Source organism: Phoenix dactylifera, unplaced genomic scaffold (assembly GCF_009389715.1).
Source record: "Phoenix dactylifera cultivar Barhee BC4 unplaced genomic scaffold, palm_55x_up_171113_PBpolish2nd_filt_p 000119F, whole genome shotgun sequence".
Taxonomy (NCBI): domain Eukaryota; kingdom Viridiplantae; phylum Streptophyta; class Magnoliopsida; order Arecales; family Arecaceae; genus Phoenix; species Phoenix dactylifera.
The window spans coordinates 772,178-844,266 of NW_024067687.1; the positions used below are offsets into that span (position 1 = coordinate 772,178).

The 72,089-nt window shown below is 38.3% G+C and overlaps 3 protein-coding genes across 3 annotated transcripts; 2 read left to right on the forward strand and 1 right to left on the reverse strand.

Annotated features, from left to right (window-relative positions):
* Nucleotides 1-15,646: 15,646 nt before the first annotated feature.
* Nucleotides 15,647-21,767, forward strand: LOC103705589 (polyamine oxidase 3-like). The gene is made up of 10 exons (XM_008789352.4): nt 15,647-16,081; nt 18,790-18,905; nt 19,020-19,108; nt 19,217-19,330; nt 19,574-19,661; nt 19,744-19,829; nt 19,936-20,038; nt 20,457-20,554; nt 20,632-21,061; nt 21,152-21,767. Exons 1-10 carry the CDS (start codon nt 16,045-16,047, stop codon nt 21,461-21,463), a joined length of 1,473 nt encoding a protein of 490 aa, XP_008787574.1. The 5' UTR covers nt 15,647-16,044; the 3' UTR covers nt 21,464-21,767.
* Nucleotides 21,768-35,210: 13,443 nt separating this feature from the next.
* LOC103705591 (pentatricopeptide repeat-containing protein At3g59040) lies at nt 35,211-48,269 on the forward strand. Its single transcript, XM_008789354.4, is given in 11 exon segments — nt 35,211-35,691; nt 36,311-36,623; nt 36,992-37,282; nt 44,669-44,693; nt 44,696-44,916; nt 45,498-45,516; nt 45,519-45,621; nt 47,163-47,172; nt 47,174-47,262; nt 47,351-47,586; nt 47,589-48,269. Coding segments are annotated over 11 exon segments (1,491 nt in total). The 5' UTR covers nt 35,211-35,641; the 3' UTR covers nt 47,723-48,269.
* Nucleotides 48,270-58,993: 10,724 nt separating this feature from the next.
* Nucleotides 58,994-69,043, reverse strand: LOC103705592 (nucleolin 2-like). Its single transcript, XM_039116681.1, is given in 21 exon segments — nt 58,994-59,259; nt 59,367-59,689; nt 60,368-60,458; nt 60,528-60,573; nt 60,575-60,616; nt 61,153-61,241; nt 61,558-61,598; nt 61,601-61,674; nt 61,745-61,827; nt 61,908-61,940; nt 61,942-61,986; nt 63,236-63,334; nt 63,485-63,583; nt 63,686-63,820; nt 63,916-64,020; nt 64,956-65,018; nt 65,343-65,469; nt 67,033-67,164; nt 67,409-67,540; nt 67,678-67,769; nt 68,856-69,043. Coding segments are annotated over 18 exon segments (1,620 nt in total). The 5' UTR covers nt 67,110-67,164; nt 67,409-67,540; nt 67,678-67,769; nt 68,856-69,043; the 3' UTR covers nt 58,994-59,211.
* Between the last annotated feature and the right edge of the window lie 3,046 nt (nt 69,044-72,089).

A 72,089-nucleotide genomic window follows, 5' to 3' on the forward strand; every position in this document is an offset into this window, starting at 1 on the left:
TAGTTATAAATGGTTTAATCTGTGCACACACTGGTTAACTATTTGGTATCTTAATGCAGCCTAAGTATATCTCAAGCAAGTACAAGTAAGGAGGCAATTGTTGAAGCAATTATGCACCATCATTTACACTTCAACTTGCACCGGCTGTAGTAGTTTTAGCGGTCAAAGACCAAATCAAGCCTCCTATCCTACACCATGTTATGGGAGTGCAAGGGATTTGCATTTATTGTCCCGGGGGGGGGGGGGGGAATATTGGAGAACAAGTAAATTCAAATTTAAGATAAAAGGATATAAATACAAATAAATTGTACAACCCAAAACTTCACCTAAAAAGGCTAGCCAAGAAGGTGCTATTTAGGTTTCTTGGCCTTTTACAAGTACTCAAGATCTATCCAATACATAGTCATTGTGGGACTAAATACATAACTGCATAAATTTTTAAGCCTGGGCGTCCTCACCTAATTAAAACATCAAATCCATTTAAATCCAATCATAAATATCATAATCTGCCCATGGTTAACCCAAATATGCCCATGTTGTAATGTCCCGTAGTCTACAAAAGCTATGGGCTTGGTCTGCTCTGATATTGAAATAACACAAAGAATTAAAATAACTAAAATCCAAATTCTAATAATTTATAAATCCAACTGACAAGAGATATCCATAATTTATTCTAAGCAATGTTGGTACAATTGACTCTTGCTTCTAATCACATGCCTATTGCAGTACCCTGTTACTAACTAATTCTCTAAATCTTTAAAGAAAGAAAAGATCAAATCATGAGCCTAGAAACCCAGTAAGTAATGAATTGTTTAACTAGATAATTCATGTAATAATTTAGATAAATATTCTTACTAATACTAACCATATAAGAATAACTATTATGTTTAAATAAATAATTTTTATATTCAAGGTTATTCATGTTTATTCAAATAACCGTACTCATATTCATATTGATATTCATATTCATATTTACAAAAATAATTTACGATATCGTAATTTAACTCAACAACCTTTTTGGCTATGACTATAGTTATATCCTATAGCTAGACTGGAATATTGCACTTATATACTACGGAGTGAACCAAAATACCATATTTATAAAATAGCATATTCGATTTACAATTTTGCTTTCCTTTTTGAAATACAAGTTTATGAAATTCATGAATTGCATGTTAATCAATTGATAATTCTTTTGATATCAATATTTACTCAGAGTAAATAATTGAAAAAATTAGGAATGTTTCATTACTTACCTTATGATACAGACAAATCCAAATAAACTTTTAAAAAATCTCGATTTACAGCCTATATTTTAATGGCCCCTTGCTGCATTTCTTTTTTAGATGATTACACCCCTACATAGAATCAAGTCCAACAATTAGAAAGGACAAATATATAAAAATAGGAGGAACAATTGTAAAAATCAGATAAGGGGCTAGGTGGCAGCGCTCGATGGGCCCAAATCGGTCTAAACAAGCAATCCAACTGGTCAAGCAAAATAAGATTCAGACCAAGATAATAATAACACAATAAAGGTTAATGATGATGGGATCCAATAGTGCCCAACGAGGGCAGGATAGGGGTTGATATGCTACATGGCTTTCGGAGCAGTTCTAGATCCCTTTACCAAGATTGACCAAGAACAATAGAAAAGGAGATGGAAAAACATATGCTTGAAATGGCTGGAGGAAGGGCATAACATTGGACCCTGTAGGTGGCAGAGCTTTGGCGCACGCTAATGCAAGAAACGAGAGAGATTGGCTTGGCTGGGAACCGACGATAGGCTTGTTCTCATGAAAATAGGGATTGGAAAATTGAACATAGGAGAGCCATCAGTCGCTGCTTTCGGGGAAAACTAGTTTAGAGGTGCATTGCAAAGATGGGAGGGGCGAGAGAAAAAGTCAGGGAGGCCAACGACGTTTGACATTGCAACTGGAAATGATGTAGCTGCGGCCACAAATTGGGTATCTCGGAGGAGTAAGACACTGAGGCTTCAATAGGTTTAAGGGCCCATAGCCTCACATAGATGCTTTGGATAGGAGCTAAGAAATCTAAATAACCCCTTCTTGGCAAGCCTTCTTGGCTAGCCTTCTTAAATGAGGTCCTGAGTTGTTACAAATAGTATTCGATTGGACCAGCTCATGATACTAGAAGACACTACGGAATGGGCCAATTTAGACCAGCCATGAGTCGATCTAATGTGTACGATTGAATTTTTTGTACTTATAATTAGATTTCAATGAATTTTAGCCCTTAGCTTGGTAAAAATGTCAGGATTAAAATGGTGAAAAAATGTGAGGCTTCGTATTGGTTGTTTAATCCTACATCGGCTATACAATGGATAAATTATAAGGGCCAAAGAACTCAAGCTTTTTGATTGAGGTCTTGGATTGTTCCATAAACCATCTTTATTCGATTTGCAGCACGAATTACAAAGATCTAAAGACTTCTTGTCGATGACTATGTCACAATGTTTCTCCGAAAAGAAAGGCTTCATGTTGGTACTTATCATCAATTGAAGAGCAAAAATATGGGTCCGTGCTGAATTTTATGCGAGTTTGGAGAAATGCTTATGAGGTGGAGCTTCCCCATGGTTTAAGCATATGTTCTATCTTCAATATCTAAGATCTTCATGCCTACATGGTGACTTTTGGGCTGAATTGAGTAGCACAGGCTGTAAAAAATCAGATTACATATGCAGCAAGGAAAAGGAGGTTGAAAATATGTTACAGGTGTGAGAACTCGAGGAGAGCCGGCACATACGTACCGTTGCTTTGTTAAGTGAGTAGATAAACCAGATCATGAGGACTTATGGATAGATAAAAAAATTTGTGAAGATTGATGCCAACAAGTGCCAAGCTGCAAAAGATGACAACTTGCACGGAGATGGGTTTTCTCTAACCAGAGAGAATGATGGAAAATAACATTTGTAAATCCATAAAAGTTGCTAACGGCCAGAATAGAGTTTTGAAGATGCTCTGAAGGTCTGTCTAGTCTAGCGGCATTTCCATCATTTTGATTTTTCATTTTTGTCATATTGAGTTTGAATAAACCCCTACTAACAAAATCTTTACCAGCATTTGTTATTTCTAGATATAATAATTTTATTAGATTCTAGAACATTCTTGTTGCTGCTTTCGAATCACAAAAATCAACTAATAAGCTTTCTCTGAACACTGGGCATATGTAATATATTATGAAGAATTAGGTTCTTACATAGACTATCTTCAAGCCCACGCAATCTATATCAAGTACTTGGACCATAGAGTCATTTCAAAGGGTGACACCTTCTCCTCTACATTCTTGAAATATGGTGAACCAAGGGTGATCAGAACCTGTTTGTACCTTTGTCCAAGAATCAAGGCTCCTATTATTATAGGTAATGTTAGGAACCGAACCACAAATCCAACTTGGACCGAGATAGACCCAATCTCTCTAGAAATTTTCAAATCAAACACAACTCAGTTGGGATTGGGTTGGCTTGGCTTAGGTCATGTCAGGTTGGGTCAAGTTGGTTCCACTGATGTCTGATTGGATTAGGTAAGGCTGGTTCCATCGATATCTCATTGCGTTGGGTTGAAAAATTGTTTCTGGCTCCCTCAATTAGAATTTGATTGATATAGGGTCAAAGAAGTTTTTTGAGGGGAATTTGGATCAGAGAAGTTGACTTCCAAGCTGATCAAGTTACCAAGCCTTAGATGCCAATCCAATCAAGAATGGAAAATGGGTTTATCCAATATTACCCAACTCAATTTACTCCTTCCATACTGGTTGGCTGAAAAATTGGATTCACATGAACCCAAACCATGTTGCACCCCTGAATCAGTTTCTCGTATCCTTCCAGGTTATCATTAAAACAAAAATTGGATGTGCTAATTCTGCATAGGATTCCTCTTAGCATGAATTAGGTTTCTGGTAGTTGAATCAATGTGTTGCAATCTTGACTGTACCATCAACTTAAAGTTTATCCAATGATAAACAGCTAGTACCCATGACATTAAGATTTCGTGGATAAGATCTTCATTATTCTCGACCAATGGAGTACAGTCACCGGCAGTTCCGAAGTGTGCTAATCCGGATGTGATGGTTTGATGTATGTCCTACAACCCTAGGATCAAAGTTAGAGATATCTACGGCTTTCTATAGAGTGAGCAACAACTAAGGCAGGACTGCACCTGGATCTAGAGGTTCAGTCTTCACCCGAAGGTTGCCCTGTTCCCTTGAAAGGTGGTTTGGGTCGGCTACCGAAATGGTCCGTCCTGAACAGGCGCGGATTGAGCATCCAGCCGCACTGCCCTAAGTGCAAGGTGAAGAAGTCTGTGGACCACATTTTGTTCCAGTGCGATCGAATCGTGAGTGTATAGAGGCTTGTTGATATCTCGTCGGATGCTCGATGCCAATCCATCTCCTTCACCCAAGTGCTTAGACGGTGGATCGCCATACTTCATACCCAGTATGTGGCTATCAGGGCAACAAATATTGCTTACCATATTTGGCTGGCTAGGATTGTCGGGGAGAGGGCCCGAGTGCAAGTTGCAGAGATCACCCATGTAGGTCCATCAGACAGGCCATTGATAGCTCGGGGTACCTTGGGCTCTACATCTAGCCACAGACGGTGTACATCACCTGGGAGGCCCCACCTCCGAATTTTTCTAAGGTCAACTTTGATTGATATATTTTGGATGTCGACAAGAGGGGCGGTGCGAGCTTTGTGATCAGTGTCTTGGACTCAAGGGTGGTGGCAGCCGGTGGGTGCCTTATCTTCAATATTTCTGTCCCTAAGGCAGAGCTAAGGGCAGCCTGGGCGAGTCTGTGTCATTCTCAGAGCGTACAGCTAGCCAACGTAATTATATTCGAAGATGACTCGGGTACGGTGATCGGTTGGATTCAGAGGTGCACTAGTGACAGGAGTGGCTGTCATCTCCTACTTCGGGACATTTGGGATATGACAGGTGAAAACGTAGTCTTCCAGACTAAGCATATCTATAGGAAGACTAATGGAGCTGCGGATTAGGTGAGTTTGTTTGCGGCAAATTACTCTAAAAAGTTTCTAAACTAGTGAGAGGGAGCTACCTAGGTGCTTCATGACTTGTTACTTCTTTGATTATTTTTTTTAATGTATTCATGCTAAAATTATATGCGTCATTCATTGTAGCAAGCAAAAAAAAAAAAAAAATACAGCTTCCCAACCTACTACGGTGAACGACCCATGAATTGCACCTGTGCGTTGCAAGTATATATATTCATGGGAAACAATTTCTTTCACATGGACCGCTGACATGCTGGTGGCGTTGTCATGCGAGGGATATCATCTCACCATCTTAAGAATAAGATATGAATTAAGCTATTTTTTATAGGTTTTGAAAAGCTACCATTACCGTAGTGCTGGAAAGATTTATCATTGTTTTTAGAGCCACCAACCAAACACTGATCCCAACAATGCAAACGCGTGAAAGCAACCGGCATCAACTTTCTTTCACCACATGAAGTGCTCAACATCTTTACTAAATCCTGTGGGTCCCATTGGATCCATAGTAGAGAATTAGTATGGGAAGGATTTTTTTTGGTAAATTAAATAAACTAAACCATTTGATTATAGAAACAATCATGAGAATCAGCAAATAAAATATTTAATAATTTAGTAAAAAAGATTTATTGAAGAATTCTACAGTATAGTCCACATAAAATATCATCTAATTTGCTATATACTATTCAAACAGATTGCAGGAAGTTTATTTAACCATTAATGCTATGTACTATTAAAGGAGATTCTGCCGGTTTGCACCAGGTGAATGGTTTACTAATCTCCGTCTAATTTATTGTCCTAATTTGCAAGCATCCGTGGCGAAGAATGACTGCCTAAGATGCAGTAATAACCAAAGGCCTTCGGGTACCACGTCTATCTGACATTTGGAATATAGGTAATTCCTTTCTCATATTTAAACAAAAGTCTTTAACCTTCCCAAGAATTTACATAGAAGTTTATATACTTATGATCTGAAAAACTGAAATGGACTTGGCGTGATTAGAGCGGACCGGATTGGATCATGAGCTCCAACCAAAACCATTTGCTACCCTAATCATGATCCTGTATAAGCTTTTATAATGGAAAGTCCCTGAATTTTGTAAAAATTGACACAAGCCGTTGATAGTTGCTCAACTCCTTTAAACACAAATTCATCTGAATGTGGCAGAGGCATGGGATGGTATGCCAATCAGCTCCAAGAGCTCTTCAGGAGGTTCGCTAACGAGTTTTGAAAGGATTTGTAGCATTACAAGAAAGGTAGCACTTCAACATTGATCACGTGGGTTGTGAGGCAAGAATTCAACAATTTATTTAAATGCAAAATCTTAGCCTACATACCATAGCTTGGATATCACAATATAGAAAACTTTGCTGTATAGTTCATGTTGCTGCTTAGAACCAGTCCGGCCAGGACATCGAGCTGACAGGGTCGCTAATGTGTTTGGCTCATCTACCATCCAAATCAGGAAGACCAGCTAGGGATCATTGCGAACTTCCATGGTGACGGTCCGATGGCTGCTGCGCTCGGACGACGATGGCTCCGATATTGCACATCTCCTAGTTGGCGATGGATGGCAAAGGTCTTGTCTCGACTGTGGCTCTGATATTGGATCTGATCTGAAACAGCAGATATAAGGAAGTCCACCCACCGGAGCATGTCCGGCGAGGGATCCTTCTATCTCTAAGTCTAGCACGACTCTTAGGAAACAGAAGGAGGCTAGAGCGGTAGCCTAGGAAGTCAAAAAGAAACTTATCTAGAGGGCCATCAAGGATGTAATATATATAAGCGAGGGTTGGAGCTTGTAGCCAAGCAATCCAAGCTTGAACGTAGGTCGTTATAGTAATAGCTCATGTATCTCGCCCATGAATCATGCTCACGCTTCTCAACCATGAGGATTGTTCGCGCATCACATCCGTTTGGCAAATAGATTGCAATTATGGCCAAACTGTTGCTAGTCAGGAGGGGGGGGAGTACGACTATGTAGCGAGTCCGCATTCTTTAGCTTGCCACATTGGCTATGATAGGCTTCGAGGTATATCACTTGCCCTTTATTTCTGAGGCCAAGCTATCTTGATCGGCTTGAGTGAAGGAAGTAGCCTTCATCCAGTCAGGCTGACTATTGAGGCATACCATGAAGCCGATCAGTTGGGGTTGTCTTATCAGCTTCAGAAATCTTCTAGAGAATGCATTTATGATTGCATACTGGCATCTACCCTTTCCGAAGTGGTATCATTAGCAGCAGGATTTTAGGGAAGAAAATTAGATGCTTTGTCGGTAACGCTTTGAGTGATGATCTAGGATTGAATGCTTGGCTGACATGTGGCAGATATCATCTTAGGCCCTCAAACAGTAGTATTGATCCAGGCTGCCCAAGGCTTTATATAAATACTGGCAACTTATTTTGTCTCCATTTTGAGCCTTCTGTTGTCAATTGTCTAGAGAGAGGTTGAGAGCGGGTTAGTGCTTCATCTTCAAAGTCCTTTCTCCCTTCTATTTTCGCCTTATATCCCTTGTCATCCTCACCACTAGTATTTGTCTTTCCATCCCTCCATCAAAGCTTCCTAAGTTTAAGTTTCCGGTACATCCTCCTGGTTCTCAGCCCCAATTCAGTTGTTTTAAGATTTTTGCCCCTTGTTCTGCCCTTTCTTTCTATCTTGTTATTTGTTTGCTCTAATTGGAGGGAATGATGAGGTAAATAGCAAAGTGGTCATCGAATGATGAGCCTATGGCTCGGTGCTCTCCTGATCGAACCTCTAAGGCCTCAGAGGGACCCTTATCAATGGTCGACTTTACCCTAGCCATTGAGAATGCCTAGAGGATGATCGTTGGGTTTTTTTTTCTTTCATCATCCTTCATGGCTTTACTTCTTATATGGGAAGTTTCGAGTTTTTTTCTAGCCAAAAGAGTATCTCTGAAATAAGGATTGGTGGTACCTCTCCAACAAGAAGGGTTGCCATCTACTTCCATCCGGCCCTTCCTCATTCATGGCTGGAAGGATTAATTCTTTTATATGACCTCAAAAAAAAGTTCGGCCTTCTTGACGCAATAAAACATAACGAGAAAGAAGGTGATGAATTTGTTTGGTATTTTGTCTGACGAGGAGCAGAGAACGGTCAACATACCCTTCATGGTATGGGGGCACTGTCCTTGTCGAACTACTTTTTGAGGCCACCTTAGTGAATGTTGGCCTTAGTTTAGCCTCTACCGAGGGTAACTCCTTTACCAGACTGAACTTGCTTTTCTTTCAAGTGTTAATGCTCGGCTTCACTGACCTACTTACTTTTTTTGTTTTTGTAAGGATGAAGTTCAATCTCAGCATGCTCATGTCCGAGGCCACCAAAGAGACTCCCAATGAAAGAAAGTCTAGCAAGGGTGAGACTGGTCCTTCGAAGATCAAGAAGAAGGCATCCGCTACCTCGTAGAATCTTACAATCGAGCTTCTTGCAGCCCCTAGCTTGGTGAGTACTACTTGGGTTGAGGAGTCGCTTGATGAGGCAGGGTCACCTGATGTGAAGGTGGTGGCCCCAATTTCTGCTTGTCTACTACTCCCTGAGGCTCCTCACTAAGTGGTTCCCAAAATGGCCTCCAAGGATGCACCAACGGTTGTGTACACGACTGAAGGTGCACCAGTAGCCGCATCCAAGGCTAAGCTGGATTATGTGGCCATTTTAGAGGCCACTCTAACCTTAGCCTCCATTGATGAAGCCGCACCAATTCTTGAGTCTACCTATGTTCTAATGCCTGGTTCGATTCCTATCATCAAGGCTCCAAAAGCATCGAGTTTTCAATTGCCCCATCTTCACCTCAAGGTGTTGAGCCTGATATTTACTAACTAAGGTGGTCAATTAAAGCTATTGACTCGTTCATCGATATTCCCTACATTGGAGATGAGATGATCTGGGGGTTCATGCTTCTCGTGGATGAGAGGTGCCTCTGGATGATGACAGCGAAGGAGCTCATTGATACATCTTACATCGAGGTGGTTGAGATAAGTGTCAAAGCTCTTAAATTTTAATTTAACATATCCGATTCTCTTTATGTTTGTTATTGGAACTGATTTTATCATTTTGACTGTAGAACACCTACAACATCTGAGCCATTATAGCCGAGGGAGCTGAGAGTGAGGTCTATAAGATTGAGCATGGAAGGCTTTGGCAGTGTCGAAGCAGGCAACGACCCATGAAGCAAGGGAGCACGTCGAGGGGCACCTTGTCTTGCCAAGGAGAAAAAGCTTCACTTCAAGGTTGCACTCTTCGAGGTGTGGAAAAGGATCAAGGAGGTGAAGAACGAATTGGAGGAGAAGGAGGCTCAGCTCGAGGAGGAGAACACTCTGAATAAGTAGACAATTGTGGAGGCAAAAGGAAGAATTGCTCGAGCCAAGGAGAAATTTGCTTGGGTCAAGAGCAAGGCAGCTCAAGCTCAGGAGCATGCCATTGGGGCCAAAGAGATAGCCACTCGAGCTGAGAAAAGAGCTATCCAAGGTGAGAAAAAATTTTAGCAGGTCATCGAGAACTTCAAGGGTTCACAGGATTTCTATTGCGAATGCTGAAACCTCCCATAGACTCCTTTAAAAAGGAATTTGAGGCTTGCTGAGCAATGGTCAGTGAGCTGCATCCTCAGGTAAACCTTGGTTGTATTGTTCTTCTAAGACCGACTGCTATGAAGAGGAGGAATCTTTCTCCGAAGAGGAGGAATCTTCCTCCGAAGAGGAGGAAGGAGAAGGAAAGTATAGAATAGGTTTCTCTTCTTTTTGGCTCAGCCATGTGTAAAGCGTTTTTTTAGATTCTTTATTTCCTTCTTTCAACCTTCTGTAATCCTTTTGCTGGCATTAAATGCAAAGAACTTCTTCTGTATTCTACTTTGGTATTCCATTTTGATGTTTAAGTGTTGCAGTTCGGACTTACATTTGTAAGTTCTTTACAAAAGGAGGAGATTTACCTCTCAGGGATGGGATAAAGCCCATTCTTTTGTTCTTCTTCTGCCCTTTTCCTTTCTTCTACCACATGGATTTCTTGTTGGCGGATTACCTCTTAGACCACCTCAAGGCACTCCAATTAGCTCTATAGCAGGCCATGGAGAGAGTGCCTAAAGTTTAGACTGAGCTAGGGATTCTATGAAGTAGGATAGCTATGGAAAAAGCGTTTGATGTCCGTCGGAGAGTGGAGGAGATGGAGATTGAACTGAAAGGAGACTAAGTTAGGGTGGAGGAGGTAGAGCTTAGGGTCTCCAAGCTCGAAAGGAAGCTGCAAGTTATTCGCCATTGAGCTGCTAAGGTAGAGGAATGCTTCCCAAGTGATAGAGTGTGAGCTTTTAGTTGAGTATGAGTGGGACATTGTTGAGTCCACACAGGGATAGCTCCGTTGAGGACTCCCCATTGACTTCTTTGGTCTTCCTAATGAGGCATAATGCGATGTGAAGGTTGGACTCCTTCTAGAATTTGTAGTCGATGAAGGTTTAGCTAACCTTGAGCTACTTTCTGATGAGGACAAAACGATCTATTTGGTTTATGGAGTCTTGTAGAGTCATAGTGTAACAATCCAGGACCTCACCCAAAATGGCTAGCCGGAAGGTATTATTTAGATTTCTTGATCCTGTATAAGTACCCAAGATCTACCCAGCGAATAACTGATGTGGGACTAAACACACGCCCGCACGGGTCCTCACATACTCCTTCCGTTCAAGCCCTGACGTCTTCGTCAGGCTAAGGGTTCATATCTATTCAAATCAAATCACAAACATCATGATTGGCCCGTGGTCAGCCCCAATGGATCCGTGCTACAGTGTCCCCTAGTCTGCATAGGTTATGGGCTGGGTCTACTCTGATACTATTTGTAACAACCCAGGACCTCACCCAAAATGGCTAGCCGGAAGGTATTATTTGGGTTCTTTGATCCTGTATAAGTACCCAAGATCTACCCAGCGAATAACCGATGTGGGACTAAACACATGCCTGCACCGTCCTCACACATAGTCCTGCACTTATTTTGTAAAATTGTTCAGCTCCCGAGCCAATGCTATTTTGTTGTCACAAAAATGAATGAAAGTGGTTTTATTTTGCACTTTATCTTTGCTTGAACTTGCATGTGAGGAATGTATATTAGCCCGCTAAGTTGCATAGGTTGGAACCGCACATGATTGTCTTGATCACCACTTAGATCAATGCATTTGGAGGCCAAGATGCTCAACCATTACCAGTAGGTTGTAGGGGCCTTGCCCCCCATTGTCGACCATCCTTAGCCGAGGTGGGCGACTTAGGTTCTTTCAAAAGAATATCTGCAAGCTTGGAGGATCCAAAGATTCATCTCCTAGCTTGCTAAGACTTGAGGACCTTGTTGCTATCGATACGGATGATGGAGCCAGAAGTTCTGGGTCAATTCAAACTTAAGCCGCCTCATCCTGATCCCATGGATTGTCGATGAAGAGACCGAGGTACACTCATTGGATGAGGGCCTCTATCTCATTGTTAAGCTATAGGCAGTCTTTGGTGCCATGGCCGAAGTCCTGGTGAAACTTACAGAACTTGTCCTTATTCTTCTTTGTAGCTTGTCTCATCTTTCGAAGTAATTTAACACATGTTGTTAAGATCAAGAGCCGACCATTACACCAAAAGCGACCGCTGATAGTGAAGGCACTACTTTATTTCCTTAAACTGCACTAGCCAGCGCCTCGAGTCAGCTACTGGGCGACACCAAGCCATGGGTTCAGGGACCCCACCTGGGGTATAACCCACCTACTAACCGGTGCATCCACGCTAGCAGGTGGCAGGACTGACTCGGCCAACCCGGCCTTTGCCAATGTTGACTCGGCCCCTCAGGCCTTCGCCAACAATCCCCCCCCCCCAGCGTGATGCTTGGGTTTCAAACTCGAGACCTCTGGATCTGATACCAGTTGTTAGGATCAAGCACTGACCATTACACCAAAAGTGACCGCTGATAGTGAAGGCGCTACTTTATTTCCTTAAACCGCACCAGCCAGTGCCTCGAGGCGGCTACTGGGCGACACCAAGCCATGGGTTCAGAGATCCTACCTGGGGTATAACCCACCTACTAAATAGCGCATCCATGCTGGCAGGCGGCGGGACTGACTCGGCCAATCCGGCCTCCGCCAATGGGAATCAACAGGGTTACTGGAGTGCTAGGCTCGTTTGCCATCCAAATCGGGAAGGTCGGCTAGGGGTCATTGCACACTTCCATGGTGATAGTCTAGTGGATGTTGTACTTGGGTGGCGATGGCTCCGACTCCACATGTCTTCTAGTTGGCAATAGTTGGCAGAGGTCTCACTTGGACTGCTGCTCCAATATTGGATTTGACCTGAAACAACAAAGATAAGAAAGTTCATCGACCGGAGCATATCCAGTAGGGACCCTCCGATGCCTAAGTTAAACGCGACTTTTAGAAAACAGAATGAGGCCTAATAGAGACATAATGACAGCGCAAGAGTGTCAAAAGAGAACTTACTTAGAGAGCCATTGGGAAAGCAATATATATAGGCAAGGTCCCCCATTGCCGAGTAATCTGGGCAAGAGTGTTAGCCGTTATGGTAATAGCCCGCATATCTCATTCGTGAATCATACTCATGTATCTCATCCTAGAATCATGCTCGTGCTTCTCGGCCATACGGATTCTTCGTGCATCACATCTATTTGGGAAATAGATCATGATCATAGCCAAACTGTTGCCAGTTGGAGAAAGAGTTTGAAATATAAAGGATTCTAAACATGTCATTTGGTTCAGCTATATGGTAATTAAGGTTCGAGTGGTCAGGCCTACAGCTATGTGACGAGCCCTCGTTGGTTGGTTTGCCACGTCGGCTATGGTTATCTCTAAGGTATATCATTCCATGTGGTGTGAATATATTTGGATAGCTTTGGAGTAAATATTGGGTCCTACTATAAAACAGAAAATAGCGTCTCCTTTATTCAACAAAGTTGTCGCGATTGTATTATGGATGTCATTTTTTTGGTCATGTAAGCAGATGCTTTGTCAACTGGCTCATGTGGGAAGTGGGGTGAATCAGATATGCTCATTCGGCTAATTGAACTTTGGTGTAGTGCATGAAAAAGTACGATAACATGTGGGGCATATACCTAGATAACTTCAGGCCTATATTTTTATGTATCTCCATACTTTCTCGAGGGCAGTGCTCCAGCAAACCATTGAATGATTCAATAAGCACCTGGGCCAATTTGTTTCCAATTTCCTTGACACTAAATGCATTCTTTTATTTGTAGTAGATTTCAAACCACCTTATTTTGCAAAGCAAGGGATGAATGCTTTGAATAACTCTCTTTTTTTAAAAATTAATGTGCATTGGCTGATATAGTTTATTACGTTTTTACCTTTCAAAAATTACTATTTTCTATATATATATATACATATATACATATATATACATATATTATTTGACATTAATACTCTTTTACGTTAATAGCTCAGAAAAATTAATATTTAGTTTGCATAGAAAAAAGATGTATTTTTATATTCACTTTTCAGATATATTAATGGAAAGGGGAAATGAAGTCCGTTTTTCTGGAATAATTATTTGTTAATACTACCAGTTAAAAATCTAATAGGATGGATATCTATGTAAAAAAAAAGATGATTTAAGAGGCTATATATGCAAATGGTGATTTTCACTTGGTATGTATGTAATAAGCTATACATACATACATACATACATACATACATGCATATGCAAAAAGAGGTTTTTTAATTTATAATAAAATATTTGTTAATCCACTTGCAACACATAGTTTATCACATGATTTATCAAGGTCTCGACTAATATTATAAAAACTAGGCTCAAGATTCCATTATAATCATTCCGACAAAGTGCTTTCTGATAAAACTTATTTAGCTATTGAATGAATTAAAAAATACTATCAACATTCACTAAATTTGAATTTAAAATATATTTTTATTAAATAAATATTACATATGGTAGATAATGACCATTGTTTCTGCTATATCAGTTATATAGTGAAATGGCAGTCAAATAATGTCTGCTATTTTTAATATCCAACATTAATATATATATATATATATATATATATATATATATATATATATATATATATATATATATATATATATATATATATATATATATATATATATATATATATATATATGCAATGGTCCCCTCAAAAATCTTGATAATGAGTATTGTAATATTATAAAGGCAATTATTTTAAAATTGATAAAGACATTGCAATTTGAAGCTAATTCAGTATGAATAAGGTTCACTTCCGTTTTAACTCATTGATTAAATATTATTTATTAAAATCTAATTCCTACTTTTTTAATACTGATTTGAAAATCTAGGTTGAAATATGGACATGTTATTGACTAGTAGGTTGGAATATGTCAATTTAAACCAACTACGGCTGAAACATCTTTTTTGTTTTTGACCGATTATCTTTACCCTACTGCACCGACCTATGTAAATAGGTCGAATGTTCTCGTGCCACATGGTACACGCCTCCTTTGTGTGGGTATCATGTTTGGGCCCCATAGCATTAGACAAATTAGACGAACCGAAAGATAGGAGCTGTCCAACCGAAGCAACAGCCCAAAACGGAGCTACACCCGCGCGACATCGATCGTCAGCTAACTTCATCCAACGGCTCTGCTTCGTCCTTCTACCAACCAATAGGAGTCGCGCAGATCGGCACGCGACGCTACGACGCGGTCGGTGATGGTTGCCGTGTGTGTCTTATAGGAAGCGTCTTTTTGTATAAAGATCACGTGCCGTTGCGCACGATACTTGGCAATCCATATCCACTGTCCATTTCGTGATCTTGACTGCGTTGCCAATAATGGACGGTCCAGATCCATTCAAGCGCTTATGCAGGTAGAATGAGGTAATTGTCAGCCTGTCATGGGCTCGCACATACCCTTCGACGGTAACGTAGTAAATCGCCTACCCTTGTGGCGCTGGCCCTGCTTCGGTGAAGCACACCAAAGAAACTCCGCTAAATGCACCACAGGTGAGCGTATAAGGAAAACTGAAAGAATTCTTGAAAGAAAGTTCCTATCCAAAAAAAAAAGAAAAAAAAGATAACACACTGTCTGAAACAAAAATAACAGTGATTGTCGATTATAATCATAGAGAGTATTAGCGTTTATCAAGATCAGAAAAATCCTTACTTATATCTAGGATAATTTTGTTCTAGGAGCTTAAGCAGTTAAGCACTTGGTTATATTTTTGGCCAACAACAAAAGCAAAAAGAATAGGAATCTTTTATATGCACATTTATATTTTGATTTTTATTTCTATCAGGCATGCACCACCTATTTTGCTTTTTTGCTTGAAACAAACTGATATAGTGTGAAATATCATACAATAACATATTAATATATTCTTGAAATTTTGAAATATTTAATTGACTTTACTACAAATTTAATTGCAAAATAGTAAATTTAATTAATTATTATAGAATAAAATAGTAATTATAAAATTTGTTAATGATGATATGATGCTCTTATATAATAATTAGAAGGACTATGGGCTATGGCAGCATGACAGTTCATTGAACAAGGTAAGCCTACCTGGAGGTGAGCGGACATACCACAAAAAATGAAGCTATAAATGGAGACCAGGGATGCGCAGGAAGGAAACACGGCCAGCTTGCCTTGCCCCGTTTGGCTTTCCAAATTTTCTGTCTGCCTCTGCGTCTCCCTTTCGCCTCCTTTCGTCCTCCCTTCGATCCAGTCTCAACGGAACTCCGACCTCTGATCGCCGGATTTGTCATGGGAGTGCCCGAATTCGCCGGCCCGAACTAGGCTGATCGCCCATCATCCGGCGAGAACTCGCCCCTCACCCATTGAGAGCTTCCGAGGCGATCTAGGGTTTACTTGGGATTCCGCATGAGCTGGTTCGTCAATCTTGGTCTCAATTCGAAATCCAACCACTTCGTCGCCTGTCTTCTGCTGTTTTTTCTCCATTACTCCCCTCAATTACCGCCATTAAATTCGAGGAGTTGCTCGAACGGGGATTACCGATCTCAGAGATATGGAGAACCGTTGTAATAATCTTCCCCTCAAGAAAGGTACCTCCTTTGCGGAAATTCTTAGCCCTTTTCTTTTTTTATTTTTTAAATTTTTCATCAGTGACGTTCATTTTAAGGGTACTGTGATCTGAACTTTTTTGTTCGGCGTTTTTAGATCTGGCCTTGAATAGTTGTAGCTCAAAATTCGTTTTTTTATTGTTGTTGGTAATTCACTGGGGTTCTTGTTTAAATTTTGACCGAGATCAATAAATTTGTTCTAAAACGTTGTGAGAATTTCTACAAGTGGATTTGATGACAAAATCTTTACTTTTCATCCTAAATGGGAAAAAAAAGGAATCGAGAAAAAAATTAATGACACCAGTTGGTGTGATTTGACGTATTATTATTAATATGTGGATGGGTGATGTATGTATCATGTGGATCTGTTTTTTTATATGGGATCGCTGGTCCATATGTCTACTGTTTTTGACAATAAACTGAATGAGTTCTACAGTACTTCGGACATGCAGATGTCTCAATGTAAATTATGGGAATACATGTGCTGATGTGTTAATGCAGCGGCATGGATATGCTCAAGTATGACCATTTTATCGAACTAGTCTTACGGAACAACTGCTATCATATCTTTCTTGGTAGCACGATTTAAGTTGTTTATTAAAAAATAATGTTTTTATGGGATCCAGCTTGTGTAATGTTAATGAATGGTGCATGCGATATCAGCTGTCCCACTGGACTCTTCAGATTTTCCGTAGTAGTTTTTATCAAGAAAGAGAGAAGGAAAAAAAAAAGAAGAGCGTCAACCAAGTGTTCATTATTCTTTGTCTTTGTGGTTTGTTGTGTGATTAGCCAAAAATGAGGTGGAATTAAGCTATCATATAATCTCTTAGAAAACAAAGGGTTTTCTACAATCTCTCTTCTCTCAAAAAGGTGCATACATGTTCATTGATTTAGCAACGTGAACAGTCAGATAACTTTGCAATGAAATTTCTAAAGGACATCCTGTAGCAATCAGAATGATGTTTTCTGTTGAATTACTCCCTGGGTCCTCAGAAGTTGCCTTATTTTGTGGTGACTGCTTTAACAGCTTATACTGTTAGACAACAATCTGTAGCACTAGAATCATGTTTTTTTGCATTATTTTATGGGTTCATATATTTTGTGGTCATGCTACATGTGGTTTGGATATTGTTCACCAAAGGAGGTGGATACTCTATCGTCTTTCATCACATATTTTTCAGATGGTCTGGTTTCTCTATACATTTTGCATAGCACCATATTATTGCATTAATTCAGCTAACTTTTGCAGTCTTTTGCCCCTTTTTCCTCTGTAAATTTTTGTTTGTAGATGCCTTATTATCTTCTATGCACGTGTTAAAAATCTTTAATCCTCATATGGAGCACAAAGAGGGAAACTGTTCGTGGAATGTCACTCTTGATTGTAATGAAGAAAAATTAAACATCTAGATCATACCTGTTGCTTCATGATCTATTTACTGGTGTTTGGAAGCCCTGCTATGTAATATGTGGTACCTAATATACGGACTGGTACCCATATTGCTATATTGTTATTGAGGTGGTGTTGGAGTTTCCCACCTGTATGTATAGAGTACACAATCCATTTAAAAGGTGATTTAAAGTATTCTGAGAATCTTATGATTGTGTGTTTAATACTTCTCAAAGTCATGTGCTTTGTTGTTTCCTCTGCCTATTTAGCTTGGTAAAATTGTGGGATGCTAGTTAGACCATCTATATGTATGATGTTGTGTGGCACACCGGGCATTTGAACACCCCTTTGGGGGCTGTGTGGTAGCGTGTCTTTCAGGCCTTTAAGTTATATCTCCATGGAAATCAATGAGGGGAGGAGATGCCCAGATAAGTAGAAGGGATTGGAAGGATCTTTACCTGCAATTTCAAGGTTTTCAGTATTCTGAAAATCACCTTTAGATGGACTCCAATAAACATAAAATCTTGATATTAATGGTACAATAGTTTTCTGGTCTCCTTCAGCTTATCCCTTCCTTTGCATCCTTTTCTCGACCACATCCATCATTCATGTGGGGACATCATAAGGATTTCATTGTGTGCATTTCTGCAACCCCTTAGTGCGAATCTTATATGCTCAACATCTTCATGCATTCATCTTCATGTCAATCATCTTGTGACTGCCCCAGCCTTCCAGTGTAGTTTTTTTTTTCAAAGAAAAATGAAGTCAGGTACTTCCCCCTAAGCCTTCCAGTATAGCTATATTTTGGGCTGGCCTCATCTGGTTCTACACGCGTAGAAAATATACTTTAAAGAAAAGATTGATAGGATTGTATGCACTGACAGAAATCGTTCCCAGGTTCAAATATCCATCAAATCCTTCTTATCAATAAAATATACTTTAAAGTTATCGTGTGAACCATCGCACTGTATTATCTTATTGCAAAATATTTACAATGGGAAGCATCTTGATTTGTTTCTGACTTCCATTTCTGAATATCATGTGCTAAAAGCTTCGAGCATGGCTACACGATGTATTTAAGATTGCGGTTGCAAAGGTTTTAACTTTTGGTGCGAGCAAAGTGTGTTTTTATGATATTTCTTTATATACTTCCTGCATGCATATTATGAGATTACTTTGCTGTTCTGATGTGTAGCTTTCATGTTACATTATGCTTCTTGTTGATGCAAGCACATTTCTATGTGCATCTTTGGTGTTCTTTCACCAAATGAGTACTGACTTTTTTCCCGGAAAAAAACTGCAGTTTCGTACCTCTCGGATGTTGAGAGAAGAAAGCCTCTCTCACCTTCTGCTATTGTCATAGGCGCTGGCTTTGCAGGCATTGCAGCTGCTCATGCACTCAAAAATGCAAATTTCCAGGTAATTTGGCTCTCCCAAGCTATTGTTTCTAAATTTTAAATTATCAGCTTAAGTAATAAGGTGTGTTAAACTTGCTGTTCCATGTGTTGTACTAACAGCATGTGTTTTTCTCAGGTTGTTCTGTTGGAATCACGGGACAGGATTGGAGGCCGAATATATACTGACTACTCATTTGGCTTCCCTGTTGACTTGGGTGCATCTTGGTAAGCTTTTCACAGTTGATGCTTCATTTCAACTATGTGCGAGTTTTGTATAGTAGGCTTTTAGAAATATAGTAATGTTTTTGCTGCTTGTTGTTTACGATGCCTAAGGTTGCATGGTGTCTGCAAAGAAAATCCCTTGGCTCCTTTGATTGGAAGACTGGGGCTGCCACTTTACCGTACGAGTGGTGACAACTCAGTGTTGTTTGATCATGATCTGGAAAGGTAATTATCATTTTGGTCATATTCAGTATGTACACCTCAATGAAAGCTTAATTTTGGATGTCAATCTTTTGGATAACACTGATTATTAAGAATAATGTACTTCTATGTATCCATGATTGGCATTATATTTGTGGGTATGATGTTCGTAATTTATAATATTTGGAGAGGACCACAGGAACTTACTACGATTATGCACTGATTATAGCACTTGTCTTCTTTCCCTGTTTTTTCTTGAATGTACAGTTATGCGCTATTTGACACAGATGGGTGTCAGGTTCCACAAGAACTGGTCCAAAAGGTTGGCGATGTTTTTGAGAGTATATTAAAAGAGGTAGGTTCTTCTTTCTTTCAGCTATAGAATGATTAATTTCTTTATAGTTTATGAGTTGTTGATAAGCTTGTTTAATTTACAGTCCGACAAACTGAGGCGTGAATGCAGGAAAGACATGTCTATAGCACGGGCTATTAACATTGTCCTGGAGAGACGTCCAGATCTCAGGTTTCTTGAAATTAATGCCAATTCTTATCCTTTTGAGCTTTCTCTGTCATAACTGTAGTATAAGTTATTCTTTATTTTGTATATGAGATGTTTTTTCTTACTGCAGGCAAGAAGGGCTTGCGTACAATGTACTGCAATGGTACTTATGCCGGATGGAAGGTTGGTTTGCTGCAGATGCAGATACAATCTCACTGAGGCATTGGGATCAGGTGAGAAACTTTTTAAGGATCAATTTTTTTTCCTCGTGGGAAATAAATGTGTTTTCAAAGTTTTCATGGAAGAACTTGGAAATGGGCAATGCTCCAGTGGTCAGACACTTCTATCCTCGAAGAAGGTTACAGGTTCAAATCTTGGGTGTTGCATTGCAAGTACAAGGACCTATATAATGAACATACTTTTGGCCTCCTCCCCTCCCCCTCCCCTCAAAAGAAAAAGAGAAAAAAAAGATAAAGGTTTTCATAGATGGAATTGTTTATTTGATGTGGGTAGTCTATCACCAACAGATACTGGAAGTATGACTGAGAAATTACTGTGATAGCACTAATGCTTGGTTGACATCTTTGATTTGTGAATCATACTTCTTTATTGGCTGGGATCATCTTACAATTTTACCTGCACTAAATGCAGGAAGTTCTGCTCCCAGGTGGTCATGGCCTTATGGTCCGGGGATATCGTCCTGTTATAAACACGCTTGCAAAAGGCCTCGACATTCGTCTTGGACACCGGTATGTGCTGAATATTGACTGGATGAGCTAATTGATTGCCTGCCACTTGTCATTTAGTTTCTTATCTCTATTTTCAGGGTAACGAAAATTGCCCGTGGAAAGAAGGGAGTCGAAGTCACCGCCAACAATGGTGAAACATTTTTTGCAGATGCCGCCATCATTACAGTTCCTCTGGGGGTTCTAAAAGCCAATTCCATAAAGTTTGAGCCTCAGCTTCCAGAGTGGAAGGAAGAAGCAATTTCAAATCTTGCAGTTGGAACTGAGAACAAGATTGTGTTGCATTTTGACAAGGTTTTCTGGCCAAATGTGGAGTTTCTGGGAGTAGTTGCATCTACTTCGTATGGTTGCAGCTATTTTCTTAATCTTCACAAGGCGACAGGTCATCCAGTTCTTGTTTACATGCCTGCTGGTCGGCTTGCCCGTGACATTGAAAAAATGTCTGACGAGGCTGCTGCCAAGTTTGCCTTTCTGCAGTTAAAGGGGATTCTCCCTGATGCATCTGAACCTGTATGTTTTTGTTTTATCATGCTTGTTTGCTCGGTGATCTTCATTTGGTTTCATCTACTTATTGTCTCTTGTTTTCCATGCTCTTTATAGATTCAGTATCTGGTGTCACACTGGGGAACAGATGAAAACTCACTGGGCTCCTACACCTATGATGCAGTGGGGAAGTCTCATGAACTCTGTGAAAGGCTGCGGATCCCTGTAGACAACCTCTTCTTTGCAGGGGAGGCAGCAAGCATGAAATACACTGGCACCGTGCATGGTGCCTTCTCGACTGGGTTGATGGCTGCAGAAGAGTGCCGGATGCGTGTTCTAGAAAGATATGGGGACTTGGCCATGTTCCAGCCAGCAATGGGAGAAGAGGCTGAATCAGTCTTTGTTCCGCTACTGATCTCCCGAATGTGATGTGTCCGATTGTAACACAGCTAGTTCCCTAACCATTCCATTAATTGCCTTGAGAAAACAATACAGGAAAATCAGTGTTTTCTTGTGTTGTTTTTTCAGGCTTGTGGCATGTGTTTATGTGCTACTGTGTAACATGATGACTATAGTAATGCGGATAGAAGGATTCGAATACAGGATGAAATAAGTTGCCTTGCCTATTAAGTTTGCTAAAGGCAAGGTAGATATAAAACATAATATCATATTTGACTCTAGTGGATTATTAATCTAAGAATTATAATGTGGTTTGTATTGTGTATTTTTCCTACATTCTCCTTGTTTGATTGCGTAGTTAATTACTCTAGGGGCGTGGGCCTATGAGGCCATACTCTTCATGAGAATAGTCTGAGGTGATATCTGAGATGATATAGCAAATCGTGCCCTTGAATTTTCACATCCTCACAATTTAATTTTCATCTTATATTTATTTGATCCCTAATGAGTTTTTTATTCTTTTTGCTAAATAGATGTTCTTCTTGGAAATGAGGTTGCTAGATGGTTTCTTTCTTTCCAAGTAGTGTTAATTAGCTAGCTGATTATGTGAACATGAAACATTCAGTTGGCGCTGAGAGGCTGATATTGCTACAGGGGAGTGGTTGATTGTTTAGTTGCCTGCCCCAAATATTTATGGGTCTAAAACAACTTCTTGCGTGCATATGGCTGGTGTCCTGAAATATCTCTTTCCTATCCTCCGTGTAAAACATTATGGCTGGTTAGGTCACCTATACTTAAAAGAAAATTCAAGGTTCAAAATAAATAAACCTCCAGAAGCACCTTTGCTTAAAGGAGGGATTAGCCAAATACAAGATAGTTGTGATTGAGAGTCCTAGAATTTTAATCCACGTCTGTATGCGTATATTGCACTAGCAATATATGGCGGCCTAAATTGTTTCCAACCTTGGTACCCTTACTGTTGCTTACTGCCCTCTTTAAGATTATATTCTACTTTATTTGCTTTCCTTATAGCATATCAAAGAGGAGAAGATTTGGAATATAGGGAACTCCAGTTCGCTTGTACCCTTTCCAAGTATGAAATGCGTAAAGACATATGCTGCAATTCCTGATTTGTTATTTTAGGAGCATATGGTGGGATTCGGGGACCTTAAAATATCCAAATTAGCAATATCTGATTTGTTATCTTAGAAGCATACGAGAGTACTGGAGGATCTTAAACATATACAAATTATTGAATCAAGAAACTATGTTATTATGACCGTTGAAGACTGCTGTGGCAACAAATGATCGGGATGCTATGGTGCATGAGGATTCTTCCGGCTCATGACTCGTGCAGTGGATCCAATGCATCCGAAAACTATCCAAGGCATTATGGTCGGGCTTTCCCGAGCAAACCTAGAGCTTGGGTAGAGCAAACAAGAAGTGCCCAATCTCCAAGGCTGGCACCTCGCAGCTCAGCTCAGTACCTTCGGCTACTGATCCAAACTAAGCAGAATTCTTACTACAAAAGAAGCAACCCGATCCATCTGTCTTAAAGGCATGCACAATACCATCACATGCTAGGTTGTTATAGTGCGTCTCCAAGGTTGTTACGCCAGTAGTTTGTTGTGGCATGATCCTAAGTTTGCCGGGATATGATCCTAGAAGATTTGGTGCTTCAGCTATAAATAAGTCCGATGATCCCCCCCGCATAAGGGGAAGAAGGTAATCAGCTGGACTATGGGAGACTCTGTCTCTTTGTTGTTCTTTCTTCTTCCTTCATTTCTACCAAAAAAACTTTCTTTAACTTGAGCATTGGAGAGCTGGCCGGCGCCAATCTATGAGCTCTCACCTTTATTTGTTGTCTCATAGGTCCACAAAAGCGGTCCATCTCGATGTCTTAGGTCGGCAGCAATAGATTGGCACTGTCTACGGCAATTAAGGAAGAAAATCATGAAGCCTGAAAGGAACAATTATCCAAGAGCTGTCCAACCGGAGTTCGACAGCTCCTTGCATAGCTTGCCAAGGTCTCCACCACTTCGACCAGGCACAGAGGTCCTTGATGCAAGCCAACTCAACCTATTAGTTTAGAAAGTGCAAGCTCTCACAACAATGGTGCAGGACCTGTAACAGTGGATCATCCCTCCTTCAGCAAGCGTACCGAGTCGTCGAAATGATCTGATCCATGGTAGCAATTACTTCTCCCCTGAAGGTTATAAGAGCAGTCAGAGGCAAGACCACTCTCACTCCAGTTTCAGAGCTAGCTCTAACCCCAGCAATCTCTCTCCGCACTGACCAAGAAGAGTTTCTAGGTGGAAGACGAACCTCGATCGTTGAATCGAGGAGATGGGCAACCAAAGCAGAGCCCTGCAGGAACAAAGGGTCAAAATTGGCGATAATTTTGAGGTGATGAATGAACCTCACTTCACTAGAGAAATTAGGGAAGAGTCCTTACCAGAGAAGTTCAAAATACCCTAGTTTGAGCTCTACGATGATACCATTGATCCAACAGATCATCTTGAGAGCTTCAAAGCTCTTATGTTGTTGCAAGGAGCTTTAGAAGCTGTGATGTACCATGCCTTCCTGGCCACACTCAGGAAGATGACATGGCTTTGGTATTCAAGCCTCCGATTGGGCTCAGTTGGCTTCTTCGACCGACTTGGTCGCCAGTTCGCCCACCGCTTCATCAGCAATAGAAGCAGAGGAAAACTTTGACCAACCTGTTTGCCATCGAGCAGGAAAAAGATGAGTCCCTCTGAAACTACATCGGCTGATTCAATGCTAAGGCACCGGAGGTGCACAAACTAGACAATTTCATCACAATAGCTACACTGATGAAAGGATTGAGGAACTCATGCTTCAGCGTTTTCTTGGAGGAAAGGCCTTCGAAAGATCTGTTAGAGCTCCTAACTCGAGCAAATAAATATATCGATGCCAAGGAGGTGGATCACAGCTTAGAAGAGGTGGTGGGAAAAGTAAGCGGTAAGCACAAAGATCGTGAGAGAGTTGATCTGAAGAGAAAAAGTAGCAAAGAAGAATGAAGTGTTATGCAGCCTTGGAGTCTATTACAAAGGTCCAAGAGGTATGCCCCTCTCAACATGCTGAGAGCTTAGATCCTAATGGAGATTCAGGATCGAGATTATGATCACTAGCCTTAGAAGCTGCAAACCTCTGCATAGAAAAGGAACATGGGCAAGTACTACAAATTCCACAAAGATCATGAGCATGATATAGAAGAATGTTTTCAATTAAAAGATAAAATTGAACCCCTCGTTCGAAGAGGGTACCTCGGCCGATACGTGTTGACCCAAGGATTTATTTTGATGATTACAAAATAATTGAGTATGTTACTAATGATCATATATTTTAGAGCATTGTAAATTGTTTTTCAGGAAAGCCTTAGAAGCTTGAATGTTTAGTGGAGAAGCTCAAAAGATAAAATTTTTAAATTGGAGATAAGTTCGAAGAAGTTTGGAGAATTCTGAAGCATAAAAATAGACTTTAGGTGGCCAAGAGTCGACTTCAGGATGTCCATCGAATGAAATGATGATGATTTAGTACTTTGGGCATCAGGAGTCAAGTTGCACACTAGGCACAAACTACGAGTCAACCTGCAGGTCGGCCCCTGACATGCCACAAGCAAGAAATAGAGGAATAGTTTTTCTGGTTCCCTCTAGGGTTGACCCCTAGAACAGAAATCGACCAGTAGAAGTGATCACCTAGTCTTGGGGAGACTCTACCTCTCTGTTGTTCTTTCTTCTTCCTTCATTTCAACCAAAAAACCTTCTCTGACTCAAGTATCCAAGGATCTGGTTAGAGACAATATGGCAAGCTATCATCCTTGCTTTTTGTCTCGCAAGTCCATGGACACGGTCCACCTCGATATCCTAGGATTGGTGGCAACAAAGACAATCAAAAGTTGCACTCATAATGAATGATTAATGGTGCACAAACATAGCTAGGAGACTATGCTTGCACAACTTTCAAATTTCAGCAGAAGAAGCTTCAAGATAGTTAATGTTGGAATTTTCCTTCTAAAGGAAATTTCATCTTATAGTACTTAAAAATGTATTAGAAATATATGTACTGTAGTTAAGGTTACAAATAGGTTGGGTCTAGTTAAAGCTATAAATGTATTAGTTAAGGCTATACCATTGTAATTGAGACTAGATACAATGCACATAGATGCTTCAAAAACAACTTTAAAACTTTTATTACAATATTGACTTATGCTAAGTAAATTATGCTTTAAACTATCGACAAGCAATACATTTTCTATAAGAATATAAGGAGTGATACCAATACTATTAATACCGATGATTTTTTTCTTTGTCCATGTCGCGAAAGATAACCACCCCTCCATTTTTTGCTAGGGTGATGAATTGTGACCCATCCCCTATCATGTGCCTTGAGCAGCCGTTATCCAAATACCATCTCCATTTCATACCATGGGCTGCAAACACACCTATACCATAGAAATTTAAATCTTTAATTTAGGTACCCAAGCTTTCTTGGGTCCTTTCAAATTAATTGCCATGGATTTTTTTTGAATCCATACTTTTATAATTATAGTGTTGCCTATTCTTCTAGCATTACAAACGTAAGTTTTATGACCTACTTTACTATATCTAAAATACGTTATATTTGCAGATTCATCATTTAAAGTTTTAACAAAAATATTTTAAAAAAAATTGTCTTTCTAATGAGTTATAACCAAGGCCCGCCTTGTTATACACCGTTCTTTGGTTATTCAAAATTATTTACAATTTTTCCAAACTTAAGATGAACTTATCAGCAATAGGTTTTAGATTATTAACTTCATCATTTAAGTTCAGATTTTCATCAGTTAATTGCTTCTTTTCTTTGAGAAAATTTTCTTTTTCTTTAGCGAAGCCTTGTTTAATCCTTTTAAGGTCTTATTTTTCTAGCTTGGCTTCTTTAATTCATCAAGAAAATCATGAAATGCATCTTGAAGCTCTTCAAAAGTAAAATCAGTAAAGGGTTCGAACATTACCATATCCTCATCAGCCATGAGGCAAAATTTTGCAACTTCTTGCATTTCACCATCTGAGCTTGACTTGTTGCTATTGCTCCAAGTCGGTAACATCACCTTCTTCTTGAATTTCTTGGGGCATGCTTGAGGAGTGGGCAGTCGACCTTGAAGTGCCCTGGCTTTTTGCGCTTATAGCATACTAACTGCTCCTTCTTCTTCTCCTTTTTTGCTTCCTCCTTAGTCATTGGCCTCTTCTTGAATCATTTTCTCTTCTTCTTTGTGAACCTCCTGAACTCCCTTATAATCAGAATCAATTCTTCATCTTCGTTGGCATCCTCCGACTCTTTGCTTCATCCTTGTTTATGGCCACTAACTTGAGGGATATCATCTTCTTCTTCCTCGACTCCTCATCATTGTTTTGCCTTGTTGTAAGCTCATGAGTAATCAAAGATCCTATTAGCTCCTCCAAGAAAAGTTTGTTGAGGTCCTTGGCTTCTTAGATCGCTATCATTTTAGCTTCCCACATTCTTGGTAGAGATCTGAAAACTTTTCTTATAATATCACTATTAGAATATAATTTTTTAAGACTCTTTTATCCATTAATAATGATAGTAAATCTAATGAGCATTTCAGTTAGATTCACTAGATTTCATTTTAAAAAGTTTATATTTATGTACAAGCATATTTATTTTAACTTATTTTACTTGATGTGTATCTTTTTGTGATATTTCTTACCTATCTCATTTTTTTTTGCAGAAATATAAGTAGAAATTTTGTTAAACCTATTAGCATCTAATGAATAATATAATATATTCATAGCTTTAGCATTAAATTTACTTGAAAATTTCTTTCTAACTTGAGCAGTTTAAGTTAATTTCTTCTCCAAATGTTTGGATCATTTTGGAATTATTTTTGCTTCCTATAATGCATCCTTAAGGACTCTAAAAATATGCAATTAGTAAATTTATACTCAAATATTTTGTATCATCAAAATCAAACCTTGTAGGTTAACATCAAGCATTGTGGACTAAAAAACCCAACCAATCACAAGTTTGAAAGCCTGTAGGAGACCATATTATAGTTCGACAAGGCAATAATTCTAACATACCTCTGGGTTGGTAGTATTCTTGCTGAGCTCAAATACTTCATGTAATTCTGGTCTTTTTATCCAATGTGCACCCAAAACATCCTGGTTTATATTTTTGGGTGTTGTGGCCACTATGGAAGTCTTCTCATGACTTAACATGTCTCTGTGGCCATTATAGGATTGATCTCCAAGCTAGAAATCAACCTTAGGGTTAGCCCTTTATTGTTAGGCATATAATAGCTAGTTTTTGCCTATAACGACTAGACACAAATGGTATTAAACGCATTTCAACTCCTCTCCAACAATTTTCAATGGCTAGAATCCACTCTCCAGCATCTCTCCTTCATAAAAGAGCCTCCAAATCAAAAGAAAATAGTAGAAGTTGCTGAGTTACGTCCCGTTCGATACGACGTTCGTAGCGGAATTCGAACGGGACGTCGTTCATCACATGAACGCGCCTCGGATCGTAGAATTCAAAAATTTTTCTGGATCCAAATCCAGAAGATCTTTGAATTCATTAGGAAGGGGAGATTATGATCTGAGGAAGGTTGATTAAGATTCATAAAACTGAAACTAAAATCAAAAAAAATTAATTTGAAGATCTAATCTTCAAAAATTCTGCAGGTAAAGAACACCGCAGCCTGATGATCTATCTAGGTTCCTGTTTGAGCCACACAATTGTCCGGCCTCTACAGGTATCCACACGAGGATCTAATCATCTGAGATAGGATCTTATCGGAGTGCTAGCTCCTTGCAAAGACCTCTCATGACTATCATATAGATTAGAAGATAAAAATCTGCAACATACCTCCTTAAAGAAGAACCCTTTCTTCTTCAACCTTGCTCGCGATGGAGGAAGAGGAAGGAGAAACCTTGCACGTGGATCTTCCTTGCCTTGCTACCGTAGAAGAAGAGGAGGATGAAGACCCCTTGCTGCTGTGGAGAAGGAGGAAGAAAGAAGAGGAGGCGTGGAGAGGAAGAGAAGATAATTTTATTCATAACTTCTCCCTTGCTACCCTTTTATAGATTGGGTTTAGGGCTCTTCCTAATCTTATTAGGAGTATGGGACTATAACTCACCCTTGGATTAATGCCAAGTGTCCAATCCTTGTGCTCATAGATGCATGACATGTGTCTATTTAATCAATTGATTAATTTTCTAATTATATTAGGATTCCTAATCTCATTAGGAGATTAATTGATTTGGGAGCATGCATCCTACGACGCCATGTGGACTTTAAAGTCCGCATAGTGTGAACATGACTTAAGTCATATTCATCCTACAACGACATGTGGTCTTTAAAATCCGCACAAACCTTGGTTTAATCAAATTGACCCAATCATGAACCCAAATCAATTTGGGTCAAACCTAATTTGATTTGGCTTATTAAATCAGCCCAATTGCAATCCAATTGCAATCAATTCTACTTAATTCTTCTTCCATTAACTTACTAACACTTAGTGGATTAATTCAATCACCAATCATATTGATGATTGATTTCTATTATGATTCCAAATCACAATTATGATAGTCTGACTAATTAAATCCTTAATGTGTGTGACCCCGTAGGTTCTATTCTGACTGGTAGTGAGAAATATTGAGATCTCCATCTCAATATCACTGAAACTCCTTTCAGTGGACTGAAACGATTTCAGTTCTACTCTTAGGGTTCACTGACCACCAAGTGAATGCCTTTGAGTCTCACAATCTACTAGTGACACCTAGCAGTATGTGGTGGCAACCCAGCAGAATAGAATATCTGAACCTCTTAGTGCAGTTAGCGTATGATACAGTCCCTCTATCATGGATTCCGACGTGATGGAGGTTATGGATATCTCGTCAAACCCCATCGTCTGTCATATGTCAAATTTATACGATTTTCAGTTCGAGTTATGGAAAACTCTTTTTCCAAAATATCTGGCCAGAAATTTATCGAACTCAGTCTCATAAATCACATAGGATCACTCCTAATCTATCAAGGTCGATAGATCCCATCTAGATGTAACCCTATTCTAAAATGAACCTACTGCAGCCAATTCGCACTACAAGGACCCGAATGACTAGAGCCCAAGTTCACATGCTCGTCAAACTACAGCAACCTCACAGTGAATAGCTGAGGCATCGCAGGTCAAAGGACCAGTCATACAACTGCAGCATAAGTAGTCATTGACGAGTGGATAGACATCCATGTGACTACTATCTTTGGTCACGCTCAGTACCTTGTTCTCTAACAAGTACTTGCATAATCACTCCAGTGTCTCTACACCGTGGACTCGAGACTCGTCCATCTGACTAAGTGATTTGTGCACTAATCTCAGCGGATCGATCACCCTCCCTCGTGATGGATCCATCTATTAGGAGCATTTAGAAATTAATCCCTAATGACACATGCCTCAAATTCTCAACTCCTTGAAATTATGCGTCATCATCTATTAATTTTTTGGACGATTCATGGACACATACAAACATGAATGAAAAATAAATTACCCAATCTTATTTATTAATAAGTGTCAAATTACAAATTTATGCCTCAGATTACAAATATGCGTCAGCCACGTTGGCTTCTAAGGTATACTTCTAACAGAAGCGAGAAGAGATTTAGCACATTGGAAGACAAGGAGCCTCATTCGTTGAAAAACAATCAATACAAGCACAACCACCACTTCAAGAGTATTGATTAAAGATATTAACCAAAAGTGCACGTCAAAGAGAGCTTCTCCGGGCAAATCAAAAAACGACTTTATTTGTTCTACTCATTAAGGAGAATTCATTATATTTTATTTTTTATTCGTTGTTTCACTTTGTATTTGTGGGTGATATGTTTCAAGTGTAATAAGCTTGGGAAAAGATTGATCCATACCTTGAAATAGAGTATATAGGCTTTGCTCGTGCTTGGAAAATGAATGACTAGCTTGGGTTGAGCTAAGGTTCTTGGTCGATAGTATCTAGCTCGTGTAATCATTTATGGATGATTAGTGGATTAAAATTTTCAAGAATGGAGCTTGGAGAGTAGATGTAGGTGCTAGGTTTAGCATTGAACCGTTATAAATTTCTTGTGTTTGTGGTACCTTAATTATTTATCTTATGCATTTTATTCTATAAACTATTTACTACTTATACATATCTTTGCACATTATATACACTTTCAAAAGTTAATTTTCAGTTACACATAATCTATAAAAAATTTTGAAAAATCCAATTCACCCCTCTCTTGGGTTGCTTTATTGAGCAACAGATGGTATCAAAGCTTAATACTCTAGCCCCTCATGACCTACCCTAAAGAGTTAAAAGATCGATGGTAACCCAAATTATTCTTGTCTTGCTTAGGGCAATCTATATAAGGACCTCCTTTTTTTAATGACACTGCTTACTGCAAAACATGCATGAAAATATTTATTCAAGCACTTGATTATGATATGTGAAGTAATATAATCAATGGACTAGACACACCAACAAAATTGATTAATAGTGTGCACTCTCTCAAGCTTGAAAGCGAATTGGATTAGTTTGATAAGAAAATAACTCAGCTCAATGTTAGAGCAATGAATCTCTTATATTGTTCTTTGGATGCAAATAAATTTAATAGAATTTTAACTTGTAATTCTGCTGAAAAGATTTAGGATAAGATGGAGGTAATTTATGAAGGCATTAATCAAGTCAAAGAATCCAAAATTAACATACTTGTACATAAATATGAGCTTTTCAAAGTGAAATCTAATGAGTCTATTACTAAAATGTTACTCATTTTACTAGTATTATTAATATTTTTAAAAGTCTTGGCAAGTCTTACTCTAATAGTGAACTCATGAGAAAAGTGCTCACATCATTGCCAAAATTGTGGGCGGCAAAGGTCAAGGTGATTCAAGAAACAAAGAACCTTAACAAGATACCATTGAAAAAGCTTCTTGCCTTGCTAATGATGCATGAACTGACCATGAAGCAACATCATGAAGAAGAGTCAAAGAAAAAGATCATTGCTCTCAAGTCCACAAAACAAGAAGTGGAAGAAATGAACCAATCTAAAAATGGAGATGTTGATGAAGAAATGATGTTAATCACTAGAAGATTTAGGAGATTCATGAGGAGAAGAAACAAAGAATGAAGAAGAGGCCAATGGCTAAGGGGAGGCTAGTAAAAAAAAATGAATGTAAGAAGCACAATCATTTTAAAGCGAACTGCCCACTACTAAAGAAAGCTCCTAAGAAGCCAAGAAAGAAGGCAATGATGGCTTCATGAAGCGATAGCAATGATTTAAGATCGGATGAGGAAACTCACAATGTAGCCAACTTGTGTCTCATAGCCCCCTCTGCTCCCTTAGCTCATCTCGGGCATTTAGGCCTTCAATAGGGAATGCTTCTTTATTTTTTTACTTTGAGGGAAGTCATGTAACATTATCTGACAACTACTTGCTCTCCTTAAACTTTTCCAATCCCATGCTTCGTTGGGAACTTCATCACCAGGTGGTAAGTGGAGGTGATTGCCTTCATTGCATTGAGGGTTGGTTGTTCGATGATAGCATTGTAGGTAAAGCGAATTTAGACAATTAAGAAGTCTACCATCACCGTCACCTACCAAAGTGAGTTTCCAGTAAAGCCGACCAAAGGAGACTTGATCAGCTTAAGCTAGTTCTTCAGGATCTTCATCTTTTCCAATGCCTCATGATACAAGATGTCAACCGAGCTATCATTGTCTATGAGAATCCTCTTTACTTCAAAATTCGTAATGGTCATCTAAGCAACCAAAGCGTCATCATGGGGGGTTCGATGCCTTGCAGGTCTTCGTCAGAGAAAGAGATCACTTCTTCTATTCGCGGCTTTTTGGGGAGGTGGTCCTTTGTCCTAACATAGGCTGTCCAGTTGAGCTACATTCTCCTCCACTGGAAAGTTTGCCTACAATGACTTTGATGACTCTAGCGATGGTTCTATTGTTGGGAGAGTGTTGGGCCAGGGGGGTGCTTCACAAGTGAGCATCGAACTCTTCTTGTGCCATCTCTTTGGCCATGCTAAATGAACTAGTCAAGATAGCCACATCGTGTGAGCTTCCCGATCTCATCCTTCAACTGCCAGCACTCCTCTGTGTCATGCCTGTGGTCATGGTATAAAAGGTAGAACTTATTATAATCTATTTTAGGTGGATCTAACCTCATCCTCTTTGGCCTCTAAACATATCTTTCTCCCTGGATACTCATAAGAACATTACTCTACGAAGTATTTAAGGGAGTCTGGTCCTCATACCTTTGTAGTGGAGTCTTTAGATGATGTGGGGTCTCCCTCCATTCCGTAGATATTTTCTTCTTGTGGCATGTCGTCTCATCATCTTAACCCTTCCTCTTCTTCTTTGCTCGACCATCACTTGTCTGCCTCTGAGCATTCATAGTCTCCTCAGTATTGATATACTTTTCTACTCACCCGAGGAGTTTTGTAAGGCCCTTGGGGAGCCTTTTGGAAAGAGAGAAGTTGAACTAGGAATTCCTCAGACCGTTCATCAAATTTGCTACAGCAATGGCCTAATCGAGGTCACAAACCTGCAGCATTTTGAAGTTGAAGCAGTTGACGACCTTGCGGAGGGTCTCATCTTTTCTCTTCTTGATATTCATCAAGGTTGCAGAGATTTTTCGGTGGCTACAGCCGTTGATGAAGTATCCCATAAACCTCTGGCTTAGCTAGCTGAATAAGTCGATCAGACATGGCTGAAGGCTGGAAGATCACACTTGGCCAACCTTATTCAGCGTGGCTACAAAGATACGACATATGATAGCATTGGAAGCTCCATGCAGGAGCACAAGTGCCTTGAAAGACTCCAGATGGTTGACAGGGTTCATCGTGCCATCATACAACTCACCTAGGGCATCATGAATCTAGGGGGAAGAGGTTCTGCTATCACATGCTTTTGAGGAGTGTCTTGATCGAGGTGTTGAGGAGTGGCTTGATCGAGGTGCCAGCCTTCTTCTCTTTCACCTCCTCCATGACCCGAGTGAGGCACTCGTTCATTTCATCAATCCAGGAAGTCGGATTAGTCTCCTGATCTACGAGCGAGAGTGTCTCACTCAGTATTAGAGCTTCCTCCAGGCTCCCACAACTTATTCTCCGAGTAGGAGCTCTCTCTACTATTTTCTAGAGACTGGCAGTGGTGAGGCCAATCGTTTCTCTAGCTAGGCCCTCATCTCTAATTCGACCGATCTCGAGGTTGTTCTGCCAGCTAGGGCTTATTCTTCGGGATCAAGCCCCTAACTAGATTAGTTAGGGCTTAGACTTGTTGCTGAAGCCGGTTGAACTGCTCCATAGTCGCCGGTGTTTTAGAAGATATTGGGGTGGTGGAGTTGACAAATGCAAGTGAGATGGGATTCTCTTAAGGTGTCCTCTCTTAGGGAACCCTAAGATTTGATGGAGATATCTCAGACTCGATCCTCCTTCTGAGTGGCATGACTTTTCATTCACCTTCCTACAGATGGTGCCAATCTATTGTGAGCAATCATTGGATCGCTGATATAAGCTACTTCCATCAATTTGCAAGGCAACAACAAGGTTAGAGAACTCACCGGAGCTTTGCTTTGGCTGGGATCTCCAATGCTGAAGCCTAAGAGGGTGTTTGAGTGGGAATGAAGGAGGAATCGGAGAGATAGAGTCTCGTTTAGCTAGGGATTGATTGGTTTACATTCTATGGAGGATCTTGAGATCTATTTGTAGTTGAGGGATATGAAATCCCTGAAGATCACATTGTAACAACTTGGGGTCATGCTGCAACCATTGAAGATTCCGGTATAATTGCATGAGATCCAACTACAACTACCTAGGATACGTTGTAATGGCCTGAGATTGTATAGTAATTATAGCAAAATGTGTTGTAACTATCTGAGGAGTGGGTGCCAGCTGTAATTCGCATCTCTAGCCGTTGTTTGAGGTGAGAGGGTTTTGGTCGGCTTGGCATTGAGATGAGCGGTTATTTGGTCGAGCAAGGAACTCGAACTTGAAGGTTGCTTGCTTCTGCTTTGCTTGGCTTGACCATCTAGATGGTTGGCAAGAGTTGACTTGATGTGATCATGCTGAGGTGTTGGGACCGTCGAGGAGCCACCTTGGCTATGTTTTGATCAATTCTCATAGTGCCACTAGCCATGCTTATTTGATGCCACATCATATGTATTTGTAGTTATCTATTTCTTTATACAATTTTTACCAAAGAAAAGTTTCTAACACAATATATATTATGATAGATAATTTATATATAATTTTTTATTAAATATTTTTATTTTTTTAAAGTACATAGCATAATATAATTTTATATAATAAATAATATAATATGATAATATGTTTTAAAGTAAAAAATTATATAATAAGTATAATCAATAAATATCTTTTTTAGTATTATTTGAGAAATTTTTTCCCCGGAAAACATGTATAAGTAACGACACACCAAGGTTACATCCAAGAGTTGGCGAAAACAAGGCAACAAGGCTCAAGCCGCACCTTCCATTCGGAAAGAAACAAGCTTGGCTTAAAGATTTGTTAGGACACTCGGGCAGGTCGACTGGCCTGACCCGTCAGCCGATACCTAATACTGGTCGGGTCAGTTATACTTGAAATTTCTCGAAAAAACCGCTCAACCTTTCGAATCGGGCGGTTCAAACGTTTGAATCGTCCGGTCAAACTTTTCGTGATCCCTTTCCTGCTTTATTCCTCTTCTCTTCCCTTGATCTTCAACGCCGCCGTTCGCAAAGAAGGCTGCGTCTGCATCCCGTGAGAGACTCTACCTCTTCCTCTTCTTCTTCACCATCATCGTTATCATCGACGAGCAGGGAAAGGCCGTTATTGCCGAGGAAGAGATGGAGGAAAGGGACCGGGGATTTGAGGAGAAGAATGAGCGGTTTGAGATGGGGAAGGAAATCTCTCAGATTGTCCTCTCCCGCGGGAGAACCATGAACCGGTAACCCGCCCTCCAATACGGGTTGGACCGGGTACCAGATATTTTATATCTGGTTTCGGATACGCGATATCCTCTGGCATCAGTGGCGAAATTGAGGGGCTCTGGGGTTTTTTACCTCTGGCATCAGTGGCGAAATTGAGGGACTCTGGGGTTTTAGAGCGGGAGGGTCTCAGCTGAAGCTGATAAGGCCTTCTCTTTCTCCCCCTCTATGGAAGCAATTGGGTCGCAGTCTCTGCTCTCCTTCTCATCCAGTTTCTGGTAAGCTCCTGCTCACCGGTCTCTCTCTTAAAACAGTTGGGGGTGGGGGTGGGGGTGGGGGTGGGGGTGGGGGTGCTGTTCACGAATTCTCTGATTCATGAAATTAGTAATTGATTGGAGCGACTGATGGAGTAGGCATTAGTTGAATGTATTTTTTTGGGTTGTTTGGGTAAGTGCTATTTTGAGTATGATCGTAACCGAGCTTTTCGATGGCGAGGAATATAGAAGTGCTAGGTTTTTCTTTAACAAATTATTTTATGTTTAAAAATTTTGAAGGTAAATTTAGTTTGCTGATTTCAGTCATTGGTCAATGAGGATAGCAACATATCTTAATTTGTCAGCATACACATATTTTACTAAAATTTCCACAACATCTTTTTTATTTAAAATTGTTATGTTGTATATGTCTTTAAGTTGACATTTCATGGTAATTGGGTGATTTATGATGTTTTCCTGCCTTGATTTTTTTCCCTCATATATCGGTCTATTCTCAATAATTCAAGTGTAGTTTCTCATTTTGTTACCCAAGAAATATCTCAGACAGTTTTTTACCCCGAGTGATATCTTGTTATGATCCAAAGAAGATTTTTTTATTCTTTCATTGTCCTTTTTCTTTCAGCAAAACAAAGTTTCTTCGAAATTCTTATTCTCAGAGAGTAAAAATCAATGGAACATTGGAAATAGTTTGTCGTGGCATGTTAGCACCAAGAAAGTTCATGCAGAGGAGGAAGAAAGTGGTGGTTTTTAAGGATGCTGCGGACGAAGCTGAGCAGAAGAAATGGCGGAGGTTAATGACAGACATCGAACAGTCGGGTTCAGCAGTGTCAGCTCTGAGAACCCAAAGAGCGAAAGGGGAGGCACTTTCAAGAGATTTAGTTCTGGGTACCTTAGTGAGGTTTAAGCACCTAAAGAAATGGAATATTGTTAGCGAGGTAACTGCACTACTTCACTTCCATTTGTAAGTATTAAATCCTAACTCTTTCTTTTTGGGCTGAAAGAGAAAAAGATGACATATCACTGATCTTTGAAGATGTTGAAAATAATTTTGACAATTGCTTGATTACTAACAAGACTAGATTCTGCTATGTGGTTGCATTGATTGTGTATCTATCAAACATATGAACAATCATCATCATCATTGAGGGAATTCTTATGCTTTGGGAGTGGTTTGAGGGAGCACTGCTATTTATATGACCTTTCTGATTCATGATAAAATCAGTGTGTGATGTCTGCAAACTTTGTTGATTGTAGCATATTTATTATAGAAATAATGATAGTTATTGTTATTATTATTGGTCAGATTCTTGAATGGCTTAGAACCCAGCACTGGTGGGACTTTAGCGAGATGGATTTTTTGATGCTTATTACAGCCTATGGGAAGCTAGGAGATTTCAACAAGGCAGAGAGAGTGTTAAGGTATATGAACAAGAAAGGTTACACTCCAAGTGTAATATCTCATACTGCCCTTATGGAAGCATATGGAAGAGCTCGGCAGTACAGCAAGGCCAAAACAATATTCCATAGGATGCAATCATCAGGCCCGGAACCATCGCCACTAACATATCAGATTATCCTTAAAACTTTTGTTGAGGTAATCATCTTTTCTTCATTTATATATTTTTAGTTGTCACATTATTGTTTGTCCTCTTGATCAACACATATTGTTTGATATCATATTAGATCTCCAATCTTTAGCATAAGCAAACCTTTTGCTCTGTGTTTGTTTTAAATTGGAGCTCGTGGCCCAAGATTTCATTGAATTGACTTACTCTAAATAGGTATTGATTACGATTTAAATGATACTTTGGTGAATCTTTTGCTTGTCAGTGCTTGAGTACTTGATGCTTTATCATAAAGAAATAATTCATGTATCAAGAGCAATCTCCTGATTAGTAAGCTTAAGGGTGGTGAACTTTGGTACAAATTGACCATGATCATAACAATTCAAAGCTTATATTAGCTATAAAAGTAGGTTCAATCCGAAAATGTATATTAAATTAAGAATATATGATCATCAAGTATTTAAGTTAAGTTGCATCACTCCTATGGGTGATTTATTTCAAAGAGTTTGTATGTAGATAATAAAACATGTCATTTTATCTTCCATTCATGCATATTACTTTGTTACTTTGAGATATATGAGCATAAATTGAGGGCCTTCCTCCTTATAGAAACTATACAAATGACAACCCAAGGTTGCTTATGTAGTTGTCAACTTGTCATTATACCTTTCTACTTTTACTATCTTTCATTGGATATTAATATTTGCAATCATTGCCAAGTCTGTATGATCCGATTGGGGAGAAAGGCAATAATTTCCTCAACATGCTCAACTTGAATCTCTTAAAAAAAATTAAGAAAAAAAATAGTGAAAATAGGGTTTAGGTTCCTTTTTTTCATTAACTATTAATAAACTGAGTTGCATATTCTCTATTTATATTAGTAAGGTCAGTCATTTCATAATTTAGGTCAGATTTCTTCTCCATTTCAAAGAGGATACGTCTTTCCCAAAGTAGATATGACTAGTAGAAATAATTATGCAAAAGCTAAAATCTTATATGCAATAGATTTTGAGTTCTACATCAACCTTGTCTTCAGTTGCTTCATCTAATTTTTTTCTAGTTTGGGAGATATGCCCGATTAAAGTCTTTTTCAAAAAGAAACTTTTGCACTAACCCGTTTTGAGGCTTAAATGATAGGATTTGGTCCAAATCGCATGATGCATCGCATCCTTAAAGCGTGGTGCGATTGTAAAGCTTGAAAAATTATCTATTTTAAGAATAAAACCATCTCAATTGGATGTCATATGATCAAGTTATAGCCTTCGAAAATTTGACATGCGATTCGGCTTCTTGATATGATGGATCTCGATTCTGGACCCAATCCAATTTCCTCTGTAGTGGTCAAAGTGATTTACATCGAGTCTTGTGATCTTCCTGCATCAGGACTTTTCTTGCTTAGAGGATTTAGCTCCTACTAAATTAGAATTGGAGATACAAAAATAGATATGACTAGTAAAAATAATTATGAAATGCTAAAATCCTATAGAAGGTAGATCTTGACTTCTATATCAGCCTTGTCTTTAGCATCTTTGCCTAATTCTTTCCAATTTGGGAGATATGCCCAATCAAAGTTTTACCGAAAAGAAAATTTTTGCATAGACTAGCCTGTTTTTGGGCCCAATGATGCAATTTGGCTTTGATCTTTTTGTGGATTGCACCCTTAATGGATGATGCAACAACGACGTAAAGCTCGAAAAGTTACTTAATTTCAAAAAATAAAAAAGATCACCTCCATTGGATTCTTTACGGGCAAGTTAAGACTTTGAAAGTTTGGTGCATAAGTGGGCTTTCCGATATTGCAGATTTTGCTCTTGGATCTCACTAGTCCTCCCTGTAGTGGCCAAAGTGGTTCACATCGAGTTGGGGGGTCCTCTTAGATCATTTCAAATAAGTTCAATGGCTTTCAATAATTCCTCATTTTGGTTTTGTTTTGGTAAACTTTCTACATATCAGCTTATCATCCATTTCATGAAGAACATATTATGTTGGAATTTCTTTGGCAGTACTAGGTGAAGTGTTGGATGTTACTTTATAAATACTGGGTGAAGTGTTAGATATTACTTTATAATTCTAGGAATATTGATTATTTTCATGAGGTGGAGAAAGAAAATAGCTTTTGTCTTCCAGTGATTGTGGAGAATGTAAGGCATGAATCTCTAAGGGCATATAAAGATAAATCTCAACTAACCAATCTAAAGACTCAAGATGCAAGTATGCCAACACTTAAAAATTGTCTAGCAAATTGCAAGTATGGGTTTCCTTGTTCATCCAAAGATTAGTTACCTAAATCAGGAGCTGGTTCAGTTGTAGGTGTAGGAAAGCAGATCTTTCCAAGAACAAGTTCTTGGGAAGCAAATTTAGAGTGAGTTTGCAAACAAATTTCAATTCAGGTATAATGCCCTATGGGAGTTTCTTGCTTTGAAGATCTAAAAAAACCTTAATTTGAATCTTGGAATTTGCTAATAAAAGTTATAGTAATTATCAAATTGAAGGGTTTCTAGTCTCCTATAAACCAAGGCAAATTTTAACTCAACAACTCACATACATCATGGTTAACAAATAGTGGTTCAAAATAATGTTTTGACAAACAACTAGCTCATACTCTTGGGCAAAACAGGCAACGTTTAATAACATAAAAGTGCTATGTAAATATATGAAGAAGATGGAAAAGGAAAAGGAAATCTTTGAGCTATTAGAGCGTGTTGAATACTCAAGGATTGGAATTTTGATTTATTATTTCTCTAAGAAAAGATAAGAACTTTGTTACCTGGACACTTGCGTCTAGCTCCTAGGAATCCATCCCAGTTATGCATATGAGTTGGACATGCATTGGACACTTGGATACTTATCAAAATTAGTTAATTTTAATTTTTAGGAATTGGTAAAGAGCTGACTCCTTCCATAATTAGTTTGGTACATCCTAGTAGTTTTTTAGGGATTGGTTAAGAATGTATATACTAAAATAAGTTTAGAAGTTATCATTTTGCTAAAATCCTTAAAACTACTAGGATGTTTGGATGACAATATATTGAATGAGTTCAACATAGATAGAGAGAGAGAGAGAGAGAGAGAGCTTGACTTGGCTATACTAGAGTGGATCTCCACTTAGATTCGGCTAGGCATACATTGGATGATAGGTCCCATGTCGATGATCCAACATTGAATATGGTTTACTACCTCTAAACTACTTGCACACCAAAAATCATGCGATTTGGAGACTTCTATTCTATTCACCAAGTACTCAAAAAAACATATATAGTTTTATGTTTTTTAGCTATCCAATTTTTTGACCACTTAATGTATAGGCTTGGAGTCTCCAAATCACAAGAATTTTGATATATAAGCAGTTTAAAGGTAGTCATATCTAATGGTTCTGATTATCAATGTGGGATGCCCATTGTCTAACATAGACCTGACTAGATATGAGTGGAGTTCTATGGTTCTAATATCAATTCTATGAACAAATAATCTTTAAGAGAGTTCATGGTCACATACATCAAAAGATATCCTTAATCATGACTTTGCTATGTAATGCAATCCAACAAAATGGTTAAGTCTTGGTGGCAACATATTATTAAATACCTTTTTAGCATAAGGCAAGAAACACCTATTTCAAATATCAAAGAATGAATCTACAACTAAATGTATCACCTCCTTGTCACACGTCCAACAATTAACATCTACCTTATTAAAGGAAATCTTGTTCTACTTCAATGTCTAAAGTCATAGTGAAAAAACTGGAAAATGAAGGTTCTAATTTTAGAGCTGGTCCCCATGCTAAATATCTATCCACATTTTTCATGCTCTCTCTTTTCCCCATAAACATTAATCTGATGCTGAAGCAATAACTTCCTTGTTGGTGTCTAGACACCTTAATTTCGAATCTCCAACCACCTCTATCTCCCATAATTCGAGTTAAGATTTGGCATGAATTCTTTTTGTATTACAAAACCAATATCACCAGTAGTCCCTTCCTATGGTGCCTCTATACATGATCTCAATTTACTACTTATACCTCTCATTTTAATCAAGGATGTGCATTTCTACTTATATGATTATTTGGAGAAACTTATCATCTCGACCAGTCAAATCTGTGCTTTATGCATCATTACCTCTTAGTTATGGATGATAAAGGAGCTCAGTGGTTTTCTTATACTGATTTTTATCCTGATATAAATTTGACTAATTTGGTTGATTATCTCAACAGAAATCTGTTTCAAAAATGTAATGTTACCATACTTAGTTACCTAAATACAAACTTCAGTTATTTTGAAACATATCAAGACCCATGATCAGGATCAAAAAAAATACAAAATGGAAAACTTTGAGAATCAATTCAAGAAGGCTTCATGTTTTGTTTTAAAGTTTTATGTTAACACTTAAATCCTTCTTGATGTGTTCTTCACAATTTTACTTGTTGGTAACATGTTTTCAGCTACTCACTGAGATGATCAAGTTTGTTTTTGATCCACCAGGTCCTAGAACAGGTAATTTTGAAAAACACATGTTTTGAAACCACCGAGAAAGGTTTGTTTGCACTTTCCATTTTCATTATTGCCTTTCGCCCTATAAGGGGAGAAGAAACCCTCCTCTTGGAACATGAATACTAATTCTACTTTAAAATGGAAGGCTTTTTACTCTCTTTAGCTCTCAACTAATAGAAAAAAGAGTAGTAAGATGGAGAATAAAGATAGTGATTTAGGCAAATAATTATAAATAGTGCGCAAAAATAGGATCCAATATGAGGACGAATTACACTAATACAGCACTTTCTCCAATTTGTGCAACAAGAAGATATAGAGAATGTGACAGATGGAAGAATAACTGCCATATATCATAGTGCCAGCATTTTCAGGCTCATTGTTCAAGGAATCCTACCAAGTCCTCGAGAAGTTATATTTAGTTCCAACCAATTAGCATGTCCTGGTTGAAGATCTTTGTAGGTTTTGAAGAAATTTAACCCAGTGCATAAAATACTTCCAGTATTGTGTATATGCTAGAGATTTTAGACAATTTTACTTTTTGGATGAAATAGATTAAATAAAAGAAATGAGTAAATGACCATTCCTAGCTATTCTTTTCCCAATACAGATTAGGCTATTATCAACAAATGGAGGTGATTTTAATGGCCGAGAATATTGACGGGCTGCAAAAACCTTTTACTTTTACCTTGCAAAACTAGGAATAAAAATAAAAAAGGAAACAAACTCTATGTCTTGTTGATGAGTGCTGGAGATCTAAGTTTTCAAGTTCTGAGGGGTTGTAATATTGTTTCATTATAGCAAGACTAATGAAGAAAAATAGTATGCAAGATACAAGAGACTGTTTTCTCCATCTAATTAGGTGGTAAGGAATGGGTGTCGAAAACCTTCACCCACAAATCTTCTTCCATCTTAATAGAGTTGAGTTAAATATTTCACTAGTGTGACATGTGTTATGCATGTGTTTTCTAAAATTTTAATAAAATAATAAAATTTATCTGAATAAACCACAAATGTCTAGAGAAAGGACTTGAACCTTCGACTTATGGTTAACCACACATTGTAAGCAACTAATCTCACGGGATAAGAAAAATGTAAGGTGGGAAATGGTGAGCAAACATGGATAGTTAGACATGCCTTACACACAGGCACATCGCAGGAGTTTGCATTATAAAATAGAATAGATGGTGCAATAAATTATCAAGCCTAAAAAAATTGATGTAGAGTTCCTATCCAATGAAAATCTAGAAAGATGCCATGAAACATAGAAGGCCCAATCAGTTTGAAGGAAAACTCTCCTTATTCTTGGATGATATGTTCGTGCAATGAGGGTTCATAATTTAAGGTGCACATGGGTTTGGGTCAACCTAAGAATCTAGCTGAATGGTTGAGTTGGTTTAGTCTGGATTCCAAAGAGGATTCAAATGGTCATGGTTTTGATTTTTCGAAACTGAATAGATTCGTTCAAGTCTATGTTAGGGGTTCGGGTAACCTAACTTGACTCGAACCAATTCATAAATAGTATGTATATCATATATACTGTATATACATATATATATATATTTGGTATGTTATACATGTCCACCACCACCCAGCTCAACACATCCCCCAACCGGTACATGCCACTCATCCAACTCAGCCCCCATCACCCACACATACTGTACCTTGCAGTCCTCTCACCATATAAGTGGCTCCCACCTTTACACTTCTTCCTCGCTCCTGTGATTACTTTCCTACCTTAACTAGTAGTGCAGTTCCAAAAATTATGATCATCTAAGACTTCATTAAAACTAGAAACATAAAACTTGATGTAGGTTCTCTTTATATGATTTGGTATACCAAATACAAATTTGTAGTTAACTTGATGGGCATGGAATTTGTTTTCATTTGCTAATTTTTTTGATATGTTTTCTTGAATAATATCAATAGTTCATTTACTTTTTCTAAAAATTTTGGATTACCTGAGAACCTACCCGATTTTGATTGGATTGGGTTGGGTGGTTTTGACATTGATTGGTTTGGTTCCGGTTCAAAAATTGAGAACCAATTGAGAGTGGGTTAGTTCTAGGTTAGCTCGAACACGAATCCACCTGACTCATGTACACCCCTACCCGAGGTTGCAAAATGTTAGATGAAAAGATAATAGCACAAAGTTTAATATTATGGATTGTGTTTTTTATGGCATGAATACTAATGAAAGAGCAGTTGTACAATCCAATAGAAAGTAAATATTGAAACAACTTAAGTAGGTATGTGATAAGTTTTGCATCTATATGTCTTTTCCAAAAGCCATCAAAAAAATGGTTACAATGTAATCACTCCTGGGAAATAAAACCACATCAATGGACTAGAGACCATCAATCAAAAATGCTTTCATTTGATTCTTTTAACCAGCTCACTTGAGTCATCTGTTTGAGATGAGACTTCCATGGAGCAAGCTTCTAAATAGATATTATTTTACTTGCATTTTGCCCCACACACTACCTAGGAAGCATGAATACTTATTCCAAAATCTCCTAATTTATAAAATTAAAAAGAAGGATATTGATACTTCCCAAGTATAGCTGGGATATGTTGCAGATAAATCCAAAATATGGAGTGTGGTCTGTGGATTCAATAATGACAAAATGTTGGTGTGATATTGTCATATGTAGTATGGGCTATTGTAATAGTCCATTAAGATTTCTGGATTCTTTTTTTACATGTATGTTTAATAAAAATTGCACATATATATAGTATAATCCAAGCTGTATCATATCCTATTTTCAAGTTTTGCTGTATCAGTTTATCTGTATAGTGTCATTGTCATATTCCTTATTTACTTCCATGCAACGAGCACACCGCACCTCAAGAAGTCTTCTTTCTGCTACAGATACCTTTGATCATTTCTCTGCTAAATTTCTGTTCATAACTCATACTAATAGCATATGGCAGGGAGACAAATTTAAGGAAGCCGAGGAAGTTTTGAGAGCCTTTTGAAAGAAGAGAGAGCTCCGTTCAAGGCAGATCAGAAAACATTCCATATGATGATTTATATGTACAAGAAAGCCAACAATTATGATCAGGCTCGTAAAATATTTGCACAGATGGCTGAGAGGGGAATCCCTCAATCCACTGTCACGTTTAATAGCCTAATGTCCTTTGAAACAAATTACAAGGAGGTTTCGAGTATCTATGACCAGGTAAATCATAATTAATCTTTCAAGATTGTTTTCTGTGTGATAAAAAAAGATATCGTTACAACTTGCATTTTACTGATTATTTAGATGTTTAAATGAAAACATCTGGTTTCATGCAACAATTCTTAAGGAGTAGCATGCAAAATTCTTGTGTTAGAACATCCCTTATGTGGATTAAATATGAAAGGATTTAGCAGGAATAGCTCAAACAAGAAAATTAAACAATAATCAATCTTCATGTTCTAGGCATATTCATATGCATTTGGTTCTGCACCTTTGGAACAAATTTATGGGTGGTTGTCCGCAATATCTTTGGGTACACTATTGTTTCTGTTTTAATCGTCTATATTATTGCTAAAGAAGAAACTTTTAGAGTGTGGTTACTTAACATAATTTGAAATTGGAAGAATAAGTGATACTTTATATTGGACTCCAAAATTGGCAACCCATGCACATTCACAAATTTGAAGTGGATATATTGTAATGTAATTACAGAGATGGGAGAGAGTGGGCTCTGGCAGATCTGTTTAAACTTTTCTTAATCTTTTGGTAACTTTGAAATTCTGAAATGAACGCCCTTATAGATGCAAAGAGCTGGACATAAACAGATGTTGTGAGCTATGCACTGCTCATCAGTGCTTATGGGAAAGCGAGGAGAGAAGATGAAGCATTGGCAGTTTTTGAGGAGATGCTTGATGCTGGTGTCAGGTGGGTGGTTATTGTTCCTTATTGAATATTTTGCCTATGCAATATATGATTATTATTTAATTGCAAACTGTTTTTAATTCAATCATCTTATAGATCTCTCATAATTATTGGAAGTGAAAATACTCTTGGTTCTATAATATCTGTCTTTTGCAAACAGCATACTATAGAATTGGTTAGATTGAGTTTTCTCCAGTTGGTAACTCTTTGAATCAGTACAATGACCAAACACATCCTAATTCAATGGTGTAAAGAGAGGGATAAAGAGAGGAATGATAATTCCAAATAAAAAAAGGAAACATGACTTCAGTGAAATTTTTGCTGAAAAAAAGGTCCATTTTATCAAGAATGTTCATGTTATCTTTTCGTACGAATACTTTGGCTGAATTTGATTCACGAATAAGAAAATTGAGAATAGTAAAGTTATGCCTGTGGAAATAGTTGTCATCTTTTATTTGGCTCCACTTTTGAATGCAAAGGGCACCTTTTTGGAATAACTTTGAATGATGACCTTTTTATAAAAAAAGTAAAAGTAGGCATAAGAGTTGCCTTTATGCCAAGAAATTGCTTACGGCAGCTTCCCCTTGCAATGTTTGTGCTGGACATATGCAGGTTTGAACCAGCCTAAACATTCTGTGGTTATGCCTCCTCACTCGTAGACAGAAGGCTTATTCCAAGCCTTTATGCCCACTTTATGCCTGAACTATATGCAACCTTTTGTTGTTTGTAGATGTTTTTTGTTGTAAAATAGAGGAAGTTTAAACTGAGCCCTATACAAATCAAGGTTGTTTTTTATGCTATAATATATTTTAGTTTCAAACTTTGGATCAAGTTCCCTGCATAAAGAAACTACAAAGGCCCAAACTATTCTTAGGAGATAATCCTAACTATTCTAGGACCCCTACAACTCAGTCTATGATTAGATAGGGCTTTCGGAACTCTTCCCACTGCCAAAATAGTTAACCAAACATTTGCTATGATAAAATAAAGAGCTACCAGACCAAAGATCAAACAAACAGGGGCCCACAGAAGAGAAATAATTGTAATAATTTCTTAGTTGGCTATCCTGGATCACCCACACAATGGAGGACAATATGGAGGCATCAAGCTTACTCGGACCAATGCAGGAAGACTCCAGAAGTAGATTTTAAAGACAATGAACATTATATTTATTTCCTATTAATGGAAATGCAATTGCCACTAACTTTATATAGAAGAATATTTGAGATTATGAAAAATGATTTGAATGATTTGACAGATGATTGGGTGGGGAGGGGAGGGGATTAAGCAAAATGTTTGGTTGACATCAAGGGAAAAAAGTTGTGGAAAAACATTACGTCCAGATATCTTCTTTCCTCCATATCCTTGAGAGAGAGGTGGTAACATTTTCTGGGTACGAGTGGCCATGTCTCTTTGTCATTATGCTAACATAAAGTGTCACTTTGTGTTTGTTATGCACACTGGCCTATTTTATTCTTTATGTAGTCAATTGTAAATACTCTTCCAACCTGTGGCTTTGACATCATGATTTATTATGTTCTCAGACCAACACGCCAAAGCTTATAATATTTTGCTCGATGCCTTTGCAATATCTGGAATGGTGGAGGAAGCTCGGACAGTGTTCAAGAGTATGAGAAGGGACAAGTATAATTCTTTTCCTTTGTCCATCTAAATTTATGCCTGAAAATAGTTATCAAGGTTGTCATAAATATATGTTGTTTTCCTTTCACAGGTGTCAACCTGACCTATGCTCTTATGCAACAATGGTATCTGCTTATGTCAATGCATCTGATATGGACGGTGCAGAGAGATTCTTCAGACGCCTGAAAGAAGATGGTTTGAAACCTAATGCTGTTGTCTATGGAACACTGATGAAAGGGTATGCAAAATTAAATAATCTTGAGAAAGTAATGCGGGTTTATGAGAGAATGCAGATGCAAGGTGTTGAAGCCAACCAAACCATCTATACCCCATCATGGATGCCCATGGTAAGAACTCGGATTTTGGAAGTGCTGTTATTTGGTTTAAAGAGATGGGTGCTCGTGGATATCCACCTGATCAGAAGGCAAAGAATAGTCTTCTGTCTCTGGCTAAGAGGCCCTGAGGAACAGAAAGAGCTAATGAGCTGGTAGGGTAACGTTGTTGGTAGTCTCCCGTACGCCGCTGAACCAAAGGCTAGTGACTTTGCTGAGTCTGACAGTGAAATTGAGGGACCGATGATGAGTGTGTCTGGTGCAGAGCCAAAATCTTTTGAAACAAAACTAGGCGCTGGTGAACCCACAGAACTAAATTCCAGCATGTCAAGTGACTTAGATCCTAATTATCAGGAAGTAGAAGATGATGATTCTAATTTTGGTTGTTTTGAAGAGAAACAGGAACTAGCATTTGCGAGTCAGTTGCTAGATTCTGAAGGTACATCGACAAGTTCAAATCATGTACCATATTAAATTTTCATTATTTTTTTTCCTTTGATAATTTTATCAAACCATTTCAACATATATTCCTTCGACAAACTTGTATTGGAGCTTACAGGGGTTCTGGTAATGCAAGATAAAACTTTAATGCTGCTGGCTTTTTTGATTTCTAAATTCTTACATCCAATTTCTGAACAAATCATTTTTATATGGAATAAATGGAACTATTGTTTTTTATAGCCCCATCATGACTGTGGTATCATTCTTTTATTTTTTTTATTTTTTGGGTGCACAGCACTACTGTAAACATGATTGTTCGATGCACTCACGAGCAGAACCTATTGCGTCTGCTACAGCCAAAATGCATTCCATTAGGAAATGCTGCTGTCTGTAAAATAGGTTGCTGCAAAACAGTTTGCAATGTATGCCCTGTTACTTGCAACGACGGCAAATACGGGAACATTTGAACCATTTGAGTCCAGATGGCCAGGTCTTTTCAATTACATAACCAAGGAAGGTGGGATACAAAACTGTTGTTAATCCAAGCTATGATCGTCGAGGAATCCCCCTTGAGCAATATAGAATCAGCCTGAAGGACTCTGATTGCAAACGGTACTCCCTCCAAGCTCCCGGTAACTCCACCAAGGCCATGTTTTATCAACAGTCGAGAAGGTAAGGCGCCTGCTGGTTTGAGTACTAACCTGCCTTGTCATTGCTTTTGATTTCTCCATGAAAATTGATCTGCAAGCACCTGCCTATTGGGTAACCCTTGAATATATGTTATGGAGAAAGACTAGGTTTGAGAAGGCAAAGGTTGATTACCCCAGCATCATGTGAAAAATATGTTGAAAATCGCTTGAGCATCCGTAAATAACTTGTAACATCAGGAACTCTGATAAAATCGGAATCAACTCTGAATTGTTTGAATGTAAAGAGTCAACACAAAAAAAAAAAGGATTGCATGACTTAAACAATCTCCTGGTTCTTACAATTTATCAAGGTGGTTTCCTTTCAAGCTTTTATACTCAGTTAACTTTGAGACCTTTCTTCATCCATTCAACATAGCATGGATCTTCCATATTTGATGAAAAGAACTCAACCACCTTAATATCTATTCCAATCTAGCTACAGCTCTTCAATCTCAAATCAATGTTTCACAAGAAGCTAATCCCGCCCCACTATTTTAGAGGTCCTTGGAGGGAGGAGAAAAGAAAATTAACATTAAAATTATCTCCTCAATCATATACACACTGCTCTATTTCATCGAAAACATATTAGCTCTAGAAGTACACACTGATTTCTTCAATCATCCTAGCGAGCGATTTTCTGACCCATAGAATTTCACATGAGGATTTACTGAGGATTATAGCCAAGCGATGGCATCTAGAACCCAATAGAATCAGAGTCAGCTCCATGACTAATTTTAGTATAGAGGGTAAAATAGAATCAGATTGCATGACCAGAATTATTTTCTAGAGCTTGATAAGTTGTTCAAGCATAATTACTTAACATAGATCATCAAGCTCAGTCTCATACCCTGGTACTTCACATGGATCATCAAGCTCATATCCTTTTGACGTCGATAGCTTTCTTAATGACTCCAATAATCCTTATGTCTTCTATGTTTTTGAATGCCTTGTATCTGATGAAAAGAACTCAGCCACCTCAGAATCAATTTCAGTCAAGCTGCAGCCAGGAAAATTCCTCTAGTCCTTTCTTTTCATCATCTGTGTAATACCCGGCCCAACTAATAAGAAACTGGGCCTAGTTCACTTGACCAGCCCAGATATAAGAGTTGGAGTAGGATATGGAAAAAAAAAAGAGATAGAGCCCTGTTTAGCTTGGAGTAAGAGATTAAAAAAAAAAAAAGATAGAGCCTTGTTTGACTTTGACTAGGAGACGGACTCCTCCATCTTAATTTCGTATGAAAGCTAGGGAACCTAGTCTGCAACGGCTATTTAAAAACTCTCATGCCCACTGTCACCTCACCGCTGATAAGTTTTGTCGATCACCACCGCTAGACCATCATTAGTTCTTTCTCCTTTTTTTTAACTTCCAACGGTCTTGGCTCATAGTGCTCACTGAAGATTTCAGTTGAGCGCTCGCCAAAGTCTTAGGTTCTGAGAGATATTTTCGAAATTATTTGAATTTGTAGTTTTGTTTCGCTCGCAAGGTAAGTAATAATTTGCATTTTCTAGATTTTTCACTTATATAATATTATTTTTACATCGAAGAAATTATTAATCAATTTATATATGATTTATATATTTTATAAGATGATGTTTTGAATAAGAAATATATATATAATTTGGAGTAATAATTTTTCAAAACTATTGTTATATTGTTTACTGATTGTACATCCGTATATGCATATTTTGATTGAATTATGATAATATGTTATTTTGTAAAAAACAAAAATTGACATGTATCAGGATTTGAATTCTCAGCCTGACTATGTATTGGACTCTGCAATTGGAGCTTATACAATTGGCACTCCTGACTATTTTGAGCTCATTGATTCTTTATTTAGCCCTGTCACGAGGTATAAATGTGGTATTCCGGCCCACTCTGTAGAATATTAAGTGCGGCATTACGGCCCACTCCACAAGGTATAAGTGCGACGATATTTCAACCTATTTCGTCGAATATAAGTGCAATTCTGTTTCTGATCTAGGCCACATAATATAATAGGCCATAATTAAAAACTGTTGAGTTGATATGATTTGTTTCGAATCATATTTATGATTTACTTATCTTAATATTTGAAAGATATAGATTTTAGAATGGATTTATGTTTAAAGTAGAATTGGTTGTCTTTATACTAATTCATGGTGATTTATATTTTACTATTGTATCTTATATTATTACATAAATTATTTAGTTAAGATATTTATTACTTATTAGGCTGTTGAGCTCATTATTTCTTTTTTTAGATTCTGAGAATTAAGATTGCACGGTGTTATGAACGAGAGAATAACTAGAGGCGAAATTTGATATCCTTAAATTTAGATTAGGTTTTGACTAAATTATGATGTAAAATCTTCTGAATATTGTTGATTCTTTCAAATATAAAATTTGATTCTAATTATTTAAATTAAAATTTGAACATTAGTTATTTAAATTTATTTCACTGTTTGCTTCATGATATCGTGTTGAGATGTCTTGTATGCTTGTAGAGAGAGTCCTCTATGAGTATACGGTGCCGTGACCATTGGCTTGCGATCTTAGATCGGGGGCGTGACAATCTGCTTCTTTCCTCTTACCTTCTCTAATTAGATAGTTCCATGATTGTTGGAGAGAACCACATAATTAGTTGCATCTTGTGGCCAAAGGCCTACGAAGCTGATTCATTGCAAGCTCACCCAACCCAGCATTTCTGAAAACCTGACATGCTCCAAGCAAAGCATTTCATATTACACAACCAGGTCAGTGGCATCTTCCTTACAAAATCCAATGCCTCCATTAAGCCATCCCGGCCAAGGAGGTCCGCCTTGCATCCATAATGTTCAATCCATGCAGGTGGCACTCCAACAAGTGTGACACTGTTGGGTCTTTCTCCCATATCCTTCATCCTATCAAAAAGCTCCTATGTCTCCATGCTGCATCCCATGCACCGCCAAGTCCTCCAATCATTGAATTCCAAGTAATGAGATCCCTTGTTTTGCATGCCATCAAAACATGGAGACTGCATCCTCTATGCAACCTCGTTTTGCATCCATATTGATCAAGTCCATTTCCTTATATATACATTTTTCTTTGAAGCCATTTCTTCTTCAGCATAGACATGAGCCCATCTTCCCCAATTGAGAGCCCCAACCTACAAGCAGACAGACAATGCCAATAAAAGGAGTTGCCATCATTGGGCTCATATCAGATGATTTCAACATCTGATTGAAGGCATCCAAAACTAATGATACCCTCAATTAACTATTCTTTGTTGTTAAATATACAATGGTTTTTAGGACATACGCGCATTTTCAACAGTAGTGTGCTAAATACATATCATAGAATATAAAAATTAAAAATCAGCTTCATTCTTTAGATATTTTAAAATATCGCTAGATGTAATATCATTAAGTTTTTGATTGTTAGATCATAGTAAAATCATTCTGTCATGCTATTAAAGTATTCATTTAGGCTTCGAATTGATGCTTACATTGAAGACCTCCAAAATAAAGAATTTTGCAGTTTAGATTAATATTCATATGTTTAGAAATTCATTTTAAATGGTCACCATGAATTTTTGACTCATAAGCCTTTTGCCTAGAAGTAAGGGAGCCTATTTAGCAATAGGATCAATGTGATAGATGGACTTGGCAACCTTACATGGGGCTAAGCATAACTTTGTAAACTATTTAATTACCTATCTGGTTTGTAAGTAATATCTATATACCGAACAAGATGCAAATGTGGAGAAATTGGACAAGAGTAGCAAATAGGCTTAAATGTGTACAATGGACATAAATACACACAATTATATGCCACAAGTTGAGATGTAAACCAAATATGGCTGGGAATTCATTAATCAAATACATTAGACATTAGGCATGGAAGTAATGTCTCCCATCTTTTTAACCACTTCATCCCCCTAGTGAGGTTCATCAATTCATCATTCAATTGTTAGCATCCACTTGTCCGCCAACCATATCTTGTGCACATATGATTTATCGAAACAATCAAAACACATCTCTACTTCTATATAGGACAACGATTCCCAGTGTAGGTAGCAATCGTGGCCATTTACTTTTCTCATGCAACATGATCACTGACTAACCATGAAAATTCCAAGTCATTAACAATTCAATTACATGAACTCCCATGCAAACATCTATCTCCATTTTACATGAACACAAAAACCCCTTGGCAACTCAGATATTTATTGTTGCCACACTTTATTTATGCATGTATCATAAGCTAAACTAATAAATTCAAAATATGCAACTCCCATCCAAAAGGGGGACAAAGTGTGGCAAGTAATGACTTTGAAAAAGGAGTTGTATATTTGAATTTATTGTTGCCACCCCCCTTTTTGATGGGAGAAGGGGTTGGTTGGGTGGATTGCAAATCCAGTTTAATGTTTATTCCGTATTTCATGAATCAAGATTATTTGATGGTTGTGACTTTTTGTTGTTCTATCTCTCATATATTTCACACATCTAAATATGGCAGTAATACTTTGAAGGCATCTCGACTCCAATCAACTCCACTACGGCCCCTAAGGGGCTGTTTTTTTCGTCCATGACAAACATAACAGGTGGTCCTATGACTACGCACCCGTACACTTTTTGCGTAGTCCTCCATGCAGTCAGGCCAATGAGTTGGACATAGTTACACACTATGCATAATGATAAATTTTACGCGGCAGTTACACATGATTGTGTCAATAAAATCGCTAGTGAAAATAAAATTCCTTAATGATCAGGTCAGTACTTAAACATCAAATGGCTCTTAATTCAGGTCGTATATCGACCTTATATACCCCCTTTGGTAGCCAAAGGGGTGTGAATGGGTCGGGTTGGGATCGGATCATAAGTGATTCCGACCCAACCTGGTTCCTTGTTCGGGTCCTAATGTTGGACCCAAACTTAACTTAATAGAAAGATCAAGTCGGATCAAATTGGATCCATGGTTAAAATTTCTATCTCAATTGATCATTCTTAGGTCCATGTGTAATCTGGCCCCAAACCAAAAAATTCAGATTTGGTCGAGCCCTAGTCAAGTCTAGATCAGGATTGGGTTGGATCTCTGTACTTGGTTTCTTTTGCAATGAATGAAAACTACAAAAAAGCAAGTTTATGCAAGACTGTACAAGTAAAAGTGCCTAAGCATTAAAATTAATACTATTACAAACTAACCTAATAATGATAGGCACAATTTTATTAAGCTATAAGAAAAATTTTCTGTTCATGTATGCCCAGTACTTTTTTAAATTTTTTTAGTAGGAAAAGAATTACATCTATACTAATACCTTTTTATTCAGCAGTGATATCTCATAAATTTGTTAGAATACATCAACTACTATTTTTCTAAACATACTACTGGAAAAGCATTACATGGGCCAAGATTAGGAATATAATTTTGATAAGGACATATAACAAAGTTCGGCAGCTACAAAAGGCTCATAATTAATTCATCTTCTCCCATATGACAAACTTATACTCTATTTTGCCTTCACTAGCCTGAACTCCTTCTTAGAGGAACAATATCAGCCCTACGGCCTAAAGGCATGATGAGCTAACCGATCTCTTGGTCGAAATAATTCAAGCAGAAATGCCAATCCCTATAGTATCTCCAGAGGTTTCCATCAAACTACCGATACTGAGGCGCCAACCTTACTAGCAGCTTTCCCCAGCCGAGTTAGTGGCTTTCCTGATGACGGCGATACGTGGATTCTGCTAATAGTCATTTTCGATGCCGAGCACAGAGTTTTCATCCCCTGCAAAAACGAAAGAATCGTGCAATGGAGGATATGGCCACAACTTACACATGCACCATGAAGATGAAAGAAATAAAAGCAACAAAGGGGCGGACTGAGAAAGAAAGTCTTTGTTCATTGCCTCAATTACAACAGAACCAACTTGTTTGTTCAGTCTCTTATATTCAAGATACTAGACCCTAGGTAGAGCTGATCATGGGTCTTCTGGCCCGCCCAGCCCGGCCCGAAATTTTTCGGGCTTGGGCATTAAAAAAGACCCATGGGTCGGGCCTGGGGCAGGAAAAGCGGCCCGACCAAAAAATCGGGCCGGGCCCTGGTCGGGCCATTCTGGCCCATTTTTAGATTCCAAACAAAGAAAAAATCGGGCATGGTCGGGTCGGGCCTATCGGGTCGGGCCGGGCTAGACGGGCCTAGGACCAGATTTATAAAGTCGGGTCGGCCTTGGACAAAAATTTAAGCCTGACAGTCGGGCCGGGCCGAACCTGGGCATAGCCATCGGGCCTAATTTCCTGTTGTAGACCCGGCGCCGAGCCCGGCCCGAATTTTGATCAGCTCTAACCTAGGGCCATTTCAGAGATTTTGGTCTAGATAAACCGTAGGAGAGGCCCATAAAGCTTGAATAGCTGTCTCCTAGATCCTTAAAGCCATGCTGCCTGCACTGGCACCTCAAAAGGCCCAATAATACATGCAAAAATCTCTAAAACGCAATGGTCGAGAGAGGAGAAGAGTAACAAAGCTCTAAAGAAGGAATGAGAATAAAAGTAGAATTCACACAACTAGCACAGGCCTGATCTATCTGTTTTGTCTAAGAATAGGATTTGGGGCACCAGCCCTGGTAACTCTCGGCGAGGCCCATATAATTACACCAGCTCTCATAAAGGCCTTAGACTCTGGCGCTTCATAAAGGCTTCAGCAACAACGCGTGTAAGGGTTTGAAACACCTCCTTTAGAAGAAAAGCAAAACTAGTCTAAGCACAACTAGCAGAGGTTTGACCTGTGACACCTGTCTCTTATGGCCGAGACCCTGGACTTTCGAGCCTTTTTATAGGCTCGGTCTAGGTAGGCCCATATTGGCCTTAATGGCTATTTCATGAAGGTCTTAAATGTCTACCGCGCTGGCACCTCATAAAGGCACGAGAACAAGTGCAAAAGGCTCTGAAGTGCCTACTTCACGGTGTGCAAATCAGCCTGGTTTAAATTTTAAATTTAGATTGACAAATGCTTACCTCACAAATATGAGAAAAATGTTATCCGGCCACGTTGTCGTAGCACCATAGACAGAGATGTCGTTTGTTGTCGCTGCCACGTTGACGTTCCTCTGGCTCCCCTTAGATAGGTAGATACCATCCATCTATAAAAGAATCATAATATATAAAGGAGTGCCAAATCAGTCACAGAACAAGGAATTCATCCAACATCTAGGAGGAAGAAAACTTTGGAGAGATTGAATATGGAGCGATGGTGCATACTTTCCCTCTGGCCAATGTGAGTTCAAGGAATTTGAGATCCATTGGCGTCGATGGCGCAGGCAACTCCACCGTGGAGTTCAGCACCAAATCATGGTCGGCCAGAAGTTGCATGCAATCCGGTATGGACGAGGAAGTCTTCAAACGTACGTGATGGTCCATATACGAAGAGAACAGAAAAATCCATAATGAACCATCCATAAAAACACAACTCGGAGAATGGTTATATCTCAAACACAACAACGAAAGTAACAAACCATGAATATATACTGTTTCAAAAATTTTCTAAGATAAAGGGAAAAAAACATAGAAGTTTATTATGTTATTTCCGGTTGAAGCAAAAAGAGGGAACAAACATGCTGAAGAGGATAGGGAATTCACCTTCATGGTAATCTTGGGACGGTGAGAGAGACTTATGCTCCAATAAACCAAGGCTGCTACGCCAATGGCGATAAGGAAAACTAAGATCCATATAAAGTAGCGCCTGTAAGGAGCACCCTTCTTAATTTTCATCATCATCGTCGTAAGCGTCGTCTTCATCATCTTGGAATCGGTTGGTCCTCCACCTTGGAGACCACACCGACGAGTTGCTCCCCACCGAGGAGTGGGAAAGGGATCGGTCGCCCATGGCACAACGGGTTGGGGGAGTGGGGCACCACGAGTCTGTCCCCTCTTCTCCACTGTAGGAACCCGGAGGTCGACCGGGGTCAAAGTAGACGGGCTTCCTGGTTGCCTTCCCGCGCCATGGTCGTCGGAATTGCCGGATGGGCTTTGGACAGAGTAGTAGGGTCGCTGAGTAGGGGAAGCCGAGGCAACGTGCTGCTGGCGCCTGTCTGTTTCCCTTCCTTTCCTTTCTTAAGATCAAGATCATCTTTTTCTCTCTCTGCCTGTGCACGTATTGGACTTTTTTTACCCCGGGAGCGCTAGAAAGGGAAGGAAACACAAGCTTTATCGAGGATGAGTCAATGTACACATCCAAGTTATTATAGTCTTTAACGAATTGACTACCGTGATTATGTATATATTACGTCCCCCTTCTCTTCTCTGCTGGCTGCACCAAATTCTTAATTTGATTATATTCCATATATACCCTTTTTAATATGCTTTTGAGAGAGGAAGATTCTAGGTATATTCTATCAAATCGGAATCTAGCAGCCCTTCTTTGGAAACTTTTCAAATAAGATAAAAAAGCATTTCATCTTTTGTGCCACCTTGGCATACTCAATTAGATATTTGTTGGAAATTAAGTTAGAATAGATAGAGATACGAGTTCAAATAAGATTAGGTAACTAATTTGAATTTGTGTTAGGTCGAAAACACAAGCCTCGAAAAGGTAAGTAAGTTAGCTGCTTCGATATTAAAACCTATCGACTTAAGCTAAACCCATGTTAGCCAAACCAAGCCCTCCCTGTACATTAGGTCAGGCTGACTTAAACGAAAAGCGAAAAAATTTTAGCTAAGATTGTCATTTTAACATGAGAGGCGCATGTCAACAAATCACACAATAGTAGTCTTATCGGTGGAAGGACCTGCCATCTGCTTTTTCCTCAAGCCATACTACCTCACCATGCTTCATGTTAGAAGCCATAGAAACCATGCACTATAGTTAAGGTTGTTTGGAGAGGGGAGAGTTTCAGTTGCAACGGAGTCGAGACATTCTTTTTATATTTTTAATGGGAATTCAATAAACACCCTTCTTTACACCCAAACCATCACTTAATGAGAGGGTATACGCATGGATCTTCTCACAATTAAGTTCCCATTAAAACTCATTTTTAGTAAGGCATCACGGTACATAGATTTATTTTTATTGTCGCCAGCTAACCCTCCTGTGAAAATTTCAGAGGATTCGTGTTGCCCCACTACATTGAACTCATGAAATAAGGTCTAGCAAGTATACTTAAAATAACATGCATCTAAATAGGACAGCAATTAACAATCTTCGAAAATAACAAATGGCGTATTTTGCTTCAAATTAACACCCGAGCATTCGATTCTTTTCGAATCCTCCGCATATTTGATCTTACTTTGTCTCCTGTCTGTTTTCTTCCTTCCCACCTGCCATCCTAGCTTCTTTCATTGTACTATACAAGGTAGCATAACCATCTTCAACTGGCTTTTGCCCCCTCACATACTCTCATAAAGGTGTCATATAAAGAACCAGAAGCATTTATCATTCTCATGCTCCTATTTTATAAGCTCAAATGAATGAATAGCTTGACTTTTGTCTCCTATCATATCTACTTTCTTGTCATCATACTTGGAGATATAAATGGGCTAGATCAAACCGGATCATAAATGATCCCAATCTAACCAATTTGTTGTTCTAGTTCTAATTTTGGACCCCGACCCTTCGGAGCCAATGGAAGTCAATCTATGTATAACCCCATCCCAACTTAAAAAATTTAGTTCTCTTCAGGTTCGGGGCGAGATCAGGGGCAGTGACGGATCAGCTGGGCCCGTTGAACCCCAAAATTTCTGCTAAGCTGGGTGTCCATCCATCTTTCCGTACTTTCCCCAGAAAAAACCATTGAAATTATCTATCCTCTTGATAGGGCATCCTAACATCCAATAAGTGGAGCATGCAGGCAGATTAGAGAGTACTGCATTGATCAAACGTCAACCTCCTGTTCATACACTATTCAAGACCAAAACCGTGATGCGGCAATACATATTGTACCTCTTTGCCGATAAACCACCAAGAAATCACATATTACATGGATAGCAAGATAAGACTTACATCCATAGAGACAATGTGAGAATACAGGTAGATGAGTGCAATTATGCTGCCTAATAATTAGACATCAATTGTTAGGCAAGCATTATTATACCATATATAGGGAGCACCATAGTAAAAGTATATATTTTTATCAAACAACTCCAAATTACTATCTACTTTTCTTTAACTATTAGAAATATATCAACTAACTCCATGCACCGATCACACTGGTAATGGAAAAAGCACATGACATCCCTCTAAATGGTGGTCTCCTGTCGACCAAATAAACACGAAGATGGAGTCACAAATGTCGATACCACTTTGGTAAAATCAAATCGCAGGAAAGCCACAAAACTGAATCCAAAATATTAACTACTTCCCACAGTTGAATTCCAAGTTTCAAAATCACAAAAAGTAGACAACCACCAATGTCAAAAGTTGCCGGTGAGTTACAAAACCAATTCAACAGACAAATCTTAAAGACAGAATAACGATACTCCGCTAAAGCTATATTTCACTAGGTAGGGGATGAAACTGGGATCTGCACTAGCGGAAAATTCACGAAGAAGTGCTCCCTCTAGTCATCACTGAAGGTCGTCTTCTTCCCTGTAAAAAGTAATCGCATCAATATAATGCTTCTGCTATTGCTGGTGCTGATTGTCAACAATTTTTCTGACATAGAAGTAATAGCTATTAAGAGCAGGATCACTAACCTGTACTGGCTGCAGCAAAACTTTGCTTGTTAGGGGTTCCTCCTCGTCCCCTGCCACCGCCACCTCCAAACCGTCCCCTGCCACCGCCACCTCCAAACCGTCCCTGCCACCGCCACCTCTACCACCACGTCCACCACGCTGGCCTCCAAATCTGCCACCACCCCTTCCTGAGCTATCCCTGCCACCACTCCAGCTACCATCACGGCTGTCACCTCTTGGCTTAGCTTCATCCACTGTTAATGAGTAGCCCCCAAGTTCAGACCCATCGAGTTCCAGAGCCTTCGAAAAGGCATCTTGCTCCCCAAAATCCATGTATGCCATCCTGCAACCAAAAGCTGCCCCTTAATACAAGCAAGATAATCAGGCAAAGCAACTACAATCAAAGAGCCAAAGGATGCAGCAGAACAGAAAAAAAGGCCTCCCACTCTCCAACACTTCTTATCTCTTACCCGATACAAGTTTGGCTATTTGTCCAATGACATTTCCAAGTTCCATATAGTTGGAGTATCAACAAATATGAGCATACAGAAATGATTGACAAAGTACAAAAATAGACATCTGATTTCTGCATGAAGATACAGCTCCCATTCTAAATTTATCGTTTTATACCCACCACATTATACACTCTGGAGTGCCCAACTAAACTATACCTTGTATTAGAGGGCCAGCTGAAGATGTAAATTGTAGATTGAATTTTTAGTGAAGTGTCATATTCATTTTACAAAAACATAAAAATAATAAACTCTCCTGAACCCCGTAGCCCTCGCCACTCTTCAGTAAGATAGAAAGCTAAAAAAACAAAGAGAATAAAAGAAATGATCAGCTGATATGCCTTGGCATGGATTACATGAGAGAAATTTAGCAGAAGCAAAAGAGCTTGCAAATAGATGCACATATCTCTAACCAAATAAAAGAAATATATTTTCAAAAAGAAGAAAACTTTGCAGTCCAAACATATAAAGATACAAGCAGATTTCAAAACTAATACAATATAAACGGACCCTTGAAAGCACCAGTTTCGTAGTCCTTTGGTAAGGAAACACGAGTAATCTCTCCACAAGACCCAAAATGCTCTTGAAGGGAGCTCCGGATCTGCAATAAGTTCAAAATTAATACAGCACACAGAGATTCAAGATTAGATTGATTAAATTAAAACAAAACCTGATCCTCTTCAGGGGATTTATCAAAACCCTTTACGATATAGTATAGCTTGGACTTTCCCAGCTTTTTCGTAAGAATTACCATCCTTCCTGCAAATACACACAAAGAATGCAACAAGTGGCATCTGCAATAATAAAAAGTGGGGCATATACTGTGCATTTTTTTTCTGGAAGTCCTTTTTTCAGACATTGAGCTATAAGAAGAGTAGGTGCCAAACATAAACTTCTATGCCATGCCTTGAAAAAATAGGGCACCTAACATTAGTTAATAGTCATAAGTGCAAAGGAATAGTGTGTATCAGTAGACATGCATATGAACATGCATGCACTAGCACACATGATTGACTTTTTGTCTGACTATAAGAGATAGGATTATTAATCATCTCAATAGACGTCATTCACCTAGAAACTTTTGACCTCTAAACATCAGGAAAAAACAAAAGGCTTGAATAGGTTAATTAGAGTAAGCATAAAACTCATCTGCATAAATGTTTCAAAACATGAAGCAGTTAAAGATAATGTAACCCAACTTATTTACAGGGTTATATTACATTTACCAATAAACAGGTTTTGACAATCAGCAGTATAAGAACAAAAAAATCCTAAGAAATAAGGAAAGACAATACCCGCTGTAAGGGGTATATGCGCCCCTTCCATTGGCCACATCAAGTCTTACTGCACGTCCCAATAGTTCCATGCCATTCATTTCAAGTGCCTATAAAAGGATCAGAGATGAGTTTTATTAGTGCTAAATGTAGAAGACAATGAACAACTTCATGTACTCATGATGGCCCTGGTTCAGAGACAAAATTTGGAGAACCTGACATCAAATAATTTCCAGATGAAGGGAAAAAATTGAGGTAATCTCCTAACGGCAAGCTTTTTAACAAGAACTTTCTGAAGGCGATTATTTAAAAAAAATATGTGAATTGTGAAAATTTAAACATAGCAGGTTAAAGAAGAAAATCATGCAATCTACATTAGGTGCTAAAGAATAATTCACTACTACAAAATAGAACAAAAAAGATTACTTTCTGAGCTCCATCTTCAGTGGTGAATTCAACATGACCAATCCTCTGAAGCGTCCATCATCAGCGACAGCCAAACGAACTTCAGCAATCTCCCCTGCCTCTTTGAAGAATTCAGCCCTGAAATGAAAAAGTATATCAAACATGTGCACAAGTAAAAATATGCAAATGACTCAAAGGTGATACATACACATCATCTTGTCCAGCATCATAGGACAGGTTTCCAACAAATATTGTTTTTGATCCAGATATCTGACTGCTAGGAGTTTTAGGCTACATTGAATAGCATTAAAATCAGTTTTGCACATTTGGAAAACCAACACACCACTAAACAACTTGGATGAGTAAATTACCGCCTTCTTGTCAGTTTTGTAGCCGTCAGTTTTGCTGTTGCATTTGCTGATGGTACTCTTTCATCTTCACATCCGAGTCCTGCATGTTTTAAACATTTAGAGAAAATAATAAATAATAAAAGACAGTACTTCACAGATGTGAAAGCGCACGATACAGAAAATATAGACACAAAAATAATGCTAAACCCAAATTAAACGAAAAGGCTTGATGAGCTGTTATTGCAGCCATTGATCAAACTTTAATAATCTATTAAAGTCCATATTGTTGGACAAGCATACTTGGAATTAATTAAAAAAAGCATACATGAAAGAAGGGGTAAAAGAAGCTCAAATCCAGTAACTCCAAGTGAAATATTAAATGTTGACACCAACAAAAATTGACAGCCAAAAGGAAAAACAACACTAATAATTTGCAATGCCCAAATAATGGGAGAGCACTCTGCGTTGAAAAATATTATATGACAGCATTGAGATTGTCCAACACCTCTTGCCATCCATTCAAAATCAGGATAAGAAATTGCTCACATACAGAATTAAGCAGTACAAATGGATTATGCTTGTGCTGCACAAAAAGATAGAATTTAAGACCCACGTTGCAAAACAAAATTTAACCAATGTCAACAACCAAGAACAGAATCCCAAAGTACACTAGCAACTGATAGTCAAGCATTGATATTAGTGTTGAAATAAACAAATACTATAAGAGAATCAATTTGGACGGCGTTTTGCCATTGTCTGAGTGAAAGACCTGGGAATTATCAAATGGTGGCACACTTAAATTTTTCTACTCTAGTCTCTAGGTATACAACAGGCTCTCATGAGAATGATTACAGACTGCAGAATGCAATATGATTTCATCAAAGAAGAGTGATAAGTGCACCAGAATCATGTGAAGAGAATGTTAATGATTTCCAAGTTACAAAACAAAAATTTTGCTATAGATTTAGACTAACTGATATCAAATTTTAAAACTGGTCAGATTTTTCAAATATTTTTTCCCAAAAGATAAAGCATGCTAGTCTACAAATAAAACCTTCTTACATTGAAAGCGAGCACCTAGACAGGTATGACATTTGTTGCCTGTCACTTCATAATGGCCATAAAATAATTACTCAGATTAACTAATACATGACCCACCCAACATCATGTGTTAACAATCCAACTGAACCAGCTCAGTACAGGGAAAAACCTGCAACCATCATCAATCAATCTTTATCTTTTACTTAATGAAAAACCAAACCAATAGGTTCTCTGACCAGTGCCCAACTTCTCATAGTTTCACTTCACATTAAATATTAACCAAGACTTCACATAAACAACAACATTACCTTCTTCTGTGGAGTCTTCATCGGCTGTTCATCTTCACTCTCCTCATCGGAAGAATCCTCCTCCTCAGAACTACTGCTATCTGCAGATGCTTTGGTTGGCTAGCATTCAAGAGATACAGGCAACAGACAACAAATTATAAGCAAACAGTACTTCAATATATTCATTTTGCAACAAATATAATATGAACATATTACCTTCACATAAGCAACAAATATTGATCAACAGATCACATAACATAACAATATTACCTTCTTCTGCAGAGTCTTCATCGGCTGTTCATCTTCACTCTCCTCATCAGAAGAATCCTCCTCTTCAGAACTGCTGCTCTCTGCAGATGCTTTCATTGCCTAGCATCCAGAGATACAGGCAACAGACAACAATAATCAGGAAACAGTACTAAAAATCTCTTTTTTATTTTTCAATTGCAACAACAGTTTTATGGCAATTACCTTTTTATTTTGTTCTGGTTTTGAAGGCTCCTCATCTGAAATTTCTTCAGAGCTGTCATCCTCATCTTCATCACTGCTACTTTCTTTTTTAACAGGCTTTGCAGTTGGCTTGTTGACATTTCCAGGAACGGTACCCTAAATATGAATAATAGTCAGGATAACAGAATGCGCATGGAAAGCCAGAGCTGCTACAAAGAATAGATCACGACCAATCAAAAACTAAACACTACCGGAACCTTCAGCTTCTTTTTTTGTGGTTCTTCACCGCTCTCATCAGAACTCTCATCGGAACTCTCTTCAGATCTTTGATCTACTTTGGTTTTATGCTGTGATTTCTGGATCCAGATGGTTAAAAATAATGTTAAGATTTTATGTCATGTAGAGGCAACTGAATATGATAATATATGTGAATTACCACAGAGTTCAATTTATGTCATGTAGAAGCAACTGAACTGGAGTAGAATGTAAAAAACATGTCTAAGAACTACTAATTATGAAAAGGTAAACCAAGGCTTCAATTTAAGTAGTACCAGAAAAATTTTCACCACAAGTTCTCAATCTAGAAACAGATGCTTGCATCAAGTAAAATAGAATAAAATCAGAAAAGTAAACATAAAAAGCATGATATTTACATGAACATACAATGACAAATATGGTCATTTAAAGAACAAAACTATAAGTAGGACAAATCATAGATGTCACCACCAAACATCTATGGACTCGAGGACCACAGGAAGCAATTCACAGGAATCAAATTACATTAATCTGAAAAGGTTGCAAAAAAAATTATGGAACAAAGACATAAAGTGGGAAATAACAGGAAATGTCTTAATCTTAATATATCAGCGTCCTTTAGGCAAGGGATGACTGATGACAACAGCATTCCTACATCCACACCCTAACATTCAAACAGTGTTTCATGCATTGTGGTTCTCACTTTTCAAACAGCCAATTTTCTCTCCATCCTTCCGTATCTCATTTGATTTCACTTGCACATATAATAACCTGATAGACAGGTTAAAATAAATTATGTTCACAAGAATTGCATAAATAGACATCGCGACCGAGTCCTAATTTTTCCAGATTGTTGCGCAAGACAATATTAAACAGGAACTTCAAGAACAAGTTGGGTAACCAGCTGTTGCAGAAGGGTTATGATTTGACTATAAAAGAAAAGAGAACGCCCTATCCAGCAACGAGAAGATCCATATCATAATGCAATAAACAAGGCCAAATATATAAAATGGCAGACAGGATAGATGAACATTACTGGCTGAACATCTTTCTTCACAGTGACAGCCTGCTTTTTGGCAGGAACCTTTGCCGGTGTTTCCTGCATCAATATACATTTAGAATGAGATTCAGATTTACAAGTAGAACAGAAATTGAAGGAAGCAATAACACAAGAATTCCATCGGATCTTAAAACCGAAAATCATATCTCCAGCTAGAAGTGGGATGTTTCTACTATGTCGAAAATATACATCATAAGAAAAAAATTGTTAATGTGTGGTAATACTAAAGTTCTTAGATGGTAATTTAGTTGCAGGACTTATTTGAATTATAAGATTGTCATTTATCAGGAACTCTCTCCAACGTCAGACACTTGATTTAGGAAATGATTTATATTCCCTTTACAGAAAAGGATAGACCATTACCTCTTCACCATCAGATTCACTCTCTGATGTCTCACTGGATGTTTCTTCAGTATTTAAGGCACCAAGAGTTCCATTCTTGATGATGCAAGTGGTTGTTTGCAGGTGCACCAGCTTTGGCTGTGACTCCTGCAAAAATTGAGTGATAACACTCATCAAATAATGACAATTGGAAATAGACAGCACACTTCAGATGAATTTAGCTCCAGAATATGGACGAGGGAGTAGGAAGGGACTGAGAGTTATGCACACTGGAACAGCTAAAAGTTATGTCATAACCTAATTCTATTTTTCACTTGCCTCCAATGTCTGGAATAGCATTTGGTTGATGGTGGTTTTGTCCAGAAGAAACAAATAGGAGGGGCAAGCACAAGGTATGATTGTATGACAGTAATAGCCCTTTGAAACATAATAGGCCTGGAGTAAGCAAGTTTGACCAGCAATACCTATTCCTTGTTTATGCAGTTTGTAGGATGCTGTTTGACAAGCATAAGGGCTTTACTACCTCACCAAATGCTGCCTTTAGGGTCAACAAATTTATTCTAAAGTTATTTTAAAACAATAGCTTGTGTACCTCATCATCCTTGTCAGAATCACTCTCGGAAGAGCTATCACTTGATTCAGGTTTCTTCTTGGACACGGAGGAAATTATCTTCAAATTGAATTGTCTAGAGGAAGTAGGATGACTAATATCTCCAGGAAGCATAAATATATTTTCATATTCATTAAAGTATCAATGCTAACCATGGGTTAATATTTTGATTGGTATTGGTCCATCTAGCTTGTCCTGGATCAGACCAGTAAGATAGCAAGTACTGGGATAGTCTAGGGCTTTACTACATGTAAAATTTAGTTGCCTTGGTTGTTACAGGCCAGTATGAAAAGCTAGGGACGAGGTGAGCCACCATCCACCAATATTAGACAAGTGAGAAGAAGAGTGAAAGAAGAGTCCCAGTGGCTCTCTTTTTTTTTTTGCATGTGAGGGGAAAGATATAAAGGAGAAAAGAGGAAGGGAAACTAGAGACTTCGATCTAGCAATACTGCTTAAATCTAGCCACCCCAATGCTCATATCCACTATAGAGCTTAGTAATCTCCTCTCTGATGCACATGTCATGGACTTGGCTGACATATACATGAACTAATATATGTCAAAGGCTACCAAGGAAAAAGGGTTTACATTGGGTACAAGCCTAAATCAGTTATATAAGGCTGCTACTATAGGAATATAAGCCTAAGATCTTATCCAATCAAGCGATATTAAGATAAGTCAGAGATCATCTCCAATCAGGTATGTCAAGATGAGTCATAAATCTCATCTAGAGGCATATTATAGAGAATATTGTTTCCTATTTACAAGAAATGAATGTGGACACATTTTTAGGAAAATTCAAGGGTCCTACAACTGTAAATAAGGATGTCTAGCCATTGTAAAGAGCATCTTGAATTGATTGATTTCTAGTTCTAGTCTCATATTTCTATGAGAGTTCTTTCTTGTTGCTTCTTCCTCCTATCTTGCTACTCTATTTTAGGTATTTCTTCTTCCTCAAGGAGAAAGATCAAGCTATACGAGGTTCTTTATTGAAGCAGCAAGTTTCATCAAAAGAGCTGCAAAAGTAGAATTGGGAATGACAAGCCTAAAATCCCTTCTAGCCTTCAGATAACATAGAATCAGTGAGCAATCGAGTTACTTACAGCATCCTCATCTGAACTGCTATCTGAATCTGAACTGTCACTTGATTCTTCCTCTTTAGATCTTGCAGGTGCGCCATTCTTAGCTCCAGTTGCTGGCAACTTCTTTGATGGGGCAATCACCTTAGTAGGTTCCTGAAATTGCATCATCAGGGATTTCATCAACTAAATATGCCACATTTTTTTGAACTTGTGATAAATGTTGTTGACAAATTTAATTAAAACTACAATGGAAATAGGTAAAGGAGTTTATCTGAGATAAGTAATTGCTGCTCATGTTCAAATAGAAAATGGTTTCCAATGTTGAACTTTATTTATATTGAAAAATAGAAGGTACCAAGGATTTGAAAGAACACAGAAGATCAGAGTGCAGACTCACATCTTCATCATCAGAATCACTTTCAGAACTGCTCTCTGGCTTTCCTTTCTTAGCTAACACACCATCTAAACCGTTCTTAGTAACAGTAGGTGCGATCTTTTTAGCAGGAGCGGCAGCTTTTTTTACAGGTTCCTGTCACCAGTATGAGGTATATAGTAAATGCATCCAGAATAAGAAAACAGACCACCATCAGACCACTATGAGGTATCTAGAAAGCAACAAGAAAGGGACTTTCAACAGCCAACGTAGAAGATGCAAATCCTCCTTACATCATCAGAAGATGATCTTCACTGCTGCTGCTGCTAGATTCCTTTGCAGGCGCTTTGACAGGTTTAATGGTCTTCTTAAGTGGAACTTTAACCTGCAACACAATTATTCCATATTCAAGTTTCAGAAATGTCTAGCATCCAGCACATGCATAAGCGTTAATAACAAACAAATGCACATCATTAAAACAGAATGATCACATTACAAAGACCACGAGGGGGGGAAGTAGCAACAGTAAAAGGTTTCAAAAATATCACGAAGCATTGAAATGAAACCAGTAACCCTGCAAACTAATTAGAAAGAACAACAGAAGATATTTCATAATCTTTTATCAATATAGGATATTATGAATGCTTGAAAGAATCAGTGACGGAGAAAAATAGGCAAAACACAAAATTTAATGGATGTGAATAGATATTTGTCAGGCTTTGCTTTGGCTAAGCAATTAGATCTTAACAGGCATGAACTATGAATAAACAAAAAGGATCCATAAATTTATATCAAAACATAGATGATAAAAACTCCAAAAATTATTATGTTGGCATGTTCTTGCTAATTTGCAGAAGAAGTTCATGTACAACAAGCTCATGAGAGATGATCCAAGCCCCATCTAAGCAAAAGCAGACGCCCGTATGATCGCATATGATAATCGTTACTAGAACAATTGGTAAACCCTAGGGCGCAGCCCTACCTTGATATTAACATGTTACTTTTACTATCATGCAATTTTATAGCATGTTGCATAACAATAAACAACCACCCTTCCACATAGAGTCAAGCTCTGAAAGCTCAGACAGGCCAAGAAGTCAAATTTACTGAAAGTTAGTACGATTGCTAAACTCTATTGATCTGCTCTGACATTACCAGGACACTACAACTACAGATTTACTGAAGTTAGTATGATTGCTAAACTCTATTGATCTGCTCTGACGTTACCAGGACACTACAACTACAGATTCTTCACTTACACAACCATTACTAACATAGCTATTTAAAACTGCAGGCAAGCTTTGAAGCATCAAACAGCAACTCTATCGGTCAGCAAGATTACTATGTGCCCTACAAGTTGTGGATCATTAAATATTACCATGGAAAATATTTAACAGGCGCAAGAACGTCAGTAAAATCAATTTCCTCAACCTACTGGTTAACAACAGAAAAGGTCAATAAAATAAATTACCTCTTCTTCAGATTCTGAAGAAAGTCTGATCCTCAGAACTGCTGCTTTCAGGCTTTCTTCTTTCGCAGAGGCTTTTGTGAGACTTTCTTTGACTTCTTATTGTCCCCCTTCTTCAGAACACCTCCTCAACTCTCTTTTTTGCATTCTTTGAGCTAACTGGTTTTTCTATTGCTTCCTCAGCATCCTCTTGCCTGAATTTCAAGAACAAACAGATCTCTTAGAATCAAAAAGAACAAAGATAACCAAAACAACAAAACCTGTAAGATAAATATATAGATACATTATGAAAGAAGAAAAACACCTTTTTTGGGCAGATTTTGCAGGAGGACCGACGCAGGAGCTGCAGCAACCTGCATGACAGAAATGCATTCGTAGAAAACTCGAGCAGAATCAAATATTGCCTACGTAGAGAAATAGCTCTGAATGATGGTTGTCAATACTCAAGTTGGATTTCTTGCTTGACTTGCCCATTTTAATGATATTAGAATGTAGATGAAACACCCTGAGAAACAAAACAAAGAGAACATGAGAAATTGAACAATATATTTTTTCTTTCATTGCACATCAAGTTACTGGCTAAAAAAAGAAAAGAAAACATTTCTAGTGAGAGAGAAAAAAAGCAAAAAAATCTACCATTAAAAAAAAATGTAATAGTGATGCTGTTTGCTCGTTCGTAGAAATCAACATAAGTATTAAAAAAGAATACAACTATACAATATGAAAACTGTAACTTTCTCACAAAGTCGTATCAGAGTCTCACCTTCATGGAGAAGATGCGAACCAGACTTCAAATAAAAATATATGATCAATATTTTAATAGACACTCAACAACATAAAATATGCATGAATCCTGACTAATCCCGGTTATTAGAAAAAATTAAAAAAGCAAATATTATCTTCAACTGCACAAATATTCTTAAAAAAAATAAAAAACATCGACATAAATGAGACATCTTTTATGCTTCGGAGCAATACACTAGAAAAATATTCTTTCTCAACCGCTACACTAAACCTCTTGAAATTGAACTACACCTCTAGTGCAAATCAGTGAACCAGAAATCGATACCCGGAGACAAAGAAAAATGAAACAAAAACTAATCGAATCAACAATACATAACCGAAAAGAAGAAAGAGCAAGAGATAAGATTTGCCAGGGATACGAAAAAGCCACAAGGAGAAAACTACACTTAGGGTTTCTCTTAACCTTGAGCGGCTTAGGGTTTCTCTTGAGAGAAAAGGTCGAAGAGAAGAAAGAGAGGGGAGAATGGGAAGGGGACGGCAAAACCCTAGTCGAAGAGAGAATTAGGGCTTTGGAGGGGTTTGGGAGGGCTCGCGAGCGCTTATATAGGGGAGGCGTCGGGGGCTATTTAGGGCTTTTTTTTTTTTTTTTTGGTAAAAGGCTATTTAGGGCTTTTCATTAGGTTACGGAGGCGGCGCTCCCGGCTCGCCCACCCGAACCCGACGAGAAATTATATTCTGCATCACGTTGCCGTACACGCTACCAAATCACAACGTTAGTTTCTGGTAGACCCATCATCAAAGCGCGCATCCTAATGCACCGTTTTAGAAACGAGCGGCTGTAGCTGATGATGTGCACATGGTGCATGCAGCGTGGGCCATATTGTCTCCGAACCATCCGAGCGGCTGATGGCGCCAGGTATCGTTGGTCCTGGAATCCGGTGTATGCACATCTCACGGAACTGCTGCAAAAGTCGGACCAGGCCCACATGCGTCCGGACTGGTATCGCCCCGTTCAAATTGATGGACCCCACGTGGATCGTGAATACTTCTTTATTTTTTTATTTTTTTTCTTTTTTTGCTACGAAGGAGAAGAGACACTACATTATTTTATAAGAACTCGTACGGAGATATATTTAGTCCCATGTCAATTATTCGTCGGATAGATCTTAATACTTATATAAGATCAAGAAAATCAAATAATACTTTTTGACTAGCCATTTTGAATGAAGTTATGTATTGTTACAATGGTATTAGAGCGAATCGGCCTATAATTTATATAGACTAGAAGATACTGCAGCACAAATTTACTGGGGCTAACCACGGTCGTGGTGCTTATGATTAGATTTGAATAGATGGACATGCGTGTGTTTAATCCCATATCAGTTATTCTTTGGATATATCTTGGATGCTTCTATGGATCAAGAAATCAAATAATATTTTTTAACTAGTCATTTTGGATGAGACCTTTGTATTTATTACAATATTTATATTAAATTAGTATTAATTAAACTAATCAATTAGACACATATAGTGACTTAATCTCTTAATTTTTAAATTAAAATAGCCCTAATTAGATTATTTTATTAAGATTATTTTATTCAGATTTCTTCTATGCTAATTAATCCCTTTGTCCATGCTACGTTGAGCTGATTGAGGACAGTCCATCACTCAAATCATGTTTTTTTAATATAATTCCGTTGGACTTCCAAACGCTGAAATCACTAAGAAGAAAACCTTTTGACAGGTTGCCCTTTAACTTCATCAAAAAAAAGACAAGTTGCCCTTTAAAATCTAGAGCCAGTTCTCATAAAAGAGTGGTTGCCGGCTGCCACCGTCCTAACCTCTCGTCACCAGACCTGCAACCCAGAGCCCACACCAAACCCTTCTTCACGGGATACAATCAACTATCACCTAAACATTCCATGGGCCAGAGCGGAGCATCTTTGCTTATATAAGAAACAGATGGTGCGCCCAGAGACTACTCACCTAACATTCCATGGGCCAGGAGCGGGCATCTTTGCTTATATAAGAAACAGATGGTGCGCCCAGAGAACTCACAGCTTGTTTCTGATTTGTATTTATTACAAATATTTATATTAAAATTAGTATTAATTAAACTAATCAAATTAGACACATAATAGTGACTTAATCTCTTAATTTTTAAATTTAAAAATAGCCCTAATTAGATTATTTTATTAAGATTTACAAATTATTATAGTAACTTTAATAAAATTATCTCTTAACTGGTTTAAAACGTGCTGAGACTTTTTTTTTTTTTTGTTGGGCTGTGATGGCGAACTGTACCATCCAAGTATGAATATAGCCAAAAAAAATCAAAAAATAAGATGACTCTAAAAAGTGCAAGAACATGACCCTCAGAAGACCAAAAAAGTCCACTGAATGATCTGCCATATACAAAGCCATCCAACCTACAGCTCTATTTTGCCTCTCGAAAACGGGCCTCACTTCAAAAAGGGTACGACCGCTAACCAA

What these genes read in the sequence shown, in the direction of transcription:
- LOC103705589 (XM_008789352.4), top strand. Translation starts at nt 16,045, where the DNA reads ATGGAGAACCGTTGTAATAATCTTCCCCTCAAGAAAG. An exon ending in TAATCTTCCCCTCAAGAAAG is followed by an intron (nt 16,082 to 18,789) that starts GTACCTCCTTTG and finishes AAAAAACTGCAG; the next exon opens with TTTCGTACCTCTCGGATGTT. An exon ending in TCAAAAATGCAAATTTCCAG is followed by an intron (nt 18,906 to 19,019) that starts GTAATTTGGCTC and finishes TGTTTTTCTCAG; the next exon opens with GTTGTTCTGTTGGAATCACG.